Here is a 72,089-nt window from a genome sequence, read left to right as displayed (position 1 = left end):
AACTAGGACATCGGTTCCAGCCCTGCCCAGGTGCAAACCGTCCGGTTTGAACTGGTCCCACCTCCCCCAGAACCGGTTCCAATGTCCCAGGAACTTGAATCCCTCCCCCTGGCACCATTCCTCTAGCCACGTATTCATCTGAAGTATCCTTCTATTTCTACTCTGACTAGCACGTGGCACTGGTAGCAATCCTGAGATTACTACCTTTGAGGTCCTGTTTTTTAATTTATCTCCTAACTCCCTATATTCCGCTTTTAGGACCTCATCCCGCTTTTTACCTATATCGTTGGTGCCTATATGCACCATGGCAACTGTCTGTTCACCCTCCCCTTCCAAGATGTTCTGCAGCCGCTTGAAGGCATCCTTGACCCTTGCACCAGGGAGGCAACAGACCATCCTGGAGTTTTGTTTGCGGCCGCAGAAGCGCCTATCTATTCCCCTTACAATTGAATCCCCTATTACTATAGCTCTACCCCTCTTTTTCCTCCCATTCTGTGCAGCAGAGCCACCCCTGGTGCCAGGAAGTTGGCTACTGCTGCCTTCCTCTGATAAGCCATCCCCCCCAACAGTACTCAAAGTGGTGCATCTGTTGGAGAGGGGGATGGCCACAGGGGACCCCTGCACTACAATACAATACAATACAATACAAATCGCTTTATTGGCATGATAAGGTACATCTTATGTTGCCAAAGCATCAAAATACATTTATGGTTGAACACATAAACGCGGTTCCATTCATACAGTGTATAAACAGTGTGGTAAACCACTGTCATACCTGTCTGTGTCTGTATGTGTATTCCACTAGGTACAGGTCTGGACATGCCTCGGCTGACTCCTCCCACTATTCCAGGTATATAAGTGACTACCTCCCAGTCCCTTAGTATTCTGGACGGGTCGACCACTCGAGACAAGACCTTCATTCTTTAGTTAATAAAAGCCTGATTGTTACTCGCTCAACCTCAGTCTTTTGAGTAATTGATGGTGCATCAAACAGGTATATCCCTGAGTTTATAAATATACATTCGCCTTGTTTATATATACTCTTGTCTTAGTTTACTGGTTGTCCCTCTGTTCATGGCAAGCTGTAACATAGTGAGCCGCCAGTGTTACACAGCTTCTCTCCTCCCCCAGTAGGAATGGGAGTTTTTGGTTGTCAGTCAGATTTCTGAATTCAGGGCATATTTGTGAGAATTTTTGGTAGAAATTCTCTCTGATGCCCTGATATTTTCCACAGGCTGTGAGGAAGTGCATCTCTGTCTCAACTACTCCCTGACTGCAGTGAGAGCATATCCTGTCTTCTCTTGGCAGCCTGGTCTGCCTGTGTCTGCCTTTTTCGATCGCTAGGCTATGTTCGCTAAGTCTGTACCTTGTCAAGGTTCTTCTCAGTTTGTTATCCTTTACCATGGTCAGGTAATCAGCTATGTTGTATTGTCTGTTTAGGGCCAAGTAGCAATTGAGTTTGCTTTGGGTTTTTGTTGTTTCTGCCCAATATGACAGATATTTTTCCTTTTGCTTAGCAACGATTGTGTTGGGTCGAATTCTTTGTGTTACCCTGTCACTGTCCTGGGACTGGTTATTGTTAGTATTGTTATTAGTTACTTTATTGAGTCCCAGGACTAGTTGACTGAGGGTATTCTTCTTTATGGTCAGCTCTTGGCATTTCAGGGCGTCGTAGTGATAGCATTGGGGGTTGCTCATTTGTAGGTGATTCCAAAATTTGGTGGCTCTTTTTTGGATAGTGATTATTAATGGGTATTGGCCTAGTTCCGCCCTGCATGCGTTGTTTACTGTTTTCCTTTGAGTCCGGAGGATACTTTTACAGAATTCCGCATGTAGGATCTCAATTGGGTGTTTGTCCCATTTTGCAAAATCTTGTTGTGTTAGTGGTCCCCAGACCTCACTGCCATAGAGTGCAATTGGTTCAATTACTGATTTGAAAATTTTGAGCCAAATGCTAATTGGGATTTCTATTTGGATTGATTTTTTGATGGCATAGAAAGCCCTTCTTGCTTTCTCTTTCAGTTCATTCACAGCCAGTTTGAAGTTTCCCGTAGAACTGATTTTTAAGCCCAAGTATGTGTAGTGAGTGGCTTGTTCAATTTTGGTTGTTCCTACTGTGAAATTTATTGTGGGTCCATGTTGTTTGGATCTTTGCTGGAACACAAGGACTTTGGTTTTTTGGGGATTTATTGTCAGGGCCCAAGTCTGGCAGTACGACTCCAGCAGGTCCAGGTTCTGCTGTAGACCCTCCTTAGTTGGTGACAGCAGAACCAGGTCGTCGGCATAGAGGAGGAATTTAACCTTGGATTCATATAGGGTGAGGCCGGGTGCTGTAGATTGTTCAAGTAGTTTTTCCAATCCATTAATGTAAATATTAAAGAGTGTCGGTGAGATTGGCGAGCCCTGCGTCACCCCCCGCCCCTGTGGGCAGTATTCTGTTTGTTTGTCTCCAATTTTAACTGCACATTTATTGTTTGTATACATTGATTTAATTACATCATATGTTTTCCCTCCTACCCCGCTTTCGATAAGTTTCAGGAATAAACCGTCATGCCAGATGGAGTCGAAAGCCTTCTGGAAATCTACAAAGCATGCGTAGATTTTGCTTTTGTTATGGTGAACGTGTTTGTCAATTAGGGTCTGTAGGGTGAAGATATGATCGGATGTTCTATAGTTTGGCAGGAATCCAATTTGGCTTTTACGCAAGACATTGTGCTCTTCAAGGAAGTTTATAAGTCTTTTGTTTATGATGCTACAGAATACCTTCCCCAGGTTACTGTTTACACAGATGCCTCGATAGTTGTTTGGGTCGATTTTGTCCCCACTTTTGTATATGGGTGTTATGAGTCCTTTGTTCCAGATGTCAGGGAAATAACCGACACTCAGAACCAAGTTGAAGAGTTTTAGGATAGCCAGTTTCAGTTTGTCGTCTGCGTGTTTAATCATCTCGTTTAGTATGCCGTCTGTCCCGCAAGCTTTTCCTGGTCGCAGGTCCTTGAGTTTTTCAAGAAGTTATTTTTCTGTTATTATGGCGTCTAGCAGGTTTTGGTTATCTTTTATGGCACTAGCTGCCTGCGCCGAGTACTCTGCCTGTTGGTCACCCGTTCCCTTTCTTCCTGTCCAACCTCTACCTGCGGTGTGTCCAACTCCATAAACGTGCTATTCACGATGTGCTGAGCATCGTGAATGCTCCAGTATGCATCCAATCACAGCTCCAGTGCCGCAATACGGTCTGTCAGTAGCTGCAGCTGGATGCACTTCCTGCAGATGTAGTTGTCAGGGACACAGGAAGTGTCCCTGAGTTCCCACTTATCGCAGGAGGAGCATATCACGTGGCCGGACTGTCCTGCCATGACTTACCCTTTAATTAATTGAATTTAAATTAAATCAATCAATCCCACAAATTACACTACAGTTAACTGGTTTACCAACAGTCCCCGCTACACCAGAGAGACATTAGCAACTATAAACCACAGAGTTAAAGTTTAAAGATAGAGAAATACTCACCAAACAATCACTTACCTGCTCCCTGGTACAACCAGCAAACAGTGTACAACCAGCAGACAATGTACAACCAGCAGACAATGTACAACCAGCAGACAATGTACAACCAGCAGACAGTGTAGAACCAGCAGAGAAAGTACAACCAGCAGACAGTGTACAACCAGCAGGCAATGTACAACCAGCAAAGAAAGTACAACCAGCAGACAATGTAAAAACTAAAGACAGTGTACAACCAGCAGACAGTGTACAACCAGCAGACAGTGTAAAACCAGCAGACATTCGACAACCAGCAAAGAAAGTACAACCAGCAGACAATGTAAAAACTAAAGACAGTGTACAACCAGCAGACAGTGTACAACCAGCAGACAATGTTCAACCAGTAGACAGTGCACAACCAGCAGACAGTGTGTGATAATAATAATAACTTCCGGGAAGTTATGTGCACATCACTTCCTGTGAACTGTGAACTGTGAACTCTGTGCATACATCACTTCCTGTGCATACGTCACTTCCTGTGTTTGGACTAGTATAAATACTGAACTGCTCAGTATGGTAAAAGGGCTTCACCTAGAGGCATGGTGAAGACCGCTCTTGTATATAGTTTAATTATAAGTTGCTTAAAGCTTACTTTAAAGTTCCTTGATGTGTGAGACTCTTTTGTTACATCAATTTAAGCAACTTAGTACTTACACTCACAAATACTAGACCTTCGGACAAACTCGGAGTTAAGGATCCAGGGAACCACCCATCATGGAAAACATCCTTAAACCTACTCGTCTGGACTTGGACCCAAATGCACCAGCAGCTGGCAGGGTATGGAAGCATTGGTACCGTACTTTTGAGAATTTTCTTGATGAATGTGAAGTGAATGCTTCTACTAAACTGAGGATACTTATCAACTATGTGACCCCAACAGTGTTTGAATATGTTGATGAATGGGATAATTACGATGAGGTGATCCAGGCACTTAAAAAACTATATGCCAAGACCGCAAATGAGGTCTATGCTAGACAAGGGCCAGGGGAATCGATTAACGAATTCCTTCAAGAACTTCGCAGGCTCAGCATAGATTGTAACTTTCAGGCAGCCTCGGCTGAGCTGTACCGCGAAGAAATGATTCGTGGTGCTTTCATCTGCGGGATTGCCTCTCCATTTATACGCCAGCGTCTACTAGAAAGTAAAACACTTGAGCTACAAAAGGCTTTTGACCTGGCTTGTTCTCTGGTTTTGGCAAAGAAAAATGCAGACCTCTATCAGCTGCCCAGATCTCGATCTGCTGCTGTAACTGCAACCAGACGATTCAAGTGGCCTCAGGTGAACCCTATCATGGAGGAATCTAATCCTGATGATACTTCTGATGAAGAAGAGGAGTATGACCCCACTTTAGCAGCCTCTTGGCAATCTAGGAAGGAATGCTTCTTTTGTGGAGATTCTTTTCACCCTAGGAAATTCTGCCCTGCTCGCAATGCGATCTGCAGTCATTGCGATAAAAAAGGGACACTTTGCAAAAGTTTGCCAATCAAGAGCCTCTACGAGGGCCTATCCAGCTAAGGCCTACCGAACTGCCCCAATTAGGGCCTATCAAGATGCTCCAGCTAGGACCTATCAAGCTACCTCTCGAGCTCTCTCCCGAAGAAGCACACCTAGAGTTTCAGCCACTCTCTGTGCAACCACACCAATTACAGCTGCTTGCCCACAGAACCTGTTTCATGCAGCTACAAAAGTTTCAATTAATGGGCATACCTTAGATGCCTTAATTGACTCAGGAAGTACTGATAGTTTCATTAGGGAATAGATTGTTGCGAAATTGAAACTACATATCTTCCCATCGGACCAGGCAATTGCGATGGCTCAGTCATCACTTAATACCAGAATCTCCGGCTTTTGTATTATTGATATGACACTGAATGGTCGCATGTATCCCTCCACCCGACTTTCGGTGCTCAAGGACTTATGTAGTGATCTCATCTTAGGGCTGGATTTTCAAAAACAGCATAAGAAACTCACCATTGAGTTCGGCGGATCCAAACCTGGACTTACTATTTCTAATATACTGTCTAAATTACCGTTTTGTGCATTATCAGCAGCTTCACTTGATGAACCCTCATTATTTGCCAGTATTCCTCCTCGATGCAAACCAATAATAACGAAATCGCGGCGCTTTAGTCAGGAAGACCAATCTTTTATTGAGGCTGAAATCTCTCGACTTTTAGCAGAGGATATCATCGAACCATGATCGTCGCCCTGGCGGGCTCAAATCGTCATCGTCAAGAACCCTCTAAAACCTCACAAACAACGACTATGCATTGATTATTCGCAAACCATCAATCAATATACTGACTTGGACGCCTACCCATTGCCACGCATTGATGATATGGTTAATAAACTGGCCGAATACAAAGTGTTCTCAACTTACGATTTAAAGAGTGCCTATCATCAGGTACCCTTGAAGGCCTCAGATAAGCAGTACACGGCCTTTGAGGCTAATGGACGGCTGTACCAATTTCGTCGCCTCCCATTCGGGGTTACTAATGGAGTGGCTGTCTTCCAACGGGCAATGGATGGCCTGGTTAAGCAGGAAAACTTAAGGGACACTTTTCCCTATCTTGATAACATTACTATTGCAGGTCATGATCAACAGGAACATGACGCCAACCTCCAAAAATTTCGGGATGCCCTCCACCACCGTAACTTAACTTTGAATGAATCTAAATCTGTTGAGTCGCAACCGACCATCAACATCCTTGGCTACTGCGTAGGCAATGGTATCATTAAGCCAGACCCAGAAAGACTTCGCCTTCTCCAAGAGCTCCCGTCACCTAAGAATCCGGCTTCTTTACGTCGGGCTCTCTCAGTCTGTTTGCATACTACGCTAAGTGGATTCCTCATTTTTCAGACAAAATCCAACCCTTGCTGCATGCTCGATCATTTCCATTGGAAACAGCGGCTGTTGCAGCCTTTAACCTTCTCAAAAAACAGTTGGAGAAAGCGGCTCTTCACTCCATCGATGAGAATCTCCCTTTCATAGTTGAATGTGATGCCTCGGAGGTGGCGATCTCGGCTACTCTAAATCAGGAAGGTCGTCCTGTAGCATTTATGTCCAGGACCTTGCAAGGTGCCGAGCTACATTATCCTCCGGTTGAGAAGGAAGCCACAGCCATCATAGAGGCGGTACGGAAGTGGAACCATTTCCTAGCTCGCCAGCACTTTACATTAATCACGGACCAGCGATCAGTCACCTTCATGCTCGATAATCGAAAACGAACCAAAATTAAGAATAATAAAATGCAGCTTTGGAGGATGGAACTGGCCTCTTTTGGTTACACCATTCACTATCGACCTGGCAAGGAGAATGTGGCCCCGGATACCCTCACACGAGCATTCTGCTCCACTATGTCGTCCTCTACTCTCATAGATGTCCATAATGGATTGTGTCATCCTGGCATTACGCGCATGCTACATTTCGTATGGTCACGGAATCTCCCTTTTTCTACTGGAGATGTAAAGAAAATGTGCTCAGAATGCCGGCTTTGTGCAGAATTAAAACCTCAGTTCTTCCGCCCCTCAGATGGTATGCTCATACACGCAACCCAACCGATGCAACGACTTAGCATCGATTTTAAGGGCCCAGTACCCTCTTCAACTCGGAACACATATTTGCTCACCATGATTGATGAATATTCACGTTTTCCGTTTGCCTTCCCCTGCTCCAATATGCTGGCGTCCACAGTAATCTGCTGCCTTGAGCAGGTATTTTCTCTCTGTGGCATGGCGGCTTACATTCACTCGGATCGGGGTCCATCCTTTATGTCAAGGGAACTCAAGGAGTACCTCTCAGAACGGGGAATTGCTACAAGCAAAACGACGCCATATCATCCCATCGGAAATGGGCAGGTAGAGAGGTATAACGGTATCATCTGGAATTCCGTACATCTTGCTTTAAGATCTCGGGGCCTACCAAACCAGCAATGGGAAACAGTGCTTCTGGATGCATTGCACTCTATACGGTCCCTTCTTTCTACAGCCACAAATACTACACCTCATGAGCGGTTCTTTGGATTCCAGCGTCGCTCATCTTATGGGACATCCCTCCCATCATGGCTAACTACTCCTGGACCTGTACTACTCTGAAGATACGTTTGGACGTCTAAAAATGACCCTCTCGTAGACGAGGTCGAACTAACCGATGCCAACCCCACCTATGCATACATACGATATCCCGACGGCCGAGAATCTATCGTATCATTACGGGATCTGGCTCCCTGCCCACCAGGACCTAGTGGGACATCGAGTGATGGTATTTTACCAGGAGCCTCTTGGAACCTACCGGGTACCCCTCTCCAGGATCCTGATCTGACACCAACTAGCTTGGTGCCGGTAGAACCCTGTACTCAAAGTTGCAACCCTCCCAGTACCGCGCACCAAAGTACTGATCTGCCACAGACCAGCTCTGCACCTCCCTCTGAACAGAGACAGACCGACTCTGCACCTATTGAGACTCGTACACGAAGCCATGATCTCCCCGACCCTTCACAGGGTAATCCAGGCCACACAGACTCTGACCAATGGCCAACAGCATGTAAGCGGACCAGCGACCCTCTACGATGGGAACCCAAACGGGTGCGACTCTTCCTCGTTCGGCGGCTGTGGAATAAAAGGAAGACCACAGCCTTCTAATCTCGCAGGAGGGAAGAATGTGATAATAATAATAACTTCCGGGAAGTTATGTGCACATCACTTCCTGTGAACTGTGAACTGTGAACTCTGTGCATACATCACTTCCTGTGCATACGTCACTTCCTGTGTTTGGACTAGTATAAATACTGAACTGCTCAGTATGGTAAAAGGGCTTCACCTAGAGGCATGGTGAAGACCGCTCTTGTATATAGTTTAATTATAAGTTGCTTCAAGCTTACTTTAAAGTTCCTTGATGTGTGAGACTCTTTTGTTACATCACAGTGTACAACCAGAAGACAGTGTACAACCAGCAGACAGTGTAGAACCAGCAGAGAAAGTACAACCAGCAGACAGCGTACAACCAGCAGACAATGTACAACCAGCAGAGAGTGTACAACCAGCAGACAGTGTACAACCAGCAGACAAAGTATAACCAGCAAAGAAAGTACAACGAGCAGACAGTGTATAACCAGCAGCCAAAGTGCAAACAGCAGACAGTGCACAAACAGCAGACTGTATACAATCAGCAGACAATGTTCAATCAGCAGACAATTTACAACCAGCAGACAGAGTTCAAGCAGCAGACAGTGTACAGCCAGCAGACAGTGTACAACCAGCAGTCAGTGTACAGCCAGCAGACAGTGTACAACCTGCAGTGAAAGTACAACCTGCAGACAGTTTAAACCAGCAGACAATGTACAACCAGCAGATAGTGTACAACCAGCAGATAAAGTACAACCAGAAGACAGTGTACAACCAGCAGAGAAAGTACAACCAGCAGACAGTTTACAACCAGCAGAGAAAGTACAACCAGCAGACAGTTTACAACCAGCAGACAGTGCACAGCCAGCAAACATTGCACAACCAGCAGAGAAAGTACAAACCGCAGACAGATTACAACCAGCAGACCGTTTACAACCAGCAGACAGTGTACAACTAGCAGAGAAAGTACAACCAGCAGACAGTTTACAACCAACAAAAAGTGGTCAACCAGCAGAGAAAGTACAACCAGCAGACAGTTGGCAACCTGCACAGAAAGTACAACCAGCAGACAGTGTACAACCATCAGACAGTGTGCAAGCAGCAAAGAAAGTACAACCAGCAGACAGTGTACCAGCAGCAGACAGTGTACAACCAGCAGAGAAAGTGCAACCAGCAGACAGTGTACAACCAGCAGACTGTGTACAATCAGCAGAGAAAGTACAACCAGCAGTGTACAACAAGCAGGGAAAGTACAACCAGCAGACAGTGCACAGCCAGCAGGCAGTGTATAACCAACAGAGAATGTAGAACCGGCAGGCAATGCACCACCAGCACACAGTGTACAACCAGCAGAGAAAGAACAACCAGCAGACAGTGTACACCCAGCAGACAGCGTTCAACCAGCAAAATACAACCAGCAGACAGTGTACAACCAGCAGCCAGTATAAAACCAGCAGAGAGGGTACCACCAGCAGACAATGTACAACCAGCAGAGAAAGTACAGCCAGCATACAGTGTACAACCAGCAGGCAGTTTACAACTGGCAGACAGTGTACAAACAGCAGAGTATGTAAACCAGCAGAGAAAGTACAATGAGCAGACAGTGTACATCCAGCAGACAAAGTACAACCAGCAGAGAAATTATAAGCAGCAGACAGTTTACAACCAGCAGACAGTATACAACCAGCAGACAGTGCACAACCAGCACGCAATGAACAACCAGCAGAGAGAGTATAATCAGCAGACAGTGTACAACCAGCAGACAGTGTACAACCAGCAGACAGTGTAGAACCAGCAGAGAACTTAAAACCAGCAGACAGTGCACAACCAGCAGACAGCGTACAACCAGCAGACAGTGTACAACCAGCAGACTGTACAACCAGCAGACAATCAACAACCAGCAAAGAAAGTACAACCAGCAGATAATGTAAAAACTAAAGACAGTGTACAAGCAGCAGACAGTGTACAACCAGCAGACAATGTAAAATCAGCAGACAAAGTACAAGCAGCAGACAGTGTACAACCAGCAGACAATGTACAACCAGCAGATAGTGTACGAACCAGCAGACAGTGTACAACCAGCAGCCAAAGAGCAACCAGCAGACAGTGCACAACCAGCAGATTGTATACAATCAGCAGACAATGTTCAAACAGCAATGTACAACCAGCAGAGTTCAACCAGCAGACAGTATACAACCAGCAGACAATGTACAACCAGTAGACAGTATACAGCCAGCAGATAGTGTACAACCTGCAGTAACAGTACAACCAGCAGACAGTGTACAACCAGCAGAGAAAGTACAACCAGCAGAGAAAGTACAACCAGCAGACAGTTTACAACCAGCAGACAGTGTACAGCCAGCAGAGAAAGTACAACCAGCAGACAGTTTACAACCAGCAAAAAGTGGTTAACCAGCAGAGAAAGTACAACCAGCAGACAGTTCGCAACCTGCACAGAAAGTACAAAACATCAGACAGTGTACAACCAGCAGACAGTGTGCAAGCAGCAAAGAAAGTATAACCATCAGACAGTTTACTACCAGCAGGCAATGTACAACCAGCAGAGAAAGTACAACCAGCAGACAGTGTACAACCAGCAGACTGTGTACAATCAGCAAAGTACAACCAGCAGACAGTGTACAACCAGCAGACTGTGTACAATCAGCAAAGTACAACCAGCAGACAGTGTACAACCAGCAGACTGTGTACAATCAGCAGAGAAAGTACAAACAGCAGTGTACAACAAGCAGGGAAAGTACAACCAGCAGACAGTGTACAGCCAGCTGACAATGTATAAACAGCAGAGAATGTACAACCAGCAGGCAGTGTACACACAGCAGACAGCATTCAACCAGCAAAAGTACAACCAGCAGACAGTGTACAACCAGCAGGTAGTTTACAACTAGCAGTGTACAAACAGCAGAGTATGTAAACCAGCAGAGAAAGTACAACGAGCAGACAGTGTACAACCAGCAGACAAAGTACGACATGCAGAGAAAGTATAAGCAGCAGACAGTGTACAACCAGCAGAGAGTGTACAACCAGATGACAATGTAAAACCAGCAGCCAGTGTACAACCAGTAGACAGTGTACAACCAGCAGTGTGCAACCAGCAGACAGTGTACAACCAGCAGTAAAAGTAAACCAGCTGACAATGTACAACCAGCAGACAATGTATAACCAGCAGACAGTGTACAACCAGCAAACAATCAACAACCAGCAAAGAAAGTACAACCAGCAGACAATGTACAAACTAAAGACAGTGTACAACGAGCAGACAGTGTACCACCAGCAGACAGTGTTCAACCAGTAGATAGTGCACAACCAGCAGACAGTGTACAACCAGCAGACAACGTACAACCAGCAAACAGTGTACAACCAGCAGACAGTGTAGAACCAGCAGAGAAAGTACAAGCAGCAGATGGTGTACAACCAGCAGACAAAGTACAACGAGCAAAGAAAGTACAACCAGCAGACTGTGTACAACTGGCAGCCAAAGTACAAACAGCAGACAGTGCACAACCAGCAGACTGTATACAATCAGCAGACAATGTTCAATCAGCAGACAATGTAGAACCAGCAGACAGAGTTCAACCAACAGACAGTGTTCAAACAGCAGACAGTGTTCAACCAGCAGACAGTGTACAACCAGCATTGTACAACAAGCAGACAGTGTACAACCAGCAGACAGTGTTCATCCAGCAGACAGTGTACAACCAGCAGAAAATTTACAACCAGCAGACAATGTACAACCAGCAGACAGCGCACAACCAGCAGACAATTTAAAACCAGCAGACATTGTAAAACCAGCAGACAGTGTAAACCAGCAGACAGTGCACAACCAACAGAGATGTACAACCAGCAGACAGCGTACAACCAGCAGACAATGTACAACCAGCAGACAGTGCACAACCAGCAGACAGTGTACAACCAGCAGAAAGTTTACAGCCAGCAGACAATGTAAAACCAGCAGAGAAAGTACAACCAGCAGACAGTGTACAACCAGCAGACAGTATACAACCAGCAGAGAAAGTACAACCAGCAGACAGTTTGCAAGCAGCAAAAAATGGACAACCAGCAGAGAAAGTCCAACCAGCAGTTTACAACCTGCAGAGAAAGTACAGCCAGCAGACAGTGTACTACCAGCAGACAGTGTACAACCAGCAGAGAAAGAACAACCAGCATAGAGTGTACAACCAGCAGAGAAACTACAACCAGCAGACAGTTTACAACCAGCAGAGAAAATACAACTAGCAGACAGTGCACAACCAACAGACAGTGTATCAGCAGCAGAGAAAGTACAACCAGCAGGCAGTGTACTACCAGCAGACAGTGTACAACCAGCAGAGTAAGAACAACCAGCATACAGTGTACAACCAGCAGAAAGTGTACACCCAGCAGAAAGTGTACAACCAGCAGAGAGTGTAAAACGAGCAGACAGGGTTCAACCAGCAGACAGCGTACAACCAGCAAAGTACAACGAGCATACAGTGCACAACCAGCAGACTGTATACAATCAGCAGGCAGTGTACAATCAGAAGACATTGTACAACCAGCAGTGTAAGCCAGCAGACAGTCCACAACCATCAGAGAGTGTTCAACCAGCAGACAGTGTGCAACCAGCAGACAATGTACAACCAGCAGACAGTGTAAAACCAGCAGACAGTGCACAACCAGCAGAGAGTGTACAACCAACAGACAGTGTGCAACCAGCAGACAGGGCAGCACGGTGGCATAGTGGTTAGCACTGTTGCCTCACAGCGCCAGGGACCCGGGTTCGAATCCCGCCTCGGGTGACTGTCTGTGTGGAGTTTGCACATTCTCCCCGTGTTTGCGTGGGTTTCCTCCGGGTGCTCCGGTTTCCTCCCACAGTCCAAAGATGTGCGGGTTAGGTTGATTGGCTATGATAAATTGACCCTTAGTGTTAGGGGGATTAAATACGGGGATAGAGTGGGATATGTGTTGGCGTGGGGGTTGCGGGGATCGGGTGGGATATGTGTCGGTGCAGGCTCGATGGGCCGAAATGGCCTCTATCTGCACTGTGGGGTTTCTGTGATTCTGTTTCTGCGAATGTACAACCAGCAGACAGTGTACAACCGGCAGGCAATGTACAACCAGCAGAGAGTGTACAACCAACTGACAGTGTGCAACCAGCAGACAGCGCACAGCCAGCAGACAGTGTACAACCAGCAGAGAAAGTGCAACCCACAGAGAGTTTACAACCAGCAGACAATGTACAACCAGCAGACAGTGTGCAAACAGCAGATGATGTACAACCAGCAGACAGTGTACAACCGGCAGGCAATGTACAACCAGCAGAGTGTGTACAACCAACAGACAGTGTGCAACCAGCAGAGAAAGTACAACCCACAGAGAGTTTACAACCAGCAGACAATGTAAAACCAGCAGACAGTGTGCAAACAGCAGAGAAAGTAAAACCAGCAGACAGTGTACAGCCAGCAGAGAAAGTACAACCAGCAGACAGTGTACAACCAGCAGACAGTGTGCAACCATCAGAGAAAGTACAACCAGAAGACAGTGTACTACCAGCAGACTGTGTACAACCAGCAGAGAAAGTGCAACCAGCAGACAGTGTACAACTAGCAGAGAAAGTACAACCAGCAAGCAGTGTACTACCAGCAGACAGTGTACAACCAGCAGAGAAAGAACAACCAGTAGAGAGTGTACAACCAGCAGACAGTGTGCACCCAGTAGAGAGTGTACAAACAGCAGTCAGCGTTCAACCAGCAGACAGCGTTCAACTAGCAGACAGCATGCAACCAGCAAAGTACAACCAGCAGACAGTGTACAACCAGCAGACAGTGTGCACCCAGTAGAGAGTGTACAAACAGCAGTCAGCGTTCAACCAGCAGACAGCGTTCAACTAGCAGACAGCATGCAACCAGCAAAGTACAACCAGCAGACAGTGTACAACCAGCAGACAGTGTAGAACCAGCAGACAGGGTACAACCAGCAGGCAGTTTAAAGCTACCAGACAGTGTACAAACAGCAGAGTATGTAAGCCAGCAGAGAAAGTACAATGAGCAGACAATGTACAACCAGCAGACAAAGTACAACCAGCAAAGAAAGTACAACCAGCAGAAAGTGTACAACCAGCAGACAATGTACAAACAGCAGACAGTAAACAACCAGCAGACTGTATTCAATCAGCAGACAATGTTCAACCAGCAGACAGAGTTCAACCAACCATGTTCAACCAGCACACAGTGATCAACCAGCAGACAGTGTAAAACCAGCAGACCGTGATCAACCAGCAGACAGTGTTCAACCAGCAGACCATGTTCAACCAGCAGACAGTGTTCAACCAGCAGTGAATAACCAGCAGACAGTGTACAAACAGCAGAGAAAGTGCAACCCACAGACAGCTTACAACCAGCAGACAGGGTTCAACAAGCAGACAGTGTAAAACCAGCAAAGTACAACGAGCATACAGTGCACAACCAGCAGACTGTATACAATCAGCAGGCAATGTTCAATCAGAAGACATTGTACAACCAGCAGACAGTGTAAGCCAGCAGACAGTCCACAACCATCAGAGAGTGTAAAACCAGCAGACAGTGTGCAACCAGCAGACAATGTACAAACAGCAGACAGTGTACAACCAGCAGACAGTGTACAACAATCAGAGAGTGTTCAACCAGCAGACAATGTGCAACCAGCAGACAATGTACAAACAGCAGACAGCGTACAACCGGCAGACAATGTACAACCAGCAGACAGCGCACAGCCAGCAGATAGTGTACAACCAGCAGAGAAAGTACAACCCGCAGAGAGTTTACAACCAGCAGACAATGTACAACCAGCAGACAGTGTGCAAACAGCAGAGAAAGTAAAACCAGCAGACAGTGTACAGCCAGCAGAGAAAGTACAACCAGCAGACAGTGTACAACCAGCAGACTGTGTACAACCAGCAGAGAAAGTACAACCAGCAGACAGTGTACAACCAGCAGAGAAAGTACAACCAGCAAGCAGTGTACTACCAGCAGACAGTGTACAACCAGCAGAGAAAGAACAATCAGCAGACAGTGTACAACCAGCAGACAGTGTGCACCCAGTCGCGAGTGTACAAACAGCAGTCAGCGTTCAACCAGCAGACTGCGTTCAACTAGCAGACAGCATGCAACCAGCAAAGTACAACCAGCAGACAGTGCACAACCAGCAGCCAGTATAGAACCAGCAGACAGGGTACAACCGGCAGACAAGGTACAACCAGCAGACAGTGTACAACCAGCAGGCAGTTTAAAGCTAGCAAACAGTGTACAAACAGTAGAATATTTAAACCAGCAGAGAAAGCACAATGAGCAGACAAAGTACAACCAGCAAACAGTGTACAACCAGCAGACAGTGTCCAACTAGCAGAGAAAGTACAAGCAGCAGACGGTTTACACATAGCAAAAGGTGGACAACAAGCAGATAAAGTACAACCAGCAGTCAGTTTACACACAGCAAAAAGTGGACAACCAACAGAGAAAGTACAACCAGCAGACAGTGTACAACCATCAGGCAGTGTGCAAGCAGCAGAGAAAGTAGAACCAGAAGACAGTGTAAAACCAGCAGACTGTGTACAACCAGCAGAGAAAGAACAACCAGCATACAGTGTACAACCAGCAGACTGTGTACAACCAGCAGAGAAAGTACAACCAGCACAGTGTACAACCAGCAGACAGTGTAGAACCAGCAGAGAAAGTACAACCAGCAGACAGTATTCAACCAGCAGACAGTGTACAACCAGCAGAGAGTGTACAACCAGCAGACAGTGTATCACCAGCAGAGAAAGTACAACCAGCAGGCAGTTTACTACCAGCAGACAGTGTAAAACCAGCAGAGAGTGTAAAACGAGCAGACAGCGTTCAACCAGCAGACAGCGTACAACCAACAGAGAAAGTACAACCAGCACACAGTGTACAACCAGCAGACAGTGTACAACCAGCAGTCAAAGTGCAAACAGCAGACAGTGCACAACCAGCAGACTGTATACAATCAGCATGCAATGTTCAATCAGCAGACAATGTACAACCAGCAGACAGAGTTCAATCAGCAGGCAGGGTGCAGCCAGCAGACAATGTAAAATCAGCAGAGAAAGTACAACCAGCAGACTGTGTACAACCAGCAGAGAAAGTACAACCAGCACACAGTGTACAACCAGCAGACAGTGTAGAACCAGCAGAGAAAGTACAAACAGCAGACAGTGTACAACCAGCAGACAAATTACAACCAGCAAAGAAAGTTTAACCAGCAGACAGTGTACAACCAGCAGTCAAAGTACAAACAGCAGACAGTGCACAACCAGCAGACTGTATACAATCAGCAGACAATGTTCATTCAGCAGACAATGTACAACCAGCAGACAGAGTTCAACCAGCAGACAGTATACAACCAGCAGACAAAGTACAACCAGCAAACAGTGTACAACCAGCAGACAGTGTATCACCAGCAGAGAAAGTACAACCAGCAGGCAGTGTACTACCAGCAGACAGTGTACAACCAGCAGACAGTGTACAACCAGCAGAGAGTGTACAATGAGCAGACAGGGTTCAACCAGCAGACAGCGTACAACCAGCAAAGTAAAACCAGCAGAAAGTTTACAGCCAGCAGACAATGTAAAACCAGCAGAGAAAGTACAACTAGCAGACAGTGTACAACCAGCAGAGAAAGTAGAACCAGCAGAAAGTTTACAGCCAGCAGACAGTGTAAAACCAGCAGAGAAAGTACAACCAGCAGACAGTGTACAACCAGCAGACAGTGTACAGCCAGCAGAGAAAGTACAACCAGCAGACAGTTTGCAAGCAACAAAAAATGGACAACATGCAGAGAAAGTACAACCAGCAAACAGTGTACAACCAGCAGAGAAAGTACAACCAGCAGACAGTGTACAACAAGCAGAGAAAGAACAACCAGCATGGAGTGTACATCAAGCAGAGAAACAACAACTAGCAGGCAGTGTACAAACAGCAGAGAAAGTACAACCAGCTGACAGTGCACAACCAGCAGACAGTGTATCAGCAGCAGAGAAAGTACAGCCAGCAGACACTACTACCAGCAGACAGTGTACACCGAGCAGAGAAAGCACAACCAGCATACAGTGTACAACCAGCAGAAAGTGTACAACCAGCAGAAACTGTACAACCAGCAGAGAGTGTAAAACCAGCAGACAGGGTTCAACCAGCAGAGAGCGTACAACCAGCAAAGTACAACGGGCATACAGTGCACAACCAACAGACTGTATACAATCAGCAGGCAATGTTCAATCATAAGACATTGTACAACCAGCAGACAGTGTAATCCAGCAGACAGTGCACAACCATCAGAGAGTGTAGAACCAGCAGACAGTGTGCAACCAGCAGACAATGTACAACCAGCAGACAGTGTACAACCAGCAGACAGTGTACAACCATCAGAGAGTGTTCAACCAGCAGACAGTGTGCAACCAGCAGACAATGTACAACCAGCAGACAGTGTAAAACCAGCAGATAGTGCACAACCAGCAGACAGTGCACAGCCAGCAGACAGTGTACAACCAGCAGAGAAAGTACAACCCACAGAGAGTTTACAACCAGCAGACAATGTACAACCAGCAGACAGTGTGCAAACAGCAGAGAAAGTAAAACCAGCAGACAGTGTACAGCCAGCAGAGAAAGTACAACCAGCAGACAGTGTACAACCAGCAGACAGTGTGCAACCATCAGAGAAAGTACAACCAGAAGACAGTGTACTACCAGCAGACTGTGTACAACCAGCAGAGAAAGAACAACCAGCATACAGTGTACAACCAGCAGACTGTGTACAACCAGCAGAGAAAGTACAACCAGCAGACAGTGTAGAACCAGCAGACAGTGTAGAACCAGCAGAGAAAGTACAAACAGCAGACAGTGTACAACCAGCAGACAAATTATAACCAGCAAAGAAAGTACAACCAGCAGACAGTGTACAACCAGCAATCAAAGTGCAAACAGCAGACAGTGCACAACCAGCAGACTGTATACAATCAGCAGGCAATGTTCAATCAGCAGACAATGTACAACCAGCAGAGTTCAACAAGCAGACAGTATACAACCAGCAGACAAAGTACAACCAGAAAACAGTGTACAACCAGCAGATAGTGTATCACCAGCAGACAGTGTACAACGAGCAGAGAGTGTACAATGAGCAGACAGGGTTCAACCAGTAAACAGCGTACAACCAGCAAAGTAAAACCAGCATAAAGTTTACAACCAGCAGACAATGTAAAACCAGCAGAGAAAGTACAACCAGCAGACAGTGTACAACCAGCAGAGAAAGTAGAACCAGCAGAAAGTTTACAGCCAGCAGACAATGTAAAACCAGCAGAGAAAGTACAACCAGCAGACAGTGTACAACTAGCAGACAGTGTACAACCAGCAGAGAAGGTACAACCAGCAAGCAGTGTACTACCAGCAGACAGTGTACAACCAGCAGAGAAAGAACAACCAGCAGACAGTGTACAACCAACAGACAGTGTTCACCCAGTAGAGAGTGTACAAACAGCAGTCAGCGTTCAACCAGCAGACAGCATGCAACCAGCAAAGTACAACAAGCAGACAGTGTACAACCAGCAGCCAGTGTAGAACCAGCAGACAGGGTACAACCAGCAGACAATGTACAACCATCAGATAGTGTACAACCAGCAAGCAGTTTAAAACTACCAGGCAGTGTACAAACAGCAGAGTATGTATACCAGCAGAGAAAGTACAATGAGCAGACTATGTACAACCAGCAGACAAAGTAAAACCAGCAAAGAAAGTACAACCAGCAGATAGTGTACAACCAGCAAGCAGTTTAAAACTACCAGGCAGTGTACAAACAGCAGAGTATGTAAACCAGCAGAGAAAGTACAATGAGCAGACAATGTACAACCAGCAGACAAAGTAAAACCAGCAAAGAAAGTACAACCAGCAGAGTGTACAACCAGCAGCCAATGTACAACCAGCAGACAGAGTTCAACCAGCAGACAGTGTTCAACCAACCATGTTCAACCAGCAGACAGTGTACAACCAGCAGACAGTGTTCAACCAGCAGTGAACAACTAGCAGACAGTGTACAAACAGCAGAAAAAGTACAACACACAGACAGCTTACAACCAGCAGACAATGTACAACCAGCAGACAGTGTACAACCAGCAGAGAAAGTACAACCAACAGTTTACAACCAGCAGACAGTTTACAACCAACAGAGAAAGTACAACCAGCAGACAGTGTAAACCAGCAGACAGTGATCAACCAGCAGACAGTGTACAACCAGCAGACAGTGATCAACCAGCAGACAGTGTTTAACCAGCAGACAGTGTTCAACCAGCAATGAACAACCAGCAGACAGTGTACAAACAGCAGAAAAAGTACAAACCACAGACAGCTTACAACCAGCAGACAATGTAGAACCAGCAGACAGTGTACAACCAGCAGAGAAAGTACAAGCAACAGTTTACAACCAGCAGACAGCTTACAACCAACAGAGAAAGTACAAGCAGCAGAGAGTGCACAACCAGCAGACAGTGTCCAACTAGCAGAGAAAGTACAACCAGCAGACAGTTTACATGCAGCAAAAAGTGGACAACCAGCAGAGAAAGTACAACCAGCAGACAGTGTACAACCATCAGACAGTGTGCAGGCAGCAGAGAAAGTAGAACCAGAAGACAGTGTACAACCAGCAGACTGTGTACAACCAGCAGAGAAAGAACAACCAGCATACAGTGTACAACCAGCAGACTGTGTACAACCAGCAGAGAAAGTACAACCAGCAGACAGTGTAGAACCAGCAGACAGTGTAGAACCAGCAGAGAAAGTACAAACAGCAGACAAATTATAACCAGCAAAGAAAGTACAACCAGCAGACAGTGTACAACCAGCAATCAAAGTGCAAACAGCAGACAGTGCACAACCAGCAGACTGTATACAATCAGCAGGCAATGTTCAATCAGCAGACAATGTACAACCAGCAGACAGAGTTCAACAAGCAGACAGTATACAACCAGCAGACAAAGTACAACCAGAAAACAGTGTACAACCAGCAGACAGTGTATCACCAGCAGAGAAAGTACAACCAGCAGGCAGTGTACTACCAGCAGACAGTGTACAACCAGCAGACAGTGTACAACCAGCAGAGAGTGTACAACGAGCAGACAGGGCTCAACCAGTAAACAGCGTACAACCAGCAAAGTAAAACCAGCAGAAAGTTTACAACCAGCAGACAATGTAAAACCAGCAGAGAAAGTACAACCAGCAGACAGTGTACAACCAGCAGAGAAAGTAGAACCAGCAGAAAGTTTACAGCCAGCAGACAATGTAAAACCAGCAGAGAAAGTACAACCAGCAGACAGTGTACAACCAGCATACAGTGTACAACCAGCAGAGAAAGTGCAACCAGCAGACAGTTTGCAAGCAGGAAAAAATGGACAACCTGCAGAGAAAGTACAACCAGCAAACAGTGTACAACCAGCAGAGAAAGAACAACCAGCAGACAGTGCACAACCAGCAGACAGTGTATCAGCAGCAGAGAAAGTACAACCAGCAGACAGTGTACTACCAGCAGACAGTGTACAACCAGCAGAGAAAGAACAACCAGCATAGAGGGTACAACCAGCAGAGAAACGACAACCAGCAGACAGTGAACAACCAGCAGAGATAGTACAACCAGCTGACAGTGCACAACCAGCAGACAGTGTATCAGCAGCAGAGAAAGTACAACCAGCAGGCAGTGTACTACCAGCAGACAGTGTAAACCAGCAGAGAAAGAACAACCAGCATACAGTGTACAACCAGCAGAAAGTGTACACCCAGCAGAAACTGTACAACCAGCAGAGAGTGTAAAACCAGCAGACAGCTTACAACCAGCAAAGTACAACGAGCATACAGTGCACAACCAGCAGACTGTATACAATCAGCAGGCAATGTTCAATCATAAGACATTGTACAACCAGCAGACAGTGTAAGCCAGCAGACAGTGCACAACCATCAGAGCGTGTACAACCAGCAGACAGTGTGCAACCAACAGACAATGTACAACCAGCAGACAGTGTACAACCAGCAGACAGTGTACAACCATCAGAGAGTGTTCAACAAGCAGACAATGTGCAACCAGCAGACAATGTACAACCAGCAGACAGTGTAAAACCAGCAGACAGTGCACAACCAGCAGAGAGTGTACAACCAACAGACAGTGTGCAACCAGCAGACAATGTACAACCAGCAGACAGTGTACAACTGGCAGACAATGTACAACCAGCAGACAGTGCGCAGCCAGCAGACAGTGTACAACCAGCAGAGAAAGTACAACCCACAGAGAGTTTACAACCAGCAGACAATGTACAACCAGCAGACAGTGTGCAAACAGCAGAGAAAGTAAAACCAGCAGACAGTGTACAGCCAGCAGAGAAAGTACAACCAGCAGACAGTGTACAACCTGCAGACAGTGTGCAACCATCAGAGAAAGTACAAACAGAAGACAGTGTACTACCAGCATGTGATGAAATATGTCATTCATCAGACTCTGTATTTAACTACATATATTGTATTGCCTGCTCCTGTGTTTTTACCTTGTATTGTATATAGTGCACCGCCCCCTTTCTCCCCATTGGGTGTGTCGGCTCCGCCCATACCTGGCCCTACTTAAGACAAGCCCAGGCTTGTCTTGCAGCAGAACAGCAGAATGCTAGGTGAAGACACAGGCAACTTTCTTTGCTAATAAAAGCCTAGTTTTATCCAGTTAGCTTTGAGCCTTGAAGTTATTAAGGCACATCACAGCAGACTGTGTACAACCAGCAGAGAAAGTACAGCTAGCAGACAGTGTACAACCAGCAGAGAAAGTACCACCAGCAAGCAGTTTACTACCAGCAGACAGTGTACAACCAGCAGAGAAAGAACAACCAGCAGACAGTGTACAACCGGAAGACAGTGTCCAACTAGCAGAGAAAGTACAACCAGCAGACAGTGTCCAACTAGCAGAGAAAGTACAACCAGCAGACAGTTTACACGCAGCAAAAGTGGACAACCAGCAGACAGTTTACACACAGCAAAAAGTGGACAACCAACAGAGAAAGTATAACCAGCAGACAGTGTACAACCATCAGACGGTGTGCAAGCAGCAGAGAAAGTAGAACCAGAAGACAGTGTACTACCAGCAGACTGTGTACAACCAGCAGAGAAAGAACAACCGGCATACAGTGTACAACCAGCAGACCGTGTACAACCAGCAGAGAAAGTACAACCAGCATACAATGTACAACCAGCAGACAATGTAGAACCAGCAGAGAAAGTACAACCAGCAGACAGTGTACAGCCAGCAGACAAAGTACAACCAGCAAAGAAAGTACAAACAGCAGTGTACAACCAACAGCCAAAGTGCAAATAGCAGACAGTGCACAACCAGCAGACTGTATACAATCAGCAGACAATGTTCAATCAGCAGACAATGTACAACAAGCAGACAGAGTTCAACCAGCAGACAGTATACAACCAATAGACAGTGTACAACCAGCAGACAGTGCACAACCAGCAGTCAGTGTATCACCAGCAGAGAAAGTACAACCAGCAGGCAGTTTACTACCAGCAGACAGTGTACAACCAGCAGACAGTGTACAACCAGCAGGCAGTGTAGAACCAGCAGACAGTGTACAACCAGCAGACAGTGTACAACCAGCAGGCAGTGTACAACCAGCAGACAGTGTACAACGAGCAGACAGCGTTCAACCAGCAGACAGCGTACAAACAGCAAAGTACAACCAGCAGCCAGTGTACAACCAGCAGCCAGTGTACAACCAGCAGGTAGGGTGCAGCCAGCAGACAATGTAAAATCAGCAGAGAAAGTGCAACCAGCAGACTGCGTACAACCAGCAGACAAAGTACAACCAGCACACAGTGTACAACCAGCAGACAGTGTAGAACCAGCAGAGAAAGTACAAACAGCAGACAGTGTACAACCAGCAGACAAATTACAACCAGCAAAGAAAGTACAACCAGCAGACAGTGTCCAACCTTCAGTCAAAGTGCAAACAGTAGACAGTGCACAACCAGCAGACTGTATACAATCAGCAGGCAATGTTCAATCAGCAGACAATGTACAACTGGCAGACAGAGTTCAACCAGCAGACAGTATACAACCAGGAGACAAAGTACAACCAGCAAACAGTGTACAACCAGCAGACAGTGTATCACCAGCAGAGAAAGTACAACCAGCAGGCAGTGTACTACCAGCAGAAAGTGTACAACCAGCAGACAGTGTACAACCAGCAGAGAAAGTACAACCAGCAGGCAGTGTACTACCAGCAGACAGTGTACAACCAGCAGACAGTGTACAACCAGCAGAGAGTGTACAACCAGCAGACAGGGTTCAACCAGCAGACAGCGTACAACCAGCAGAAAGTTTACAGCCAGCAGACAATGTAAAACCAGCAGAGAAAATACAACCAGCAGACAGTGTACAACCAGCAGAGAAAGTAGAACCAGCAGAAAGTTTACAGCCAGCAGACAATGTAAAATCAGCAGAGAAAGTACAACCAGCAGACAGTGTACAACCAGCAGACAGTGTACAACCAGCAGAGATAGTACAACCAGCAGATAGTTTGCAAGCAGCAAAAAATGGACAACCAGCAGAGAAAGTACAACCAGCAAACAGTTTACAACCTGCAGAGAAAGTACAACCAGCCAACAGTGTACAACCAGCAGAGAAAGTACAACCAGCAGACAGTGCACAACCAGCAGACAGTGTATCAGCAGCAGAGAAAGTACAACCAGCAGGCAGTGTACTACCAGCAGACAGTGTACAAAAAGCAGATAAAGAACAACCAGCATAGAGTGTACAACCAGCAGAGAAACGACAACCGGCATGCAGTGTACAACCAGCAGAGAAAGTACAACCAGCTGACAGTGCACAACCGGCAGACAGTGTATCAGCAGCAGAGAAAGTACAACCAGCAGGCAGTATACTACCAGCAGGCAGTGTACAACCAGCAGAGAAAGAAAAACCAGCATACAGTTTACAACCAGCAGAAAGTGTACACCCAGCAGAAACTGTACAACCAGCAGAGAGTGTAAAACCAGCAGACAGGGTTCAACCAGCAGACAGCGTACAACCAGCAAAGTACAATGAGCATACAGTGCACAACCAGCAGACTGTATACATTCAGCAGACAATGTTCAATCATAAGACATTGTACAACCAGCAGACAGTGTAAGCCAGCAGACAGTGCACAACCATCAGAGAGTGTACAACCAGCAGACAGTGTGCAACCAGCAGACAGTGTACAACCATCAGAGAGTGTTCAACCAGCAGCGAGTGTGCAACCAGCAGACAATGTACAACCATCAGTCAGTGTAAAACCAGCAGACTGTGGTAAACCACTGTTTGTATTCCTGTTTGTCCTGTTTGTATTCCACTGTGTACATGCCTGGACATGCCTCGGCTGACTCCTCCCACAGGTCCTAGTATAAAGGTGACTGCTCCCCAGCCCTTAGTATCATGGACCGGTCGACCACGCGAGGCAGACCTCCATTCTGTTGTTAATAAAAGCCTTTGGTTACTCTTCTAACTCTCAGTCTTTTATGAGTAATTGATAGCGCATCAATTTTATTAACAACATTTTTATAATGGAGAAGATCCTCACACCAGCATGCCTGGACTTAGATCATCGGGAGGCGGACTCATCCACCAAGTTTACTCACTGGCTTAAGTGTTTCGAAAAATTCCTGACCGCCTCCTAAGCAATCAAATCGGACGAGGACAAACTGGATGTCCTGACCTCCAAAGTGAACCACCGAGTGTACTCGGTCATCCAAGACGCGACCTCGTACGCGGATGCTATCAAGCTCCTCAAGGACCAGTACACGCGCCCAGTGAACGAAGTGTACGCCAGGCACCTCCTGGGGAGTCGTAAACAACAACCTGGGGAATCGACCGTGGAATACCTTCAGGCACTGTCTGTGCTTGGCCGGGCCTGTGGTTGTAAGGATGTAAAGGCCGCCGTATACACAGAGGAACTTATCCGGGATGCTTTTGTAGCGGGCCACAGATCCAATTACACACGACAGGGACTGTTGGAGCAGAGTAACCTCGACCTCAACAAGGCCTCTGAACTCGCACTATCGTTGGATGCAGCCTACCAGGGCATGGATGCCTACTCCTCTGCACCGTGGATGCCGCGGGGAATGACAGCCTGGGACACGGTAGGACCGCCTCATAGCGCCGTGCCACCCCAGCCACACCCCAACAACGGCCCAACTACCGCAGCAGTGTCCCAAGGCCAGACAGCAGTGCCCCAAGGCCAGAAATGCTACTTCTGTGGCCAGGCAAAACACCCCAGAGCGCGCTGCCCGGCGAAAAACGCGATCTGCTCGGGCTGCGGGAAGAAGGGACACTACGCTAGCGTCTGCAGGGCCAAAGCCACCCCGAACCCCAGCAGCGCCGCGTGTGGGCCATGTGGGCCGCCATCTTGGACCTCCCCGGCCATGTGCGAATCACCGGTACAGCAGCCATTTTGGACGCCTCCAGCCACATGGGGATCATGGACGCCGCCATCTTGGACGACAGCCGGGACGCAGCAGGCCCCCGACACCGCCTCATCTGATACCCGCAGCGACACACCGACCCCTACGCTGGCATCCGTTACACTGGACCAAGCGAGACCGCACCAACTGGCCAGTTCCACAATGGACATTAAGGTAAATGGTCACGATACAATCTGCCTTTTTGACTCTGGGAGCACGGAGAGCTTCATCCACCCCGACACGGTGCGGCGTTGCTCTCTCCCAGTCCTGCCTGCGCAACAGCGGATTTCTATGGCCTCCGAGTCCCAGTCGGCGGACATCGGCGGCTACTGCGTGGTGACACTCGTAGTAGACGGGACCGTGTACAATCATTTTAAACTTCTGGTCCTGCCTGACCTCTGCGCTGCCGTCCTGCTGGGGTTAGATTTTCAGTGCCACCTTAAAAGTGTTACGATGGCGTACGGTGGACCCCTACCCCCACTCACAGTCCGCAGCCAGCAGCTTCCAAACTGCCCGCCGCGCACCAGGTGCAACCTCTCCACACTCAGAGTCACCCCCCCCCAACTGTTTGCTAACCTCACCCCCGACTGTAAGCCCATCGCCACAAAGAGCAGGCGATACAGTGCCGGGGACAGGGTTTTCATTAAAACCGAAGTGGAGCGGCTCCTGAAAGAAGGGATTATTGAGGGCAGCACCAGCCCCTGGCGAGCCCAGGTTGTGGTCGTTAAGACCGGCGAGAAGCAGCGCCTGGTCATCGACTACAGCCAGACAATAAATCGCTACACCCTGCTGGACGCCTACCCACTCCCCCGTATAGCTGATATGGTCAACCAGATCGCGCAGTACCGCGTCTTCTCGACCATTGACCTGAAATCAGCGTACCACCAGCTCCCCATCCGCCCTGAGGACCGCCAGTACACTGCCTTTGAGGCAAACGGCCGCCTCTATCACTTCCTTAGGGTTCCCTTTGGCGTCACCAATGGGGTCTCCATCTTCCAAAGGGAGATGGACCGGATGGTAGATCAAAATGCGTTGCAGGCCACTTTCCCATATCTGGACAATGTGACCATCTGCGGCCGTGACTTGCAGGACCATGACGCAAACCTCGAAAAATTCCTCCGCACCGCCCAACTCCTAAACCTGACATATAACAAGGAGAAGTGCATATTCCGCACAAACCGCCTCGCCATCCTTGGCTGTGTTGTGGAACACGGAGTCATCGGCCCCGACCCCGACCGGATGCGTCCCCTTATGGAACTTCCACTGCCCCACTGCCTCAATGCCCTGAAGAGGTGCCTAGGGTTTTTCTCCTATTACGCCCAGTGGGTCCCCTACTATGCGGACAAGGCCCGTCCGCTGATCAAGTCCACCTCTTTTCCCTTGACGGCAGAGGCCCGCTTAGCCTTCCACCGTATCAAGGAGGACATTGCCAAAGCCACCATGCACGCAGTGGACGAATCCATCCCCTTCCAGGTGGAAAGCGACGCGTCTGACTTTGCCCTGGCCGCTACCCTCAATCAGGCGGGGAGACCCGTGGCCTTCTTTTCACGAACCCTCCAAGGCCCGGAGACCAGACACTCCGCTGTTGAGAAGGAGGCCCAGGCGATTGTGGAGGCTGTGCGTCATTGGAGGCACTACCTGGCCGGAAAACGATTTACCCTGCTCACTGACCAGCGTTCAGTTGCTTTTATGTTTAACAACAAGCAGAGGGGCAAAATCAAAAATGACAAGATCTTGAGGTGGAGAATCGAACTTTCCACCTACAACTACGAGATCTTGTACCGGCCCGGGAAGCTAAATGAACCCCCGGATGCGCTATCGCGTGGCACCTGCGCCAGCGCGCAGATCGATAGACTGCGGGCCCTCCACAATGACCTCTGCCACCCGGGGGTCACCAGGTTCTTCCACTTCATCAAGGCCCGCAACCTGCCTTACTCTATTGAGGAGGTCAGGACCATGACCAGGAACTGCCAAGTCTGCGCTGAGTGCAAACCGCACTTTTATAGACCAGACAGGGCCCACCTGATAAAAGCCACTCGCCCCTTCGAGCGCCTGAGCGTCGATTTTAAAGGGCCTCTCCCCTCCTCCGACCGCAATGTGTACTTCCTCAATATTATTGATGAGTACTCCCGTTTCCCGTTCGCCTTCCCCTGCCCGGACATGACCAGTGCCACGGTCATTAAATGTCTGAACAACCTCTTCACCCTGTTCGGCTTCCCCAGCTATATCCATAGCGACCGGGGCTCATCGTTTATGAGCGACGAACTCCGTCAGTACCTGCTAACTAGGGGTATTGCCACAAGCAGGACCACCAGTTACAACCCCCGGGGGAACGGACAGGTGGAAAGAGAAAATGCGACAGTTTGGAAGGCCGTCCTGCTAGCCTTAAAGTCTAGGGGCCTTCCAACCTCCCGCTGGCAGGATGTGCACCCCGATGCGCTCCACTCTATTCGGTCACTGCTCTGCACTGCCACTAACGCCACCCCTCATGAGAAAATGTTTGTCTTCCCAAGGAAGTCCACATCGGGGACATCGCTACCGCCATGGCTGACGTCCCCAGGGCCGGTCCTACTGAGAAGACACGTGAGGACCCATAAAACGGACCCCCTGGTCGAGAGGGTCGACCTCCTCCACGCCAACCCCCAGTATGCTTACATCGCATACCCGGACGGGCGGGAGGACACAGTCTCCATAAGAGACCTTGCACCCTCGGGGGCCGCAGTAACCCACTACCCACTACCACCCCCCCCCACGATCCGATATCCAGCCCCAGCAGACGGCAGGCCTGGGCCCCGCGACCCGCTCGACATCTACGAGGACGACACGCCTGTGCCACAGCCTACGCTGGACTCGACGCCGGAAACTTCACTACCCCTGCCGTCGCCACGCAGATCACAGCGGCAGACAAGACCTCCGGAGAGACTCCAATACACTAACTTTTAATACACTTCACCCCGCCGGACTCAATTTTAAACAAGGGGTGAATGTGGTAAACCACTGTTTGTATTCCTGTTTGTCCTGTTTGTATTCCACTGTGTACATGCCTGGACATGCCTCGGCTGACTCCTCCCACAGGTCCTAGTATAAAGGTGACTGCTCCCCAGCCCTTAGTATCATGGACCGGTCGACCACGCGAGGCAGACCTCCATTCTGTTGTTAATAAAAGCCTTTGGTTACTCTTCTAACTCTCAGTCTTTTATGAGTAATTGATAGCGCATCACAGACAATGTACAACCAGCAAAGAGTGTATAACCAACAGACAGTGTGCAACCAGCAGACAATGTACAACCAGCAGACAGTGTACAACTGGCAGACAATGTACAACCAGCAGACAGTGCACAGCCAGCAGACAGTGTACAACCAGCAGAGAAAGTACAACCAGCAGACAGTGTACAACCAGCAGACAGTGTGCAACCATCAGAGAAAGTACAACCAGAAGACAGTGTACTACCAGCAGACTGTGTACAACCAGCAGAGAAAGTACAACTAGCAGACAGTGTACAACCAGCAGAGAAAGTACTACCAGCAAGCAGTGTACTACCAGCAGACAGTGTACAACCAGCAGAGAAAGAACAACCAGCAGACAGTGTACAACCAGCAGACAGTGTGCACCCAGTAGAGTGTGTACAAACAGCAGTCAGCGTTCAACCAGCAGACAGCGTTCAACTAGCAGACAGCATGCAACCAGCAAAGTACAACCAGCAGACAGTGTACAACCAGCAGCCAGTGTAGAACCAGCAGACAGGGTACAACCAGCAGACAATGTACAACCAGCAGACAGTGTATGACCAGCAAGCAGTTTAAAACTACCAGACAGTGTGCAAACAGCAGAGTATGTAAACCAGCAGAGAAAGTACAATAAGCAGACAATGTACAACCAGCAGACAAAGTACAACCAGCAAAGAAAGTACAACCAGCAGAAAGTGTACAACCAGCAGCCAATGTACAAACAGCAGACAGTAAACAACCAGCAGACAATGTACAATCAGCAGACATTGTTCAACCAGCAGTGAACAACCAGCAGACAGTGTACAAACAGCAGAAAAAGTACAACCCACAGACAGCTTACAACCAGCAGACAATGTACAACCAGCAGACAGTGTAGAACCAGCAGAGAAAGTACAACCAACAGTGTACAACCAGCAGACAGTTTACAACCAACAGTGAAAGTACAACCAGCAGACAGTGTACAACCAGCAGACAGTGATCAACCAGCAGACAGTGTACAACCAGCAGACAGTGATCAACCAGCAGACAGTGTTCAACCAGCAGTGAACAACCAGCAGACAGTGTACAAACAGCAGAAAAAGTACAACCCACAGACAGCTTACAACCAGCAGACAATGTACAACCAGCAGACAGTGTACAACCAGCAGAGAAAGTACAACCAACAGTTTACAACCAGCAGACAGTTTACAACCAACAGAGAAAGTACAACCAGCAGACAGTGCACAACCAGCAGACTGTATACAATCAGCAGGCAATGTTCAATCAGCAGACAATGTACAACCGGCAGACAGAGTTCAACCAGCAGACAGTATACAACCAGCAGACAAAGTACAACCAGCAAACAGTGTACAACCAGCAGACAGTGTATCACCAGCAGAGAAAGTACAACCAGCAGGCAGTGTACTACCAGCAGACAGTGTACAACCAGCAGACAGTGTATCACCAGCAGAGAAAGTACAATCAGCAGGCAGTGTACTACCAGCAGACAGTGTACAACCAGCAGACAGTGTACAACCAGCAAAGAGTGTACAACGAGCAGACAGGGTTCAACCAGCAGACAGCATACAACCAGCAAAGTACAACCAGCAGAAAGTTTACAGCCAGCAGACAATGTAAAACCAGCAGAGAAAATACAACCAGCAGACAGTGTACAACCAGCAGAGAAAGTAGAACCAGCAGAAAGTTTACAGCCAGCAGACAATGTAAAATCAGCAGAGAAAGTACAACCAGCAGACAGTGTACAACCAGCAGACAGTGTACAACCAGCAGAGAAAGTACAACCAGCAGACAGTTTGCAAGCAGCAAAAAATGGACAACCAGCAGAGAAAGTACAACCGGCAAACAGTTTACAACCTGCAGAGAAAGTACAACCAGCAAACAGTGTACAACCAGCAGAGAAAGTACAACCAGCAGACAGTGCACAACCAGCAGACAGTGTATCAGCAGCAGAGAACGTACAACCAGCAGGCAGTGTACAACCAGTAGACAATGTCCAAACAACAGATTGTGTACAACCAGCAGACAGTGTACAACCAGCAGACAGTGTACAACCAGAAGACAATGTAAAACCAGCAGACAGTGTATAATTAGCAGACAGTTTACTACCAGCAGACAATGTACAACCAGCAGAATAAGTGCAACAAGCAGATAGTGTACAACCAGCAGGCAGTGTGCAACCAGCAGACAGATTACAACCAGCAGACAATGTACAACCAGCAGTAAAAGTACAATCAGCAGACAATGTACAACCAGCGGACAGTGTACAACCAGCGAACAATCAGCACCCAGCAGATAAAGTACAACCAGCAGACAATGTACAAACAAAAGACAATGTACAACAAACAGACAGTGTACAACCAGCAGACAGTGTAGAACCAGCAGATAATGTACAACCAACAGACAGTGTACAAGCAGCAGACAGTTTACAACCAGCAGACAATGCACAACCAGCAGACAGTGTACAACCAGAAGACAATGTACAACCAGCAGACAATGCACAACCAGCAGACAGTGTACAACCAGAAGACAATGTACAACCAACAGACAGTTTTCAACCAGCAGTCAATGTACAGCCAGCAGACCGTGTACAACAAGCAGAGAAAGTACAACCAGCAGACAGTGTACAACCAGCAGAGAAAGTACAACCAGCAGACAGTGAACAACCAGCAGACAATGTACAACGAGCATACAGTGTATAACCAGCAGACAGTGTACAACCAGCAGACAAAGCACAACCAGCAAAGAAAGTACAACCAGCAGACACTGTGCAGCCAGCAGCCAATGTACAATCAGCAGCCAGTGCACACCCAGCAGACAGTATACAATGAGCAGAGAATGTTCAATCAGCAGACAATGTACAACCAGCAGACAGAGTTGAACCAGCAGACAGTGTACAGCCAGCAGAAAATGTACAATCAGCTGAAAATGTACAACCAGCAGACAGTGTACAACCAGCAGACAATATACAGCCAGCAGACAGTGCACAGCCAGCAGACTGTGTACAACCAGCAGAGAAAGTACAAACCACAGACAGTGTACAACCAGCAGACAGTGTATAACCTGCAGAGAAAGTACAACCAGCAGACAGTTTACAACCAGCAGAGAGTGTACAACCAGCAGAGAAAGTACAACCAGCAGACAGTTTGCAACCAGCAAAGAGTGGACAACCAGCAGAGAAAGTACAACCAGCAGACAGTGTGCAAGCTGCAGTGAAAGTACAACCAGCAGACAGTGTACAATCATCAGACAGTGTGCAAGCAGCAGAGAAAGTACAACCAGAAGACAGTGTACTACCAGCAGACAGTGTACTACCAGCAGACAATGTACAACCAGCAGACAGTGTACAACCAGCAGACAGTGTACAACCAGCAGACAGTGTACAACCAGCAAAGAAAGTACAACCAGCAGACAGTATACAATCAGCAGACAATGTTCAATCAGCAGACAATGTACTACCAGCAGACAGAGTTCAACCAGCAGACAGAGTTCAACCAGCAGACAGTGTTCAACCATCAGACAGTGTTCAGCCAGCAGTGTTCAACCAGCAGACAGTGTATAAGCAGCAATGTACAATCAGCTGAATATGTGCAGACAGTGTACAACCAGCAGACAGTGTGGAACCAGCAGACAATGGACAACTAGCAGAGAAAGTACAACCAGCAGACTGTGTACAGCCAGCAGACTGTGTACAACCAGCAGACTGTGTACAACCAGCAGAGAGTGTCCAACCATCAGACAATGTACAACCAGCAGAGAAGGTACAACCAGCAGAGAGTGTACAACCTGCAGACACTGTACAACCAGCAGGCAATGTACAACCAGTAGAAAATGTACAACCAGCAGATAGTGCACAACCAGCAGACAATGTACAACCAGCAGAGTGTACAACCAGCAGACAGTGTACAACCAGCAGAGAGCGTACATCCAGCAGAGAGCGAACAACCAGCAGACATTGTACAACGAACAGACAGTGTACAACCAGCAGAGTGCACAATCAGCAGGCACTGTACAACCAGCAGACAATGTACAACCCACAGACAATGTATAACCAGCAGACAGTGTATAACTAGCAGACAGTGTACAACCACCAGTGTACAATCAGCAGAGAGTGTACAACCAGCAGAGAGTGTAAAACCTACAGTGTACAACCAGCAGACAGTGCACAACCAGCAGATAGTGTGCAACCAGCAGACAATGTGCAACCAGCAGAGAATGTACAACCAGCAGACAGTGTACAACCAGCAGGCACTGGACAACCCGCAGAAAGTGTACAACCAGCAGACAGTGCACAACTAGCAGACAGTGTACATCCAGCAGACAGTGCACAACTAGCAGACAGTGTACAACCAGCAGACAGTGTACAACCAGCAGACAGTGTACAACCAGCGGACAATTTACAACCAGCGGACAATGTACAACCAGCAGACAATGTACAACCAGCGGACAATGTACAATCAACAACAAGTCTACAATCCGCAACCAGATGAGGCGCCAGATTATATTTGGCACATATATGTGTAGTGACTCACACAGCCAGAGGTAGTAGGAGGAGGGACAGGCTGGGGAGGAGGGAAGAGTGGTAGAGAGAATGAGGGAGAAGAGAGCGAGGGGATCCTAGAGAGAGGGGGGATAGAGGGAGAGAAAGGGAGTGCGTTTTGTTAGATTATATTGGCTAGCTTTCTACCACTCTGGAAGTTGTTGTAAAACTTTGACTGAACGTTACCCCCCGAAGGGTCTGCTCAGTGTGGGTACTGAGCTATGCAGACAAGGAAGGTCCCTTGTTCAAACCCCGGTCTGTGCTGAGCTACCTGGTCTCCGTTGGGGAAGTGAGAGGTGTGGTATATCTGGCTCTCGGTTAGAGAAATGGGAAATCAGCCTGTGCGCCTATACAGTTGTCGCTCACGGACTTGAATTGACTCATCTGTGAAACTCCAGCGGTTGAATAGTCCACTATCAAGACACACAGACCGATTCCGACTTGGGGGAGGGGACCAGATGGTGCCCAGTAACTGTGGACCCCTCCCCCAGTACACAGTTACAAGGGAGAAGGTCTTGGGTTACCCAATGTCACCCAGGATTGCTGCAACAGGCTAGAGAGGCGAAGAATCAGGCGAGGCTCCTGCTTCTTTTGGCTAGTCAATGACCCCTTGATGGAAAGTGCGTGTGTTTTTGCATGTGCCATTACCCGCTGTCAAGCAACATTAGGGGTGGGCTCGAGTGTGATGCTTCAAGAAGTCGAAAAGCACACAATCTCGGCTCAGGTAAGGAACGCTCACTCAAAGGGCTGCTGGGCTATATGGAACTGGACCCCCAGCAAAGAGTCAGAGACTAAGGGGAGAAGACTGAAAAAGAATATAATTAAGGCAAGGAAATGCTCAACGGGAACACTGTCAGGTTCATTTCACACAGAGGCAAAAAGAGAAAGCGAGAGAGAGAAAATTTAGAAAATTGCAGATTCAGGAGGCAAGTCAAGGACCTCATCTCTGCAGTCACAAAGCAAACCTGTACTTAATTTATACCAATGCAATTATTTTCACAAAAGCTATTTGATGGACCCATTAACCTCTTTCAATGGAAGAGACTAGCCTTGAAACTACTCCATTAATGATGCCGCTTTATCGGGGCTTGCTACTGTGTGGCTCACAGGGGCACACAGCTCTCTCTCTCTGCTCTTCCATAAAGTCATAGCCTAAATTATTGATCCTTTGACATGATCAGTACAACAGTCACGTCTGTGGACAAGGCCTTCACGGCAGAGCTTGGTCCCTTGGCTGCATCCGCTGAAATAATTAGGAGAAATTCTTATTAAACTAAAGTGAAAGGTTTGGAGTAGGAGGCAGGGTGAGAGGTCTACAAGGTGATTAATGCCTTTGCGAGGGTGAAGTGCTCGCTGCGATCGAATCCCTCAGTCAGGTGGGGGGGGGGGGGCAGATGACAGCTTATGATTTGCAAAATAAAAAAAGCACCTACATCAAAAACAAGAGAAAGCAGATGAAAAAGACAGAGAGGCAGAGAGAGAGAGCAACAGAGAAAGAGACAGAGGCAGAGAGAGAGAGCAACAGAGAAAGTGACAGAGAGGCAGAGAGAGAGAGCAACAGAGACAGAGAGAGAGAGCAACAGAGACAGAGAGAGAGCAACAGAGACAGAGAGAGAGCAACAGAGACAGAGAGAGAGAGCAACAGAGACAGAGAGAGAGCAACAGAGACAGAGAGAGAGAGCAAAAGAGACAGAGAGAGAGAGCAACAGAGAGAGAGAGAGAGCAACAGAGACAGAGAGAGCAACAGAGACAGAGAGAGAGAGCAACAGAGACAGAGAGAGAGCAAAAGAGACACAGAGAGAGAGCAACAGAGACAGAGAGAGCAACAGAGACAGAGAGAGAGAGCAAAAGAGACAGTGAGAGAGAGAAACAGAGACAGAGAGAGAGCAACAGAGACAGAGAGAGAGCAACAGAGACAGAGAGAGAGAGCAACAGAGACAGAGAGAGAGAGAGCAACAGAGACAGAGAGAGAGAGCAACAGAGACAGAGACAGAGAGCAACAGAGACAGAGAGAGAGAGCAACAGAGACAGAGAGAGAGAGCAACAGAGACAGAGAGAGAGAGAGCAACAGAGACAGAGAGAGAGAGCAACAGAGACAGAGAGAGCAACAGAGAGAGAGAGAGAGCAACAGAGACAGAGAGAGAGAGCAACAGAGACAGAGAGAGAGAGAGCAACAGAGACAGAGAGAGAGAGCAACAGAGACAGAGAGAGCAACAGAGAGAGAGAGAGAGCAACAGAGACAGAGAGAGAGAGCAACAGAGACAGAGAGAGAGAGAGCAACAGAGAGAGAGAGCAACAGAGACAGAGAGAGAGAGCAACAGAGACAGAGAGAGAGAGAGCAACAGAGACAGAGAGAGAGAGCAACAGAGACAGAGAGAGCAACAGAGAGAGAGAGAGAGCAACAGAGACAGAGAGAGAGCAACAGAGACAGAGAGAGAGAGCAACAGAGACAGAGAGAGAGCAACAGAGACAGAGAGAGAGATCAACAGAGACAGAGAGAGAGCAAAAGAGACAGAGAGAGAGAGCAACAGAGACAGAGAGAGCAACAGAGACAGAGAGAGAGAGCAACAGAGACAGAGAGAGAGAGAGCAACAGAGACAGAGAGAGAGAGCAACAGAGACAGAGAGAGCAACAGAGAGAGAGAGAGAGCAACAGAGACAGAGAGAGAGAGCAACAGAGACAGAGAGAGAGAGAGCAACAGAGACAGAGAGAGAGAGCAACAGAGACAGAGAGAGCAACAGAGAGAGAGAGAGAGCAACAGAGACAGAGAGAGAGAGCAACAGAGACAGAGAGAGAGAGCAACAGAGACAGAGAGAGCAACAGAGAGAGAGAGAGAGCAACAGAGACAGAGAGAGAGAGCAACAGAGACAGAGTGAGAGAGAGCAACAGAGACAGAGAGAGAGAGCAACAGAGACAGAGAGAGAGAGAGCAACAGAGACAGAGAGAGAGAGCAACAGAGACAGAGAGAGCAACAGAGAGAGAGAGAGAGCAACAGAGACAGAGAGAGAGCAACAGAGACAGAGAGAGAGAGCAACAGAGACAGAGAGAGAGCAACAGAGAGAGAGAGAGCAACAGAGACAGAGAGAGAGAGCAACAGAGACAGAGAGAGCAACAGAGACAGAGAGAGAGAGCAACAGAGACAGAGAGAGAGAGCAACAGAGACAGAGAGAGAGAGAGCAACAGAGACAGAGATGCAGAGCCGAACTAGGCAGATACCCACTGATAATAAACATCCAAAAACGAGCACTAAACTTCCTAAATCACCTCAAATCTAGCTCCCCAGACACCCTTCATTTCAAAGCCTTTCAGACCCAAGAGCTAAACCCAGAAAAGAGTCCCCTGAGTCAGCTGCTACTGAAACTAAGTACTCAGCCGGACCCTGACCAGCCCCAGACCAACACAGCCGTCCAAACACCAATCCGAGTGAACCAAATCATTAAAAAATGCAAAGAAACCTACCTGGAACATTGGAACAAAATAACCGAAAGCCAAAGCAGATTAGAATGTTACCGGGCCCTAAAAAGAGAATATAAACTGGCAGACTACCTCACGACCATCAGAGACACAAAACAGAGACAGACCCTCACCAGGTACAGACTAAGCGACCACCAACTGGAAATTGAAAAAGGCAGATACAAGAAATCCTGGCAGCCTAGAGAGAATAGAATATGCGATCAATGTCTGGCTGGCGAGGTTGAAACAGAAATGCATTTCCTCCTAAAATGCGAAAAATTCAACACATCAAGAAACATATTATTCAACAAGCTAAGCCAAACAACCCCAGATTTCAAGGAATTGGATGATCTGTCAAAATTGAGATTAGTCCTAGGAGAAGGAGACAGACCATACCTTGGGGCCAAATATGTAACAACATGTCACAACCTGAGGACTGTTTAAAATTAAGACTGTTTAAAATTAATATTGAACGTACCAAATGAAGTACAAAGACTGTTTAAAATTAATATTGTTTAAAAGTAATATTGTATGTACCCAACAAATGTCAAATCGATTGACACCTACAGAATGTTGGAAAACTGTACCTTTTTGCTATGTAAGCTTTGGCAATATGGTTCTCTGTAAACTTTCATGCCAATAAAGCATTTTAATTGGAATTGGAATTGGAGAGAGAGCAACAGAGACAGAGAGAGAGAGCAACAGAGACAGAGAGAGCAACAGAGACAGAGAGAGAGAGCAACAGAGACAGAGAGAGAGCAACAGAGACAGAGAGAGAGAGCAACAGAGACAGAGAGAGAGAGCAACAGAGAGAGAGAGAGAGCAACAGAGACAGAGAGAGCAACAGAGACAGAGAGAGAGAGCAACAGAGACAGAGAGCAACAGAGACAGAGAGAGAGAGCAACAGAGACAGAGAGAGCAACAGAGACAGAGAGAGAGAGTAACAGAGAGAGAGAGAGAGCAACAGAGACAGAGAGAGCAACAGAGACAGAGAGAGAGAGCAACAGAGACAGAGAGAGCAACAGAGACAGAGAGAGAGAGCAACAGAGACAGAGAGAGAGAGCAACAGAGACAGAGAGAGAGAGCAACAGAGACAGAGAGAGCAACAGAGACAGAGAGAGAGAGCAACAGAGACAGAGAGAGAGAGCAACAGAGACAGAGAGAGAGCAACAGAGACAGAGAGAGAGCAACAGAGACAGAGAGAGAGCAACAGAGACAGAGAGAGAGCAACAGAGACAGAGAGAGAGAGAGCAACAGAGACAGAGAGAGAGAGCAACAGAGACAGAGAGAGGGAGCAACAGAGACAGACAGAGAGCAACAGAGACAGAGAGAGCAACAGAGACAGAGAGAGAGCAACAGAGAGAGAGAGAGAGAGCAACAGAGAGAGAGAGAGAGCAACAGAGACAGAGAGAGAGAGCAACAGAGACAGAGAGAGAGAGCAACAGAGACAGAGAGAGAGAGCAACAGAGACAGAGAGAGAGAGCAACAGAGACAGACAGAGAGCAACAGAGACAGAGAGAGAGAGCAACAGAGACAGACAGAGAGCAACAGAGACAGAGAGAGAGAGCAACAGAGAGAGAGAGAGAGCAACAGAGACAGAGAGAGAGAGCAACAGAGAGAGAGAGAGAGCAACAGAGACAGAGAGAGAGAGCAACAGAGACAGAGAGAGAGAGCAACAGAGAGAGAGAGAGAGCAACAGAGACAGAGAGAGAGAGCAACAGAGACAGAGAGAGAGAGCAACAGAGACAGAGAGAGAGCAACAGAGACAGAGAGAGAGAGCAACAGAGACAGAGAGAGAGAGCAACAGAGACAGAGAGAGAGAGCAACAGAGAGAGAGAGAGAGCAACAGAGACAGAGAGAGAGAGCAACAGAGACAGAGACAGAGAGCAACAGAGACAGAGAGAGCAACAGAGACAGAGAGAGAGAGCAACAGAGACAGAGAGAGAGAGCAACAGAGACAGAGAGAGAGAGCAACAGAGACAGAGAGAGCAACAGAGACAGAGAGAGAGAGCAACAGAGACAGAGAGAGAGAGCAACAGAGACAGAGAGAGAGAGCAACAGAGACAGAGAGAGAGAGCAACAGAGACAGAGAGAGAGAGCAACAGAGACAGAGAGAGAGAGCAACAGAGACAGAGAGAGAGAGCAACAGAGACAGAGAGAGAGAGCAACAGAGACAGAGAGAGAGAGCAACAGAGACAGAGAGAGAGAGCAACAGAGACAGAGAGAGAGAGCAACAGAGACAGAGAGAGAGAGCAACAGAGGCAGAGAGAGAGAGCAACAGAGACAGAGAGAGAGAGCAACAGAGACAGAGAGAGAGCAACAGAGACAGAGAGAGAGCAACAGAGACAGAGAGAGAGAGCAACAGAGACAGAGAGAGAGAGCAACAGAGACAGAGAGAGCAACAGAGACAGAGAGAGAGCAACAGAGACAGAGAGAGAGAGCAACAGAGACAGAGAGAGAGCAACAGAGACAGAGAGAGAGCAACAGAGACAGAGAGAGAGAGCAACAGAGACAGAGAGAGCAACAGAGACAGAGAGAGAGAGCAACAGAGACAGAGAGAGAGAGCAACAGAGACAGAGAGAGCAACAGAGACAGAGAGAGAGAGCAACAGAGACAGAGAGAAAAAACCAAATAGGCTTTCTTCCAAAACACCGCACCGCCGACCATATCTATACCCTTCACACCCTCATTGAAAAACATAAACACCAAACAAAAAATGGGAAAATATTCGCCTGTTTCATCGACTTCAAGAAAGCCTTTGACTCTATATGGCACGAAGGGCTCTATTATAAACTTCTTCAGTGTGGAATAGGGGGCAAAGTCTATGACCTTATTAAATCAATGTATCTGAAAAACAAATGCGGGGTCAAAATTGGAGACAAACGCACCGATTTCTTCACCCAGAGAAGAGGCGTCCGGCAGGGCTGCAATTTGAGCCCGACCCTGTTCAACATATACATAAATGAATTAGCAGACATGCTGGAGCAAAGCGAGTCACCAGGTCTCCGTCTCCTGGATGGAGAAGTGAAGTCCCTGTTCTATGCGGACGACCTGGTTCTGCTGTCTCCCACAGAACAGGGATTACAGCAACAACTAGACCTACTCGACAAATACTGCCAAAATTGGGCTCTAACAGTAAATCTAAAGAAAACCAACATCATGATTTTTCAAAAAAGGCCCAGATGTCAGGAAAACAAATACCAGTTTACCCTCAGTGATACCACTATAGGACACACTATGAGCTACACCTACCTTGGTCTAACTATTACAGCATCAGGGAGCTTCAGCATAGCAGTGAATGCACTAAAAGAAAAAGCCCGAAGAGCCCTATATGCAATAAAAAGAAAATTCTACAACATCCAAATCCCAATCAAAATCTGGCTCAAAATTTTTGACAGCATAATCCTGCCCATTGCACTGTACGGTAGTGAAGTATGGGGCCCGCTAAATCACCAAAGCTACACTAAATGGGAAAAACACACAATAGAAGCCCTACATGCAGAATTCTGCCGAAGCATCCTTCGCACCCAAAGAAAAACGCCAACAAATGCATGCAGAGCCGAACTAGGCAGATACCCACTGATAATAAACATCCAAAAACGAGCACTAAACTTCCTAAATCACCTCAAATCTAGCTCCCCAGACACCCTTCATTTCAAAGCCTTTCAGACCCAAGAGCTAAACCCAGAAAAGAGTCCCCTGAGTCAGCTGCTACTGAAACTAAGTACTCAGCCGGACCCTGACCAGCCCCAGACCAACACAGCCGTCCAAACACCAATCCGAGTGAACCAAATCATTAAACAATGCAAAGAAACCTACCTGGAACATTGGAACAAAATAACCGAAAGCCAAAGCAGATTAGAATGTTACCGGGCCCTAAAAAGAGAATATAAACTGGCAGACTACCTCACGACCATCAGAGACACAAAACAGAGACAGACCCTCACCAGGTACAGACTAAGCGACCACCAACTGGAAATTGAAAAAGGCAGATACAAGAAATCCTGGCAGCCTAGAGAGAATAGAATATGCGATCAATGTCTGGCTGGCGAGGTTGAAACAGAAATGCATTTCCTCCTAAAATGCGAAAAATTCAACACATCAAGAAACATATTATTCAACAAGCTAAGCCAAACAACCCCAGATTTCAAGGAATTGGATGATCTGTCAAAATTGAGATTAGTCCTAGGAGAAGGAGACAGACCATACCTTGGGGCTAAATATGTAACAACATGTCACAACCTGAGGACTGTTTAAAAGTAAGACTGTTTAAAATTAATATTGAACGTACCAAATGAAGTAGAAAGACTGTTTAAAATTAATATTGTTTAAAAGTAATATTGTATATACCCAACAAATGTCAAATCGATTGACACCTACAGAATGTTGGAAAACTGTACCTTTTTGCTATGTAAGCTTTGGCAATATGGTTCTCTGTAAACTTTCATGCCAATAAAGCATTTGAACTGAACTGAACTGAGAGAGAGCAACAGACAGAGAGAGAGCAACAGAGACAGAGAGAGAGAGCAACAGAGACAGAGAGAGAGAGCAACAGAGACAGAGAGAGCAACAGAGACAGAGAGAGAGAGCAACAGAGACAGAGAGAGAGAGCAACAGAGACAGAGAGAGAGAGCAACAGAGACAGAGAGAGAGCAACAGAGACAGAGAGAGAGAGCAACAGAGACAGAGAGAGAGAGCAACAGAGACAGAGAGAGAGAGCAACAGGGACAGAGAGAGAGCAACAGAGACAGAGAGAGAGAGCAACAGAGACAGAGAGAGCAACAGAGACAGAGAGAGAGAGCAACAGAGAGAGAGAGAGCAACAGAGACAGAGAGAGAGAGCAACAGAGACAGAGAGAGCAACAGAGACAGAGAGAGAGAGCAACAGAGACAGAGAGAGCAACAGAGACAGAGAGAGAGAGCAACAGAGACAGAGAGAGAGCAACAGAGACAGAGAGAGAGCGACAGAGACAGAGAGAGAGAGCAACAGAGACAGAGAGAGAGCAAAAGAGACAGAGAGAGAGCAACAGAGACAGAGAGAGAGAGCAACAGAGACAGAGAGAGAGCAACAGAGACAGAGAGAGAGCAACAGAGACAGAGAGAGAGAGCAACAGAGACAGAGAGAGAGCAACAGAGACAGAGAGAGAGAGCAACAGAGACAGAGAGAGAGCAACAGAGACAGAGAGAGAGAGCAACAGAGACAGAGAGAGAGAGCAACAGAGACAGAGAGAGCAACAGAGACAGAGAGAGAGAGCAACAGAGACAGAGAGAGAGAGCAACAGAGACAGAGAGAGAGAGCAACAGAGACAGAGAGAGAGAGCAACAGAGACAGAGAGAGAGAGCAACAGAGACAGAGAGAGAGAGCAACAGAGACAGAGAGAGAGCAACAGAGACAGAGAGAGAGAGCAACAGAGACAGAGAGAGAGCAACAGAGACAGAGAGAGCAAGTTACTGCCAAAATTGGGCTCTAACAGTAAATCTAAAGAAAACCAACATCATGATTTTTCAGAAAAGACCCAGATGTCAGGAAAACAAATACCAGTTTACCCTCAGTGATACCACTATAGGACACACTATGAGCTACACCTACCTTGGTCTAACTATTACAGCATCAGGGAGCTTCAGCATAGCAGTGAATGCACGAAAAGAAAAAGCCCGAAGAGCCCTATATGCAATAAAAAGAAAATTCTACAACATCCAAATCCCAATCAAAATCTGGCTCAAAATTTTTGACAGCATAATCCTGCCCATTGCACTGTACGGTAGTGAAGTATGGGGCCCGCTAAATCACCAAAGCTACACTAAATGGGAAAAACACACAATAGAAGCCCTACATGCAGAATTCTGCCGAAGCATCCTTCGCACCCAAAGAAAAACGCCAACAAATGCATGCAGAGCCGAACTAGGCAGATACCCACTGATAATAAACATCCAAAAATGAGCACTAAACTTCCTAAATCACCTCAAATCTAGCTCCCCAGACACCCTTCATTTCAAAGCCTTTCAGACCCAAGAGCTAAACCCAGAAAAGAGTCCCCTGAGTCAGCTGCTACTGAAACTAAGTACTCAGCCGGACCCTGATCAGCCCCAGACCAACACAGCCGTCCAAACACCAATCCGAGTGAACCAAATCATTAAAAAATGCAAAGAAACCTACCTGGAACATTGGAACAAAATAACCGAAAGCCAAAGCAGATTAGAATGTTACCGAGCCCTAAAAAGAGAATATAAACTGGCAGACTACCTCACGACCATCAGAGACACAAAACAGAGACAGACCCTCACCAGGTACAGACTAAGCGACCACCAACTGGAAATTGAAAAAGGCAGATACAAGAAATCCTGGCAGCCTAGAGAGAATAGAATATGCGATCAATGTCTGGCTGGCGAGGTTGAAACAGAAATGCATTTCCTCCTAAAATGCGAAAAATTCAACACATCAAGAAACATATTATTCAACAAGCTAAGCCAAACAACCCCAGATTTCAAGGAATTGGATGATCTGTCAAAATTGAGATTAGTCCTAGGAGAAGGAGACAGACCATACCTTGGGGCTAAATATGTAACAACATGTCACAACCTGAGGACTGTTTAAAAGTAAGACTGTTTAAAATTAATATTGAACGTACCAAATGAAGTAGAAAGACTGTTTAAAATTAATATTGTTTAAAAGTAATATTGTATATACCCAACAAATGTCAAATCGATTGACACCTACAGAATGTTGGAAAACTGTACCTTTTTGCAATGTAAGCTTTGGCAATATGGTTCTCTGTAAACTTTCATGCCAATAAAGCATTTGAACTGAAAAACTGAACTGAACAGAGACAGAGAGAGAGAGCAACAGTGACAGAGAGAGAGAGCAACAGAGACAGAGAGAGCAACAGAGACAGAGAGAGAGCAACAGAGACAGAGAGAGCAACAGAGACAGAGAGAGAGAGCAACAGAGACAGAGAGAGAGAGCAACAGAGACAGAGAGAGAGCAACAGAGACAGAGAGAGCAACAGAGACAGAGAGAGAGAGCAACAGAGACAGAGAGAGAGAGCAATAGAGCAACACATCAAGAAACATATTATTCAACAAGCTAAGCCAAACAACCCCAGATTTCAAGGAATTGGATGATCTGTCAAAATTGAGATTAGTCCTAGGAGAAGGAGACAGACCATACCTTGGGGCTAAATATGTAACAACATGTCACAACCTGAGGACTGTTTAAAAGTAAAACTGTTTAAAATTAATATTGAACGTACCAAATGAAGTAGAAAGACTGTTTAAAATTAATATTGTTTAAAAGTAATATTGTATATACCCAACAAATGTCAAATCGATTGACACCTACAGAATGTTGGAAAACTGTACCTTTTTGCTATGTAAGCTTTGGCAATATGGTTCTCTGTAAACTTTCATGCCAATAAAGCATTTGAACTGAACTGAACTGAACTGAGAGCAACAGAGACAGAGAGAGAGAGCAACAGAGACAGAGAGAGAGAGCAACAGAGACAGAGAGAGCAACAGAGACAGAGAGAGAGAGCAACAGTGACAGAGAGAGAGAGCAACAGAGACAGAGAGAGCAACAGAGACAGAGAGAGAGAGCAACAGAGACAGAGAGAGAGAGCAACAGAGACAGAGAGAGAGCAACAGAGACAGAGAGAGCAACAGAGACAGAGAGAGAGAGCAACAGAGACAGAGAGAGAGAGCAACAGAGACAGAGAGAGAGAGCAACAGAGCAGGATGGCGGAAAAGGCCAGCAGGGAATTCCCCGAGGCGCGGATCGTGATCTCCACACTACTGCCCAGAAAGGACACCCCAGCCTATATAATCCACAACACCAACAGGGAGATCGACACGAGATGTTCTGTCCTGCCCAACGTCTCCCTGGCCCATCATCCAAACATCAACACAAGGGACCTCTATGACGAAATACATCTACTCAAACAGCGGATGTGGGTCTTCGCAAGAAATCTCATAAACACTGCCAAAAGACGCAGCCCTCCCACCCCCTCTACCATTGGGAGCCCAAACAGGACCACCAATGTCCCCCACCCCCCTTTACAAAACCAACAACAGAACCGTGCTTTTATACCTGACCCAAGACCCCCCTCTAGACCACAGACTGTAGACCAAGAACTGAGAAAGATCATGACGATGCTGAACAGCCTGATAGAAAGCCGGAGAAATTATTAATATTGTTATTTATCATTATCATTATTGTTATCTTATCAGTATTATTACTATTATTAGATAGATATATGTGCATGCCTCATGAAATTTATACTAAATCATCATTTAGCATTATAGAAAATAGTGTTTCCACACTCATCCCACAAAATAGGTCCATTTTATTTCGTTTTATTGAACTATATAAATGCGTTCTTTCCACATAAGCTGCTGGAATATCCAGGGCCTCCGCTCCTCAACTTTTGGGATGAAGAGTACAGACCCTGAATTCCTAAAAGCTATAAAAGACATTGATATAATTGTGTTAACAGAAACATGGTGCCAAAAGGACGTGCCGACCCACTGTCCTCCAATGTACCATGAAATCATTGTGCCCTCTGTAAAGAACACTAAAACACGCAAGGGCAGAACCTCCGGGGGAATATTGGTGTGGTATAAGGGAGAACTGGACAAACACATCTCACCGGTAAAACAGGGAAAATCACACGTATGGCTAAAACTAGATAAAAATATAGGAATAGCAAAAAAAGATGTTTACTTATGTGCGATCTACATACCTCCAATAGATTCGCCATATTTCGAAGAGGAGTTATTTGATACTCTCCACATGGAAATCAGCCATTTCCAGGCCCAAGGAAAGGTGATAATATGTGGGGACCTAAATGCAAGGACCGGTTGTGAACCTGACTTCATAGACCCACAGGGAAACAACCATGTGTTTGGCCAGACCCCTTTAGATGTCACACCAGCCATCGCAAATCGGAACAACCTTGATCGTGAAATAAATAAAAGCGGTAGGGAGGTAGTGCAACTCTGCCGAGCCTTAGGCCTGTACATAGTTAACGGTAGGTTCAGAGGGGACTCCCTAGGGAGACTCACATACTCCTCAACTCTTGGGTCTAGTGTGGTGGACTATACAATCACTGACCTGGACCCCTGCGATATCAACTCATTCACTGTCAGGCAGCAATCCCCCCTCTCAGACCATAACCAAATAAATATGTACCTTAAACTTTCTGCCCAAACTACAGACACAAAAAAGGAACCCAGTAAGCTCCATAAAATAAACCAGACATACAGATGGGCCCCAGACAGTGGAGAAAAATTCATCACAGCACTAAAGTCACCTGATCTCACAAGTAAAATATCAAAATTTAAAGAAAACCCATACGAGATCACCAGAGATGGTGTAAACATGGCCATAGAGGATATAAATATGATCTTCCATGAGGCAGCTGTAAAAGCCGACCTTGTGAAACAGAAGAGGAAGCGTCACAAAAGACAAAATAAAAATAAGAAATGGTTTGACCACGAATGCAAAAATGCCAGAAAAGACCTGAGAAAAATATCAAACCAAAAGCATCGCCAACCAAACAATCCGGACCTACGTACCAGATACAATGAAACCCTCAAAAGATATAAACACACCATTAGGAACAAAACACAAAACTATACCCACAAAATACTCGAAGAAATTGAAAACTCCACCAATCCAAAACAATTCTGGGAAATGTGGAATAACCTGAGTACAACACAATTGCAAGCATTACCAATCCAAGATGGCGACATCTGGAGAACACATTTTGAAAACCTCTACAAAGACATCCCAATAAACGAAACAAACCCAAGTCAACATCAGGTCACAGAAAAACTCCACACATTAGAAGCAACAATTAAAGACAACCAAAACCCTCTAGACTCCCCAATCACATGGAAAGAACTGGCCACAAAAACAAAATCTCTCCACCTAAAGAAAGCCTGTGGCCCAGACAACATCAAAAATGAAATGCTCAAGTTCAGCAATATGGAGATGCAGGGTGCGATACTCAAATTATTCAACATCATATTACGCTCAGGCTGTTTTCCCGATATCTGGTGCCAAGGACTAATCTCCCCCATATATAAAAGTGGAAACAAATCAGACCCAAATAACTACCGCGGCATCTGTGTCAACAGTTGTCTAGGGAAGTTATTCTGCAGTATTCTAAATAGTAGATTACTTGATTTTCTTAACAAACATAATATCCTCAGAAAAAACCAAATAGGCTTTCTTCCAAAACACCGCACCGCCGACCATATCTATAGCCTTCACACCCTCATTGAAAAACATATACACCAAACAAAAAATGGGAAAATATTCGCCTGTTTCATCGACTTCAAGAAAGCCTTTGACTCTATATGGCACGAAGGGCTCTATTATAAACTTCTTCAGTGTGGAATAGGGGGCAAAGTCTATGACCTTATTAAATCAATGTATCTGAAAAACAAATGCGGGGTCAAAATTGGAGACAAACGCACCGATTTCTTCACCCAGAGAAGAGGCATCCGGCAGGGTTGCAATTTGAGCCCGACCCTGTTCAACATATACATAAATGAATTAGCAGACATGCTGGAGCAAAGCGAGTCACCAGGTCTCCGTCTCCTGGATGGAGAAGTGAAGTCCCTGTTCTATGCGGACGACCTGGTTCTGCTGTCTCCCACAGAACAGGGATTACAGCAACAACTAGACCTACTCGACAAATACTGCCAAAATTGGGCTCTAACAGTAAATCTAAAGAAAACCAACATCATGATTTTTCAAAAAAGGCCCAGATGTCAGGAAAACAAATACCAGTTTACCCTCAGTGATACCACTATAGGACACACTATGAGCTACACCTACCTTGGTCTAACTATTACAGCATCAGGGAGCTTCAGCATAGCAGTGAATGCACTAAAAGAAAAAGCCCGAAGAGCCCTATATGCAATAAAAAGAAAATTCTACAACATCCAAATCCCAATCAAAATCTGGCTAAAAATATTTGACAGCATAATCCTGCCCATTGCACTGTACGGTAGTGAAGTATGGGGCCCGCTAAATCACCAAAGCTACACTAAATGGGAAAAACACACAATAGAAGCCCTACATGCAGAATTCTGCCGAAGCATCCTTCGCACCCAAAGAAAAACGCCAACAAATGCATGCAGAGCCGAACTAGGCAGATACCCACTGATAATAAACATCCAAAAACGAGCACTAAACTTCCTAAATCGCCTCAAATCTAGCTCCCCAGACACCCTTCATTTCAAAGCCTTTCAGACCCAAGAGCTAAACCCAGAAAAGAGTCCCCTGAGTCAGCTGCTACTGAAAATAAGTACTCAGCCGGACCCTGACCAGCCCCAGACCAACACAGCCGTCCAAACACCAATCCGAGTGAACCAAATCATTAAACAATGCAAAGAAACCTACCTGGAACATTGGAACAAAATAACCGAAAGCCAAAGCAGATTAGAATGTTACCGGGCCCTAAAAAGAGAATATAAACTGGCAGACTACCTCACGACCATCAGAGACACAAAACAGAGACAGACCCTCACCAGGTACAGACTAAGCGACCACCAACTGGAAATTGAAAAAGGCAGATACAAGAAATCCTGGCAGCCTAGAGAGAATAGAATATGCGATCAATGTCTGGCCGGCGAGGTTGAAACAGAGATGCATTTCCTCCTAAAATGCGAAAAATTCAACACATCAAGAAACATATTATTCAACAAGCTAAGCCAAACAACCCCAGATTTCAAGGAATTGGATGACCTGTCAAAATTGAGATTAGTCCTAGGAGAAGGAGACAGACCATACCTTGGGGCCAAATATGTAACAACATGTCACAACCTGAGGACTGTTTAAAATTAAGACTGTTTAAAATTAATATTGAACATACCAAATGAAGTACAAAGACTGTTTAAAATTAATATTGTTTAAAAGTAATATTGTATGTACCCAACAAATGTCAAATCGATTGACACCTACAGAATGTTGGAAAACTGTACCTTTTTGCTATGTAAGCTTTGGCAATATGGTTCTCTGTAAACTTTCATGCCAATAAAGCATTTGAATTGAATTGAATTGAATTGACAGAGAGAGAGCAACAGAGACAGAGAGAGAGAGCAACAGAGACAGAGAGAGAGAGCAACAGAGACAGAGAGAGCAACAGAGACAGAGAGAGAGAGCAACAGAGACAGAGAGAGAGAGCAACAGAGACAGAGAGAGAGCAACAGAGACAGAGAGAGAGAGCAACAGAGACAGAGAGAGCAACAGAGACAGAGAGAGAGAGCAACAGAGACAGAGAGAGAGAGCAACAGAGACAGAGAGAGAGAGCAACAGAGACAGAGAGAGCAACAGAGACAGAGAGAGAGAGCAACAGAGACAGTGAGAGAGAGCAACAGAGACAGAGAGAGAGAGCAACAGAGAAAGAGACAGAGGGAGACAGAGAGAACAAAAGAGAGAGACAGAAAGAGAGGGAGACTAAGAGAGAGAGAGAGAGACAGGAGAGGGAAAGAGAGAAAGAGGGAGATAGAGAGAGGGAGAGAGATGGGCAAATAATGAGAGGAAACGGTCCTTGGTCGGATGTAGACAGAAAAATATCCCTTCAATGGGAGATAGCTGGAGCCCAGGGACACAATTTGTGATTTTGTAAAAACATGTGTTTTCGTTTTTTTATTCAAAGTAATTTAGACAGGAACTGAATTTGTGCAGCATCAGGGTTTCATGTCTGATAAAAGATAGGTCTGAATTTCTACAACTCCTTGTCACGTGTTTCAGAAACATTTGAAAGCGCTACACAATGAAGTTTTTTTTGAAGTGGAGTCAATGTTGTAATGTAGGAAATGTGGCAGCCAATTTGCACACAACAAGCTCCCACAAACAGCAACGTGATAATGATCATATAATCTGTTTCAATGGTGTTGATTGAGGGATAAATATTGGCCAGGACACCGGGGATAACTCCCCTGATCTTCTTCAAAATAGTGCCGTGCAATGTTCCCTTTAAGCTGCGTGGCTCTGGAGGTCCCGTGCAGCCAGTGAGCCAACTTTTAAATTGAAAAGCCACGCATGCGCTGAATTTTGAATGGGCTGCGCAGCCCATTAAAGGGGCTGCATGACCCCCAAAAAAATTTGAGGTAACATTAGTGCCATAGGACCTTGAACATCCACATGGACCATTGGAACAGATGGATGGTGCCTCGGTTTATTGTCTCACTGGAAGGTGGGGTAATGCAGCATCTTCTCAGTACTGATCTGAAGTGTCAGCCTAGATTATATGCTTAAATCCTGTTAAGGGTCTTGAACCCACAACCTATGAGATAGAGGTGAGAATGCTACCCACGGAGCCAAGCTGACTGTTCCCAGGGGTAAGAAAATCCAGAAGCTCTTTGACAATGGAATAGTCATTAGCAAAAGAAACCTTCTTCTTCTTCTTCTTAGACAGTCCCTCGGAACCGAGGATAACTTGCTTCCACACTAAAAATGAGTTCTCAGATGACTTATGATTCCAATGCGGGACGTACAGTCTCTGTCACTGTTGGGGTTGTCCATGAGGGTCCTGATGTTCCAGGTCCCGAACTTCATTTTAAAGGGTGGAAGATGCCTGTGTGTGAGTTCTTTTAACGTGGGGTGGCCGTTGCACACCAGCTACCACATGGGTTTGACAGAGCAAGGTCTTGGTCCAATGGCAAGGGGATCTAAGACGATTGGAGACCAGGCTCTACTACATCGGCCTAGCACACACACACAAACATACTGCTACTGTCCTCCTCCCTCCTTCCCGCAGGTCCTCTCTGCCTGGATTTCGCAGGATGCATTGTGGTCCTCCCGACCTCGCTGTTGGCCTGTGCCGCACCTGCCCTGGGCCCCGACCCCGCTGCTGGTCCACGCTGCACCACTCCTGGGCCTTGACCTCGCTGCTGGGCTCGTCCTCGCTCCTGGGTCCCGGCTTCTGACATGAATGATGTTGTTTCTCACAGGATCAAATTAGCACTGATAATCTCGTGATCCCTGGCCCCGAACTCCACTCGCGATCCACTAGTCACTAGATCACCAGTCTAGTGGAGAAGCATAGTCTTCATGGCAGAGAGGTCTGGGAATTTGGGAATATAAACAAGATGGCTCCTGTGCTGGCAGCTCCCTAGGGAGCTCCTTTGCCATCCTTGGCCATCCGTTGCCATCCTTTCCTCTTTTCCCCCCCAGTCTCCTCTCTTCTGCTGTTTAAGTTCCCCTGGCTCCAAGAGTGGGTGCATTTATCCCTAACTGAGAACAAAGAACAGGCATGGTCGGAGGATGGGCAGTAGCCTCAGGTAACTTTAACCTTGCAAAAGAAACCAGAAGCTGAGTGACAGACTGTCCCAAACTGCAGTTCCAGTGGTACAGCTTGAAAATCCCACTCACAAAGGAAGCTTGAGTGCGAGACACAAATCTCCATAAATGAGTGAAAATTGTTAGTTCTCAGCCATAGAACCATAGAGCTTTAAGCAACAGAAAGAAGCCATTCAGTCTATCGTGTCTGTGCCGGCTCTTTGGTGGAGCAACACAAAACTATTCTAACTGCCCTGCTCTCTCTTCCCAAAGCTTAATAACTTCTTCTGCTTCCCATGTTTGTCTATGTCGTGTATGTGCCTTTAAGACAGAACGACTTTTACAGCTCCTGTATACTGTAGTACCGGCAGTGACCACACCTGTATATAAGCCTTGCGCATGCCTCTGTACCCCCAGTCTTGAGACTACCCTCCTCCAGTAAATACCTGTTTATTGTTAAGTTACACCATCCGTGTGGTTATTGAAAAACAGCATACTCTCAGAATCACGGATCTAACAGTGGCGACGAGTGTCGATTCGAATCTACCTGCAACTCTGCATTTCCCTTCGAGGATTCGCTCCGGGAGGGCGGTGTAACAAAAAAAAAAAAAGTCGAGGCCAGGAACACGGGCGTCGACCACGAGCAACCGCCCACTCGTCCGGCAGAGAGTGAACATCGCAGGGGAGGCTGTGGAGAGCCGGGCTTGGTTCCCCAGCCACGACGATCAGCAAGAGACTGACGACAGGTCCAGCGCAGACCCTTCCCGAACAGCGGCGGCTGGAGCCGACCGACGGCAGAGAGAAAGCTGAGCAGCGTCGACGGGGTAAGACAGAGGGTGAAGCGCACAGGGCACAGCCGGGGGTTGAAAACCGAGTGGCGTCGAGAAAAAAAAAAAGACAAACAGGAGAGAGAGAGGGTAAAGCAATAGCCGGGTTCAGGACCAAGCGGCGTCGAGAAAAAAAAAGTACGCGCAGAGCAAAGCCAGGGCTCAAGGGCTGAACAGTGTCCGCGGGGAGAAGAAGGGAGAGCGCGGGAGACGCCATTGAGCCGCGGAGAAGAAGGCAGAGCGCGGGAGACGCCATTTTGTGCTAGCGGAGAAGAAGGGGAAGCAAGGGAGACGCCATTTTTGACAGTTAACTCACACCCAGGGATGCCGAAGAGTGGCAGTATCTCTACGTTCGACAATGAAGTAGAAGATTGGGCGACATATGTGAAACGTATCGAGGTGTACTGCAGGGCGAATGAAGTGCCAGATGCTAGTAAAGTACTGGTTTTGTTAAATTCCATGGGTGCAAAAACCTATGGGTTACTGCGAAATCGAATAACCCCAGAGAAGGCGGTGAACAAGAATTTCGAAAGCATAGTAGAAATCCTACAGGACCACTTAAACCCCACACCGCTGCTAATAGCAGAATGATTTAAGTTCCATATAAGGAACCAACACAAAGACGAAAGCAATGCTGAGTACCTAACGGAACTGCGCAAGCTATCGAAACACTGCCAGATTGGAGCGGGACTAGCAGATACGTTAAGGGACAAGTTTGTGTGTGGGCTACAAAGTGAAGGAACCCAGAAACGGCTTCTATCAGAAAAGGATCTTACGCTGGACAAGGCTTTCAGTATGGCAGTATCACACGAAGCAGCCACAAGGGGAGCTGCAGAGATACAACGGAGACCACAAGAATATGGCACCAATGAAATGTCCTATGGAACAGGGAAGTGCTATCGCTGCGGCAGAACAACACATGACTAGAAGGATTGTTGGTTCAAGGACCAAGTGTGCAGACAGTGTGGAAAAGCAGGACACATAGCAAGAGTCTGCAGGTCTGGGAAGAAAACCAACAGTAAGAAATTTCCGCAGGAGAAGCACAAAAAGGTACACCAGGTGATGGACAGTGGTTCAGACGAACAGAAAAGTGACACAGACTCCGGAAGCAAGGAGCTGGGTTGTCTGAAACTACATAAGGTAACCAAAATGGAGGATCACCAGACTATCTGGGTTACACTCAAGATAGACGGAGTCCAAGTGAAAATGGAATTGGACACAGGATCAGCCCTAACAGTCATAAACCAAAGGGACTAAAAGCAGCTATTTTCATATATACCCTTGAAAGCTACAGAGATTGTCTTGAAGACGTATACGGGGCAAAAAGTCTACCCCAAAGGAAAAATAAGGGTGAAAGTGATATATAAAGGCCAGGAAATACCTAAAATGGATATATATGTATTGCCAGATGGAGGACCACCACTGCTAGGACGTGAATGTATCCGGATGATACAATTAGATTGGCATTCCATACAGGCACTGAAGGTTGAGGCCAAAAAGGATGACGACGTCACACCTGGACGACTGTCAAAAATGCTAACTGATGCAAAAGAAGTGTTCCAGGAGGGACTAGGAACACTGAAAGGCATAACAGCAACGATTAAAATAGAGGAAAATGCAAGCCCAAAGTTTCTTAAGGCCAGACCAGTGCCTTATGCGATCAGACCAGCTGTCGAAGCAGAGCTCGAAGGGTTGGAACGTTCAGGAGTACTGTCCAAAGTGGACTGGAGCGAGTGGGCTACACCCATCGCTCCTGTAATGAAGAGGTCGTTGAGTAATATGCCTGGGGAACCAAAGAAGGTCCGCATCTGTGGGGTTTTAAGGTGACAGTGAACCCAGTCCTTCACACGGTACAATATCCGCTTCCACGAATTGAGGATATTTTCGCCTCACTATCTGGAGGTAAACGCTTCACCAAAATTGATCTAGCCCAGGCGTACTTGCAAATGGAGGTAGAAGAAGATTCGAAACAATACCTTACGATTAACACTCATAAAGGTCTCTATCAATACAACCGGCTGGTGTTCGGGGTAGCCTCGGCTCCGGCTATCTGGCAAAGGGCAATGGATCAAGTCCTGCAAGGGATTCCAGGGACCCAGTGTTATTTGGACGACATCTTGGTCAAGGGCGAAAATGACAGTGATCACCTCACCAACTTGGAGAAGGTGCTCACCAGATTAAAGGAGTATGGGCTACGAGCTAATCGCCACAAGTGCGAGTTTTTCCAGAAACAGATCTCGTATTGTGGCCACGTCATCGATGAAGAGGGGTTACATAAGTCCCCTGAAAAGATTGAGGCAGTAGTCAAGGCTCCAGCACCGGAAAATGTGTCACAACTGAGGTCGTTCCTCGGGCTAGTAAACTACTACCACAAGTTCTTACCAAATTTGTCCACGGTATTACACCCACTGATCACCCTACTGCAAACAGGGGTACCATGGAAGTGGGATGGCGAACGTAGATGAGCTTTCCAGAAGTGTAAAGAATTGATCACATCAAAAGAGGTGTTGGCCCATTTCAACCCAGCGCTATCAATTCGTTTGGCATGTGATGCATCACCCTATGGTATTGGAGCGGTGCTGTCGCACAAATTCCCAGACGGGTTGGAGAGGCCAGTAGCCTTTGCGTCTCGGTCACTAACCTCAGCCGAGCGCAACTATGCCCAGATTGACAGGGAGGCCCTCAGCCTAGTATGGGAGTAAAAAAATTCAACCACTATCTGCATGGGCAGAAGTTCACCTTGCTGACTGACCACCAACCACTTGTCTCCATCTTTAATCGTAAGAAGGGCGTTCCAGTGATGACTGCACAACGGTTACAAAGATGGTCCCTGTTTCTAGGGGCGAATCAATATGAAATAGAATATAAAGGCACGAAACAGCATGGGAACGCTGATGGGCTATCTCGCCTGCCACTGCCTACTGTGGAGGAAGCACCAGCAGTGGACCCTATCGAGATATTTTATTCGTCAATAATTGAACGATTGCCAGTAACGAACGCAGATATAGAGAAGGAGACCCGCAATGATCCGACGCTGTCTCGGGTATATGATTTGACGGTGAGGGGATGGCCAACACATGGCGACTCACTGTTGCCAGCATTCTCATCCAGAAGAGAACAGCTGTCAGTATGCCAGGGGACAGTGATGTGTGGATCCAGAGTGGTGATTCCACCCAAGTTAAGGGAGAGAGTGCTAAATGAGCTACATGAAGGTCATCTGGGGGGAGTGAAAATGAAAAGCCTTGCTAGGGCTTATGTGTGGTGGCTGGGAATCGATCAACAAATCGAAGACATAACTAAGAGCTGCTTAGGATGCCAGAAGGTCCAAAATGCACCACCACATGCCCCTCTACACCCATGGGAGTGGCCCACCTCTCCATGGCAACGGGTACATATTGATTTCGCTGGTCCATTCATGGACTCAATGTTCTTAATAGCAGTGGATGCTCATTCGAAGTGGCCTGAGGTGATAACAATGTCCTCAACCACTACAGAGAAAACGATTGCAGTCCTACGGACCATATTTGCCAGAAACGGTTTGCCAGAGCAGATTTGCTCTGATAATGGACCACAGTTTGTGTCCGAAGATTTTCAAAAATTTATGAGAAGGAATGGGGTAAGGCATTACACATCCGCCGCATATCATCCAGCCACAAATGGATTGGCTGAGAGGTTCGTACAAACCTTTAAGAAGGCGATAAAGGCCATGGGCGATGATGAAATTCCACTACAGCATAAGATGGACAATTTCTTATTAGCCTACCGAAACGCGACACATGCAGTTACCAACCAGACCCCGGCCATGATGTTCTTTAACCGAAGGTTGAGATCTCGTCTGGACTTGCTCAGACCAAATGTGTGAAGAAATGTTGAGGACAAACAATTCCAGCACATCAATGCGAAGCCGACAAGGAGCTTCAATGTGGGACAACCAGTCTTGGCCCGTGACTATCAAACAGAGAAATGGCAACCCGGAACGATATGCTCAAGGCAGGGGCCATTAATGTACACAGTGGATGTCGGGGAGAACATTGTGAGACGCCACGTCGATCAGATCTTAGCTTCACAGGAACGCGTCAACCCCATGTCTCGAGTACCTGGGGATGAACCCGACATACCGGTAGCATCTACCTCAGAACCAGTAGCAGTGGAACCCGATGAACTACCCGATGAAAAGGGGTCAGAATCGCCTCTGCACCAAGAACAAGAACCTCAGGAAAGGCGCTATCCCAAAAGGGTCAGGAAGCCGCCCCAAAGACTGAATCTATAAATGGACTGTTGTTGTTTAATGTACATGTTAAAGTGTTAATTGTTATTTGAATATTATGGGTACTGCTAATCTAAAAGGGGAGGAATTGTAGTGTATGTGCCTTTAAGTCAGAACTACTTTTACAGCTCCTGTATACTGTAGTACAGGCAGTGACCACACCTGTATATAAGCCTTGCGCATGCCTCTGTATCCCCAGTCTTGAGACTACCCTCCTCCAGTAAATACCTGTTTATTGTTAAGTTACACCATCAGTGTGGTTATTGAAAAACAGCATACTCTCAGAATCACGGATCTAACAATCTACTCTTCTCTTAAAAGATGCAATGGTCTCTTCCTCAGCTATACATTGCACCACCATCCCTCTGTGCAAAGAAATGTCTCATAATCCTTCTTTACTCTTCAGTGTTTGATGGGATAGTGTAGAGGGAGCTTTACTCTGTATCTAACCCGTGTTGTACCTGCCCTGGGAGTGTTTGATGGGACAGTGTAGAGGGAGCTTTACTCTGTATCTAACCCATGCTGTACCTGCCCTGGGAGTGTTTGATGGGACAGTGCAGAGTAAGCTTTACTCTGTATCTAACCCATGCTGTACCTGCCCTGGGAGTGTTTGATGGGACAGTGTAGAGGGAGCTTTACTCTGTATCTAACCCGTGCTGTACCTGCCCTGTGAGTGTTTGATGGGACAGTGTAGAGGGAGCTTTACTCTGTATCTAACACGTGCTGTACCTGCCCTGGGAGTGTTTGATGGGACAGTGTAGAGGGAGCTTTACTCTGTATCTAACCCATGCTGTTCCTGCCCCGGGAGTGTTTGATGGGACAGTGTAGAGGGAGCTTTACTCTGTATCTAACCCGTGCTGTACCTGCCCTGGGAGTGTTTGATGGGACAGTGTAGAGGGAGCTTTACTCTGTATCTAACCCGTGCTGTACCTGCCCTGGGAGTGTTTGATGGGACAGTGTAGAGGGAGCTTTACTCTGTATCTAACCCGTGCTGTACCTGCCCTGGGAGTGTTTGATGGGACAGTGTAGAGGGAGCTTTACTCTGTATCTAACCCATGCTGTTCCTGCCCCGGGAGTGTTTGATGGGACAGTGTAGAGGGAGCTTTACTCTGTATCTAACCCGTGCTGTACCTGCCCTGGGAGTGTTTGATGGGACAGTGTAGAGGGAGCTTTACTCTGTATCTAACCCGTGCTGTACCTGCCCTCTGAGTGTTTGATGGGACAGTGTAGAGGGAGCTTTACTCTGTATCTAACCCGTGCTGTACCTGCCCTGGAGTGTTTGATGGGACAGTGTAGAGGGAGCTTTCCTCTGTATCTAACCCGTGCTGTACCTGCCCTGGGAGTGTTTGATGGGACAGTGTAGAGGGAGCTTTACTCTGTATCTAACCCGTGCTGTACCTGCCCTGTGAGTGTTTGATGGGACAGTGTAGAGGGAGCTTTACTCTGTATCTAACCCGTGCTGTACCTGCCCTGTGAGTGTTTGATGGGACAGTGTAGAGGGAGCTTTACTCTGTATCTAACCCGTGCTGTACCTGCCCTGGAGTGTTTGATGGGACAGTGTAGAGGGAGCTTTCCTCTGTATCTAACCCGTGCTGTACCTGCCCTGGGAGTGTTTGATGGGACAGTGTAGAGGGAGCTTTACTCTGTATCTAACCCATGCTGTACCTGCCCTGGAGTGTTTGATGGGACAGTGTAGAGGGAGCTTTACTCTGTATCTAACCCGTGCTGTACCTGCCCTGGGAGTGTTTGATGGGACAGTGTAGAGGGAGCTTTACTCTGTATCTAACCCGTGCTGTACCTGCCCTGGGAGTGTTTGATGGGACAGTGTAGAGGAAGCTTTACTCTGTATCTAACCCGTGCTGTAGCTGCCCTGTGAGTGTTTGATGGGACAGTGTGGAGGGAGCTTTACTCTGTATCTAACCCGTGCTGTACCTGCCCTGTGAGTGTTTGATGGGACAGTGTGGAGGGAGCTTTACTTTTTATCTAACCCGTGCTGTACCTGCCCTGGGAGTGTTTGATGGGACAGTGTAGAGGGAGCTTTACTCTGTATCTAACCCATGCTGTAGCTGCCCTGGGAGTGTTTGATGGGACAGTGTAGAGGGAGCTTTACTCTGTATCTAACCCGTGCTGTACCTGCCCCGGGAGTGTTTGATGGGACAGCGTAGAGGGAGCTTTACTCTGTATCTAACCCATGCTGTACCTGCCCTGGGAGTGTTTGATGAGACAGTGTAGAGGGAGCTTTACTCTGTATCTAACCTGTGCTGTACCTGCCCTGGGATTGTTTGATGGGACAGTGTAGAGGAAGCTTTACTCTGTATCTAACCCGTGCTGTACCTGCCCTGGGATTGTTTGATGGGACAGTGTAGAGTGAGCTTTACTCTTTATCTAACCCGTGCTGTAGCTGCCATGGGAGTGTTTGATGGGACAGTGTAGAGTGAGCTTTACTCTTTATCTAACCCATTCAGGTATGATGTTAGGAAGCACTTCTTCACACAAAGGAAATTGAAAATCTGGAAATCTCTCCCCAAAAAAGCTGTTGAGGCCGGGGGTCAATTGAAAATTTCAAAACTGAGTTTGATAGATTTTTGTTGGGTAAGGGTATTAAGGGTAACAGAACCTAAGCGGGTAGATGGGGTTAAGCTACAGATCAACTATGATCTAATTTAATGATGGAACAGGCTCGAGGAGCTGAATGGCCTATTCCTCTTCCAGTGATCATAGTAATGCATCCCAGCATGGCCAAATAGCCTGCTGACATTGTCTGGGCTGTCCAGCACTGGCGGATCTGTACCCCAATAAGAGACATCACAACATAGTTATTTTTCCTCCAGGACTTTTTCTCCACACATCCAAGTTTACATTTTCTTTTCCTAATAAAGGTTATGACTGCTTTCACTGCTTGCTGGGAGCGATATGTGACAGCGGGCACTGATAACCGACACACTCCAGCTTTCTCACACATTTAAGGACTTTATGAGCTGCAGTGTCAGGGGCTGTTGGTGATTCTCCTGAGATTACCTGCAGCATCGCCGGAACTTCCTGGTAAACAACCACAACTTAATTTGCAGGAAAACCTGCGGCAATAATGCAGCAACATCTTGTGTTTCAGTGTCAAACATTCTGCACTTACAAACTCAGTTTAATTCCAGGAGTCCCACTTCTCCATTTCTCTCCTTTGAAGATCTCCTCAAGACCCAACCTTTTGACCTAGCTTCCAGTCAATCCCCCTTGTCTCTTCGCGCCAGGTTCGATCCCAATCCCCTTGCCTTGGTTTGTGACAGAAGGCCTTGGGGCATCCCTTTATGTGAAAGGGCGCCAGGAAAATGTCAGTTGTCACTGTTATCTCAATTACATAGTATTTACAGCACAGAAATAGGCCATTCAGCTCCACTGGTCTGAGCCGGTGTTTACACTCCACACGAGCCTCCTCCTACCCCTCTTCATCTAACCCTACCTGCATATCCTTCTATTCCTTTCAACCTCATGTGTTTATTTAGCTTCCCCTTAAATGCATCTATGCTATTTGCCTCAACTACTTCATGTGGTCGTGAGTTCCACATTCTCACCACTCTCTGGGTGAAGAAGTTTCTCCTCATTTCCCCATTGGATTTATTAGTGACTATCTTATATTTATGGCCCCTGGTTCTGGTCTCCTCCATAAGTGGAAACATCTTCTCTACCTCTCCTCTATCGAACCCCTTCATAATCTTAAAGATCTCTATTAGGTCACCGCTCAGTCTTCTCTTTACTCGAGAAAACAGCCCCAGCCTGTTCAGTCTTTCCTGATAGGTATAACCTCTCAGTTCTGGTATCATGCTTGTAAATCCTTCTTGCACCTTCCCCAGTGCCTCTACATCCTTTTTATAATATGGAGACCAGAACAGTGCATAGAACTTTTTGGTACGCTTTTCCAATTTTGCTTAAGGTTCTGGCCGGAGGGAATGATCCGTGGGTTGCTCTCATGCTTTCTAATGCAAGTTGACTGGGTGGAATGATCCTTGCTGATAGGGAGAGGGGGGAAGGCAGGGGGTCAGAAAGAACAGATTGGTGAGACGACAACAGGTTGGAAGATTTGCTGTGCGATATGTTAAGCTGAGCCTGGCTGTTGCTGAACACACTGGGGCTTTGTTGTCCTGAGGGATCTAAGGTGATATTCAGATAAATGACAGCATTGCCAACCCATGGGACTCTCGTCCTGGCAGCTTGGGCCCGGAGAGATCAAGAGTCGTGAAGGACTGCAACACAATCTTTTGTACCTGGGCAAAGGATTGTGCATATACATTGGAAGTGACACTCTGTTGGGCTAATGCTGTACGGTCCTGTTTAAACTTCTTCTACCACCCAATACCCCCCCCCCCTCCATTTTGTCCTTTTGTCAACCACTCTTTAACAATTAGACCCTCCTCCATGCCCTGGGATGCTGAGGTACAGATCTGTCATCTTAGCCACCTTTCCTCCATATAGGCAGCTGCAATACATGGCTCAGCAGCTAAAGGCAGGCTAACCCGGTTTGTGAATTCTGTGTTGATAGAGGTGAGGGCTGCTATGGCTGGGCATGCACTGTCCCATTTTGGATACCCGGGCCCCAATATTTACAGGGGAGGCCGGAACCAGCCGAGGAACCCGACGTGGATGTCCTGCCCAATTGAATGCTAGGACCGTATCATTTTTTAGCTCTGTTTCCTGCCCGGCAGCCGGTCAGATTGAGAGGCTGCCCAGCTGCTGGGTGGGAACACCAGCAGCAGGAGGCCGCAGCCAGGGACACTTGGGGATGGTCGCTGGCAAACGGGGGTTGGGTGGGTGCGGGGAAGGTCAACATTCGGAGCTTGGGTGAGTCGGCCGCGATCCAGTGGACAGAGAGTAGCATTGGGTCTTGTTGGGGGGGGGCGGGGTTGGTTTCCAATTGCGGGAGTGGGGGGAGAGAAGGGAGAGGCCAAAGGCTTTCTTGAGGTACCGAGAGAAGTGTAAAGCACAGTAGAATTTGAATCTTTTAATGAAGTGACCCACCTCTCCATGGCGGGACACTCGCATGCCAAGTAACCCATCGCCGGATGACAGACTCCATTGTTTTTTCATTTCTAACCCCTCCGACCCTTTCCCGTCGTAGTGGGGCAGGGGGAGGTTAATATCGAGGGCTCAGTGTCAGCATCAAGCACTCTTTTTCCAGTTCAGGTTAGATGCAAAGTAAAGTTCCCTCTACACTGTCCCATCAAACACTCCCAGGGCAGGTACAGCACTGGTTAGATACAGAGCAAAGCTCCCTCTAAACTGTCCCATCAAACACTCCCAGGGCAGGCACAGTACGGGTTAGATACAGAGTAAAACTCCCTCTACACTGTCCCATCAAACACTCCCAGGGCAGGTACAGCATGGGTTAGATACAGAGTAAAGCTCCCTCTACACTGTCCGATCAAACACTCCCAGGTCAAGAGATTGATAAAGGCGGCTTTGTAGGCAGAAGGAAACAGGGCTGTTCAGTCACACCTGGTTAAAAACCACACATAGAAGAACAGATCACCATAGCAACTTGAAGAACATGGCTCCAGATCGGCTGAAGACTTACTTAACTTGGCCCCATCAAAAAACCCTGAAAGAAAACTAATGGAGTGTCAATCAATCCTGGGGCTGTACTTGAAGCAGCCTATTGGCGAGCAAGTGCCCTGGAGGTGTGGTTCAAAATTAAAAAGATTAAAAACCACAACCATGTGAAGGAGGGGTTTGCTTCCTCACTGCTCTGCTACCTTGATCCAGGCTTACAGATTGCTTCTGGAAGGGCTGACCTGACTACAAGAGAAAACCATCTTCTGCTCCAGAACCAGTGTCCAGCAAGATATGTAGACAGCCTCGACAAGCCTGAACTAACTATGAGTATGTGAAATAACAACAGAAAATGCTGGAAAAACTGAGCAGGCCAGGCAACATCCGTGGAGAGAAATTAGAGTCAACGTTTCGGGTCAAAACCCTTTATCAAGACTAAAGAGGCACAGGGAATGAAATAGATAAAGAGGCCGGGCTGGGAGACAACAAAAGTGAAGAGACATTAAGAGGTATTCAAAGCGAGACGAGATGGTGATAGGACTAGTGGAGACAAAAGACAGCTCTAGATTAGGTGTGAAATGCGCTGGCAGAATGGGAGACAGCTGCCATGTGGGAGAGAGAAAGAAAAGGAAAGGGGGGGGGGGGTGGGAAACCAAAACAAAGGTGTGGATAAAAAAATAAGTGAAAATGTAATAGGGGCCGAGGTTATGATCTGAAATTGTTGAACTCGATATTGAGTCCGGAAGGTTGTAAAGTGCCTAATCGGAAGATGAGGTGCTGTTCCTCGAGCTTACGCTGAGCTTCCGTGGAACAATGCAAGAGGCCGAGGACGGTGAGGTCCGAGTGGGAATGGGGCGGTGAATTAAAATGACAGTCGACCGGAAGCTCGGGGGCACCCTTACGGACTGAACGGAGGTGTTCCGCAAAGCGGTCACCCAATCTGCGTTTGGTCTCCCCAATGTAGAGGAGACCGCAATGTGAGCAGCGAATACAGTATACTAGATTGCAAGAAGTACAAGCACTTTACAGCCTTCCGGACTCAATATCGAGTTCAACAATTTCAGATCATAACCTCGGCCCCTATTACATTTTCACTTATTTTTTTATCCACACCTTTGTTTTGGTTTCCCCCCCCCCTTCCTTTTTTTTCTCTCTCCCACATGGCAGCTGTCTCCCATTCTGCCAGCGCATTTCACACCTAATCCAGAGCCGTCTTTTGTCTCCACTAGTCCTATCACCATCTCGTCTCGTTTTGAATACCTCTTAATGTCTCTTCTCGTTTGTTCTCTTTTGTTCTCTCCCATCCCGGCCTCTTAATCTATTTCATTCTCTGTGCCTCTTTAGTCTTGATAAAGGGTTTTGACCCGAAACGTTGACTCTAATTTCTCTCCACGGACGTTGCCTGGCCTGCTGAGTTTTTCCAGCATTTTCTGTTGTTATTTCGGATTTCTAGCATCTGCAGTATTTTGCTATCGTATGAGTATGTGAACTTTCATTAAGGGGTTTGTCTAAGATAGACTTGTGTTTTCCAAAAAGAGAGTCATTTGGGAGAGTCAGACTGTGTTTTTTAAACTGTTGGTAAAGCAATTCTAAATTGTGCATGAATTGGAGATGTTGCTTAATTCTAACAAAAATGGCTGGAAACACTCAGCGGGTCAGGCAGCATCTGTGGAGAGAGAAGCAGAGTTAACGTCAATTACCTTTCATCAGAACCTGAAACGCTAACTCTGTTTCTCTCTCCACTGATGCTGCCTGACATGCTGAGTGTTTCCAACATTTTCTGTTTTTATTTCAGATTTACAGCATCAGCAGTATTTTGCTTTTGCTTAATTCTGAGATTGATTTTCTATTATGTAATAAATGATTGTTTTCTTTACAAAGCCATGGTTTATGCCTGAGGTTTCTTTTGGAAAAAGAGCCCATTAAGTTAAATATAAAATTAAATCATGTGGAGATAAAAAAAAGGCATTTCCCCAAATTAAAGAATAACAACACATTGCGCCTTTTGCCCCTACACTTTCCCAGTTTTTGTCAGCCTCACGATTGGTTATGGGCCCTGAAAACAAGCAGTAACTGATTTGCACCTCAGTTTGTGAGTTAACGTTCATGGGGCAAAGCTCGGGGGCCCTGCGAGGGCACGGTTTTGTGGCATGTGCTCCTGTTGGCGTGTGCAGAGGAGGGCCACAGTGGAAGCTTAACCCATCTGGTTTCTCTCTAATCGGAATGGCTACAGGTAAAAATCGCTTCCAAGTGGTTATGAACTGGTGCAAATCCCCCAGTACTCCAGCGTGAGCTCATGATCTTACATCGCTCTTCCTAGGATTCGGGTGCAGGCGCAGATGGGTGTACACTAGTGGTGGGAGAGGAAAACTGCCCGTGAGTCAAATTTAAAGGGATGGGGACATGTTAAAGGGGCATATCACTATGGGAGGACACAAATTCATAAAGCTTTCTGCAGAGCATTAAAAGGCACGTCCACCCATCAGCAGCCTTTGCAGGTTTGAATGGGCAAGGAGTTAAGAACTGGCAGGCAAAAACAAAGGAAAAGGGAGCCTTAAATGCAAGGTCAAGGGTCTGCAGAGAAGTGACTGAGCAGCCCAGCACCCAATCCCTTCTTTGATGAATGTGGGTTGTGTTGGCACCATATCAGGTGCTTGTCTGGAGGGTTGCCCTCAGGTGCCACCCCAAGGTACCATCCCCATTGGTCATCACTGTGGGTTATCTCCGAGGATGTGTAGCCAAGCTGACGGTTATTGTCCACTTATGCTCCAGCCCTATCTAGCCACAGGTCCACTTGCAGAAAGTGGCATACCTTTGCCTCTGGCCAAGACCCTGGTAACACTCACAGTCATTCCCAGGGCCTGCTGAAATGGTTGGTGGCACCATGACGACCCAACACCAATCAGGTACGCTGGCTCTTGGACCTTCTTTCATGCAGCGTCGTGATTGGGGGGCTTCTGAAGACCCATCCAGCATAACTATCAGTCAGGCATTCATGCATTGTAGTGAAGTCATCAGGGGTCTGTTGGCACAGCTTCCTTTGGGACTTCTCAATCTCATGCCTAATCAACCCTGGCCCTTGGGAAGAGCAGGCTACACCTGACAATTTCATTCACTTTGCCTCCAATTTCCACCCTTCCCTCACCTTCACATGCTCCATCTCTGACTCTTCCCTTCCCTTCCTCGACTTCTCCGTCTCCATCTCTGGGGATAGGTTATCGACCAATATTTACTACAAGCCCACTGACTCCCACAGCTACCTGGACTACACTTCCTCCCACCCCGCTTCCTGTAAGGACTCTATTCCATTCTCCCAGTTTCTCCGCCTCCGCCGTATCTGCTCCGACGATGCCACCTTCCACACCAGTGCTTCAGACATGTCTTCCTTTTTCCGCAACCGAGGATTCCCCTCTACCGTGGTTGACACTGCCCTCGACCGTGTCAGTTCTATCTCCCGCACCTCTGCCCTCACCCCTGCCCCTCCCTCCCGGAACCACGATAGGGTTCCCCTTGTCCTCACCTTTCACCCCACCAGCCTCCACATTCAACGGATCATCCTCCGGCATTTCCGCTACCTCCAAAGTGATCCCACCACCAAACGTATCTTCCCCTCCCCTCCCCTTTCAGCATTCCGCAGGGACCGCTCTCTCCGAGACACCCTAGTCCACTCCTCTATCACCCCAAACAGCCCTTCCCCTTCGCCTGGCACCTTCCCGTGCAAGCGGAGGAGATGTAACACCTGCCCCTATACCTCCCCCCTCCCCACTGTCCAGGGCCCCAAACACCCCTTCCAGGTGAAACAGCGATTTACTTGTACTTCTCGCAATCTAGTATACTGTATTCGCTGCTCACGATGCGGTCTCCTCTACATTGGGGAGACCAAACGCAGATTGGGTGACCGCTTTGCGGAACACCTCCGTTCAGTCCGTAAGGGTGACCCCGAGCTTCCGGTCGCCTGTCATTTCAATTCACCGCTCCATTCCCACTCGGACCTCACCGTCCTTGGCCTCTTGTACTGTTCCACGGAAGCTCAACGTAAACTCGAGGAACAGCACCTCATCTTCCGATTAGGCAGTCTGCAGCCTTCCGGTCTCAATATCGAGTTCAACAATTTCAGATCATAACCTCGGCCCCTATTTCATTTTCACTTATATTTTTCCACTCCTTTCCTTTCCCCCCCCCCCCTTTCCTTTTGTTTCTCTCTCACACCTGGCAGCTATCTTTTGCCCTGCCAGTACACTTTACACCTAATCACAGCCTATTACCATCTCGTCTAGCTTCTAATCTCTTTTACTTCTTTTGGTTCTTTTATTCTTTTGTCCGATCGCAGCCCTGCCTTCGATCTAGTTCCTTTTCTCTCCAGTTTTGAAGAAGGGTCAAACCCGAAACGTCAACTCAAATTTCTCTCCACGGATGTTGCCCGACTTGCTGAGTTTTTCCAGCATTTTCTGTTGTTATTAACAATCTTTATATATTGCCTTTCACAGCCTCAGGATGTCCCAAAGTGATTTACAGCCAATGAAGTACTTTTCAAAGTGTAGTCACTGTTGTAATGTAGAAAATACAGCAGACAATTTGAGCACAGCAAACTCCCACAAGGCAATGTGATAATGACCAGATCATCTGTTTTTAGAGATGTTGGTTGAGGGAGATATATTGACCAGGGCACCAGAGAGAACTCCCCTGTTCTTCTTTGAAATAGTGCCATGGGATCTTTTGTATCCACCTGAGAGTTTTACTACATTAAAGGTGCTATATAAATGCAAGTTGTTTTTGAGAGGGCAGATGGAGCCTCGGTTTAATGTCTCATCTGAAAGATGAGACATTAAACCTGGAGTACTGTGTGCAGTTTTGATCTCCTTACCTATGAAAGGATATACTTGCCATAGAGGGAGTGCAGCGAACGTTCACCAGACTGATTCCTGGGATGGCAGGACTGTCTTATGAGGAGAGATTGGGTCGACTAGGACTGTATTCACTAGAGTTTAGAAGAATGAGAGGGGATCTCATTGAAACGTATAAAATTCTGACAGGGCTAGACAGACTGGATGCAGGAAGGATGTTTCCCCTGGCTGGGGGGTCTAGAGTGAGGGGTCACAGTCTCAGGATACGGGGCAGAACATTTAGGGCTGAGATAAGGAGAAATGTCTTCACTCAGAGGGTGGTGAACCTGTGGAATTCTCTACTACAGAAGGCTGTGGAGGCCAAGTCACTGAATATATTTAAGAAGGAGACAGATAGATTTCTAGACACAAAAGGCATCAAGGGGTATGGGGAGAGAGCGGGAATATGGTATTGAGACAGAGGATCAGCCATGATCATATTAAATGGCGGAACAGGCTCGAAGGGCCAAATGGCCTACTCCTGCTCCTATTTCTCTATGTTCTATGTTTCTATGGCACCTCTGACAGTGCAATGCTCCCTCAGCACTGCATTTAGAGTGTCAGCTTAGATTTTTTGCTCAAGTCTCTGGAGTGGGATTATGAACCCACATCCTTATGACTCAGAGGTGAGAGTGCTACCAACTGAGCCATGGCTGACACGGATAGAGGACTGCAACAATATGGGCGGGCAATGCATGAGAGGGCAGGGGGAGAGAAAGCGGGGAGGGGAGTATAATATATTAGATCAGATAAAAATATACAAATTAAAGGACCAAAGCTGTGATATTTCACTCCTGTCTCTGGATGTAATAAAGCTGAAAAATGTCCTGAAAGAGCATCCATGAGCTACATGTCTGTATTATCGCTCATTTGCTCCATGAAACCCCTTGTTTCTTCCTAATCACTCATACAAAAATCAGAGCCTAATAGCCTCCCATTAATGTAATTGTTACACAGCTAGCACTCTGCATCTCCGAGCTAATACTGAACGTCAAGCCTGAACAGCACAGAAACAGCCCCAAAATCCAAGGTGAAAGGAGGGGCCTCTCTTGCATTTTAATTGTTCTTTCTCCAGGATATGTATTACAAGGACCCCAGGGCTGCACATTTTTCCTTTCTCTCAGCACCTGCTGTGCTCTAAATATTCGTATGATAATGTGGAGCCAGCGCGCACTAACATTTAAACTGAGCCCTAAATGAAATCCCCATTATTTTTAATTAATCCTTAATTAAAATATATTACTCTACAGATACTGCCAGTCTCTCTTGATATGCAAATGCCATCCATTCAAGGATATTTACATATCATTAATTAAAACAGTGCATTCTTTAACTCCAATAAAGAGCAGGGGGATTGGGAACTGACAGGCAAACAGTCCTGTTTTCTGTGACGCTGCTTTTTGTATCTGTAATCGGGTGGGGGGGTGGTGGATGGGTTTGGGGGGAGGGGTTGAATCCTGTATAATATGCCTCTGGGCAGATGCTTGGACTAGTGCAGGGACGGGGGTCCCTTACAATAGGTCAGCCATGGCTCACCTCTGTGGGTTCAAGTCGCACTCTAGGGACTTGAGCACAGCATCCAGGCTGACACTCACAGTGCAGTGCTGAGGGAGTGCTGCACTATAAATGATGCCGTCTTTTGGATGAGACATTAAACCAAGTCTGCCCTCTCAGGTGGACGTAAAATGTCCCACGGCACTATTTTGAAGAGCAGGGGAATTCTCCCTGGTGTCCTGGCCAATATTTATCCCTCAACCAACATCACTAATACACATGATCTGCAGTGCACAAATTGGCTGCCACGATTCCTACATTGCAACAGTGACTACACTTCAAAAGTACTTCATTGGTTGTAAAGTGCTTTGCGACGTCCTGAGGTCATGAAAGAGGCTTTATAAATACAAGTTGGTTCGTTCTTTCTTTCTTTCTATAATATTACATGTAATGCTGCTTTATATTGAACATGGGTTTGGATGAAGTGCAGTTGAAAGCTTAGAAGATGGAGCAAGAGGCCCTGCCCCTGAGGCCAGGGAGTCAGGCCCAATCCAGCTTTCTCCGCATCTCCACCACATTTTAACCCACAGTTACCTTTTTTTTCATTGCTAGATTTAACAGAGATGGGAATTTCAGCCTAAATGCTGTTTTGGTGCTTATCATTCACTTGCATCGTGAAAAATCCAAAGAGCAAGTTCGACTCAGGACGTAAGCGCAAAATTTAAATTGGCACTGCAGTGCTAAGCCACTGCCACACTGCCGGAAGCGCCGTCCTTTGGATGAGACGTTAAACCGAGACCCCATCTGTTCTCTCAGGTGGATGTAAAAGATCCCATGGCACTATTTGAAGAAGAGCAGGGGAGTTATCCCCGGTGTCCTGGGCCAATAGTTATCCCTCAACCAACATAACAAAAGCAGATGATCTGGTCATTATCACATTGCTGTTTGTGTGACCTTGCTGTGTGCAAATTGGCTGCCGCCTTTCCTACATTACAACAGTGACTCCACTTCAAAAGTACTTCATTGGCTGTAAAGCACTTTGAGACATCTGGTGGTCGTGAAAGGCGTTATATAAATGTAAGTCTTTCTTTCTTTAAATGGCTGACCCCTTATTCTGAGACTGTGACCCCTGGTTCTAGACTCCCCACCCAGGGGAAACATCCTCCCAGCATTTACCCTGTCAAGCCCTGTAAGAATTTTATATGTTTCAATGAGATCACCTTTCATTCTTCTAAACCCTAGGGAATATAGGCCTAGTCTACTCAATCTCTCCTCATAGGACAATTCCCTCATCCCAGGAATCAGTCTAGTGAACCTTTGTTGCACTCCCTCTGAGGCAAGTATATCCTTCCTTAGGTAAGGAGACCATAACTGTACACAATACTCCAGGTGTGGTCTCACCAAGGCCCTGTATAATTGCAGTAAGACATCTTTACTCTTATACTACAATCCTTTTGTAATAAAGGGCGCAGAGATTTCGGAGGGATGTAGGGTTGGTGGAGGTTACAGAGATAGGGAGGGGTGAGGCCATGGAGGTATTTGAAAGCAAGGATGAAAGTTTTAAAATCAGGAACGGGAGCCAATGTAGGTCAGCGAGCACGGGGGTGGTGGGCAAGTGAGACTATGAGCGAAAGAAGGAGCCGAATGGCCAAACATTGGAAGTACCATCTCGTCTAGCTTCTAATCTCTTTTACTTCTTTTGGTTCTTTAATTCTTTTGTCCGATCGCAGCCCTGCCTTCGATCTAGTTCCTTTTCTCTCCAGTTTTGAAGAAGGGTCAAACCCGAAACGTCAACTCAAATTTCTCTCCACGGATGTTGCCTGACTTGCTGAGTTTTTCCAGCATTTTCTGTTGTTATTTTGGAAGTTCATTGATGATAACAAAAGGTTCAAGTTTAACATTCAGATTACGAAACTACAGATTTTGCTGCTTTTCAGTCAGACCTCCTGAATTTCCAATTCTGAACTCATTATCCCATCCCCCACTGTCCTTTCTACTCAATTCTTCCTCCTACTGGGCATGTTTTAATTTGACACCTTTGAGCTTTGTAATGAGGTGAGGAGTTTTGTTGTGTGTGGCCACAGTGGAATTCATTAAAGAGCTGCTCAGCAGATCCTGTGCTGCTTGTGTTAATGACAATGGAGAGAGGGAGTGAGAGAAGAAGGGAGAGGGACAGACAGACAGACAGCAGCAGTGCCTGATGAAATAAACATGAGCCCTGTCACAGCTACAGCAGATGGAAAAGGACAAATACAAAATTTTTTTTCTTAAAGAAGTAAAGTGGTAGCAGCAAACATTTCCCGCAGAGAGATGTCGCAATCACACACAGGCAAATAAAACCCTGCTGCCAACCCCCATATAACACAATCCCACTGCTACCAGCTCCCGACTTGGGCGCAGTGCGGTCAACGGCAGCTTTACGCCAACAGTCTTATTGCATCTTTCAAGACATCTCAAAACTTTTGAAGCACAGTTAGGTGGCAGCCGTGGCTTAGTGGGTAGCGCTCTTGCCTTTGAGGCAGAAGGTTGTGGGTTCCAAATCCTGCTCCAGAGATTTGAGCCCATATCCAGGCTGACATTCCCAGTGCAGTACTGAGGGAGTGCGGCACTGTCGGAGGTGCCGTCTTTTGGATGAGACATTAAACGGAGGCTCTATCTGTCCTTTCAGGTGGACGTAAAAGATCCCATGGCACTATTTTAAGAAGAGCAGGGGAGTTATCCCCAGTGTCCTAGTTGATATTTATCCCTCAACCATATCACTAAAACAAATTATCTGGTCATTTACCACATTGCTGTTTGTGGGAGCTTGCTGTGCATGAACTGGCTGCTGTGTTTCCTACAGTACAACAGTGACTAACTTCATTGGTTGCAAAGCGCTTTGGGGCGTCCTCATGTCGTGAAAGTAAATATATCTTCGATGGGTCAAAATCCTGGAACTACCAATCGAACAGCACTGTAGGAGTTTCTTTTCCACACGGGACCGCAGTGGTTCAAGAAGAAAGCTCACCTTCTCGAGGGCAACTCGGGATGGGCAATAAATGCTGGCAACACCCACATCCCAAGAATGAATTATAAACAAAAGCTCAGAGCCAGGCAGGAGCCAGGCAGTTAGTGTTCATAGCCGATCGAGTGTGGTTGTGTTGTGGGAGAGGTGGGCAATTTGCTGCCCCCAGCCCTCAATCCACCACATTTTTATGAGTTTGAGGAAGGGGGAAGGGAATAGAAAGGGGATTTTGTTTTCTTAAAGCAGGTGATTGACACAGATATTAAAGGGAGAGATGCATGGCGGGATATGAGGTGGCAGTAGCTTGCCTGAGCTGTCGATAGCAGATAAGCCCTGACAGGGGATGAAGCTTTCTAATGGAGATATGCAGAGTCAATGAAGACTGAAATTGAAAAGGAGGCACATGAGTAAAGTCTATTTTGCTCCGATATGAAACGGGATCACTTGGGGTGAAGAGAAGACAGCTTGTCTTTCCCTCCATGGCTTCTGTTGATTGTCCTCCCCCTCCTCCTCCTCTCTGAAAAACTAAAACATGTCACCAATTTTTGACAGAAATAGACAATAAGAGGCTAATAGCAACCCTTCCCCTCTCCATATGCAGCGACATTCAAACCTGTCATTTCTCACTCATTTAGAATGAGATTCCTTTTGGTTTCTGAACGTCACCTATTTCAATATCCTTTGCCCTCAAAAAAAAATACCGTGAAGGAGGGGGAGGGTCTGGGACTGTCATTTATCTCTAGGGTATGGAAATATTCCTCTGATCTGTTTAAATGGGTTTGCATCAGATTCTTTTAGTGGCCAGTGTCAGCCATGGCTACACTCTTGCCTTCAGTCAGAAGGTCGTGGGTTTAAGTCCCACTCCAGGCACTTGAGGCTGACTGCAGTACTGA

The sequence above is a fragment of the Somniosus microcephalus genome, chromosome 3, assembly GCF_052327205.1.
Source record: "Somniosus microcephalus isolate GS21.2 chromosome 3, FLI_Smic_1.0, whole genome shotgun sequence".
In the NCBI taxonomy this organism is placed as follows: Eukaryota; Metazoa; Chordata; class Chondrichthyes; order Squaliformes; family Somniosidae; genus Somniosus; species Somniosus microcephalus.
Note: the sequence above shows the minus strand (reverse complement) of the source record.